At 45.9% G+C, this 72,089-nt stretch overlaps 2 protein-coding genes and 1 long non-coding RNA gene across 3 annotated transcripts; 1 reads left to right on the top strand and 2 right to left on the bottom strand.

Moving 5' to 3' along the window:
• Window positions 1-25,798: 25,798 nt before the first annotated feature.
• Window positions 25,799-27,528, bottom strand: LOC127333913 (putative F-box/LRR-repeat protein At5g41630). The gene is made up of 3 exons (XM_051360350.1): window positions 26,587-27,528; window positions 26,092-26,271; window positions 25,799-25,999 (listed from the first exon to the last, which is right to left on the bottom strand). Exons 1-3 carry the CDS (start codon window positions 27,526-27,528, stop codon window positions 25,799-25,801), a joined length of 1,323 nt encoding a protein of 440 aa, XP_051216310.1.
• Window positions 27,529-38,578: 11,050 nt separating this feature from the next.
• LOC127296527 (uncharacterized) lies at window positions 38,579-43,887 on the bottom strand. Its single transcript, XM_051326664.2, has 5 exons — window positions 43,644-43,887; window positions 40,518-41,169; window positions 40,172-40,371; window positions 39,825-40,069; window positions 38,579-39,727 (listed from the first exon to the last, which is right to left on the bottom strand). The coding sequence occupies exons 1-5, from the start codon at window positions 43,877-43,879 to the stop codon at window positions 38,928-38,930; spliced, it is 2,133 nt and encodes a 710-aa protein (XP_051182624.1). The 5' UTR covers window positions 43,880-43,887; the 3' UTR covers window positions 38,579-38,927.
• A 5,585-nt stretch (window positions 43,888-49,472) lies between these two features.
• On the top strand, window positions 49,473-51,449 carry LOC127296473 (uncharacterized). Its single transcript, XR_007848513.2, has 2 exons — window positions 49,473-50,355; window positions 50,430-51,449. It is a non-coding gene; the product is annotated as an uncharacterized lncRNA (long non-coding RNA).
• The last annotated feature ends 20,640 nt before the right edge of the window (window positions 51,450-72,089 follow it).

Raw genomic sequence — 72,089 nt, 5'->3', positions numbered from 1 at the left:
CCGCACCTTGTCCTAATTAGCTTGGACTACCGGATCATCACAATGCACTGTTTTAACCAAGTGTCACAAAGGGGTACCTCTATGCCTTTGTACAAAGGTCTAAGGAGAAAGCTCGCATTGGATTTCTCGCTATTGATTATTCTTCAACTTAGACATCCATACCGGGACAACATAGACAACAGATAATGGACTCCTCTTTTATGCATAAGCATGTAACAACAATTAATAATTTTCTCATTTGAGATTGAGGATATATGTCCAAAACTGAAACTTCCACCATTGATAATGGCTTTAGTTAGCGGCCCAATGTTCTTCTCTAACAATATGCATGCTTAACCATAAGGTGGTAGATCTCTCTTACTTCAGACAAGACAGACATGCATAGCAACTCACATGAAATTCAACAATGAATAGTTGATGGCGTCCCCAGTGAACATGGTTATCGCACAACAAGCAACTTAATAAGAGATAAAGTGCATAATTACATATTCAATACCACAATAGTTTTTAAGCTATTTGTCCCATGAGCTATATATTGCAAAGGTGAATGATGGAATTTTAAAGGTAGCACTCAAGCAATTTACTTTGAAATGGCGGAGAAATACCATGTAGTAGGTAGGTATGGTGGACACAAATGGCATAGTGTTGTTTGGCTCAAGTATTTTGGATGCATGAGAAGTAATCCCTCTCGATACAAGGTTTAGGCTAGCAAGGCTTATTTGAAACAAACACAAGGATGAACCGGTGCAGCAAAACTCACATAAAAGACATATTGAAAACATTATAAGACTCTACACCGTCTTCCTTGTTGTTCAAACTCAATACTAGAAATTATCTAGACCTTAGAGAAACCAAATATGCAAACCAAATTTTAGCATGCTCTATGTATTTCTTCATTAATGGGTGCAAAGCATATGATGCAAGAGCTTAATCATGAGCACAACAATTGCCAAGTATCACATTACCCAAGACATTAATAGCAATTACTACATGTATCATTTTCCAATTCCAACCATATAACAATTTAACGAAGAAGAAACTTCGCCATGAATACTATGAGTAGAAACCAAGGACATACTTGTCCATATGCTACAGCGGAGCGTGTCTCTCTCCCATAAAGTGAATGCTAGGATCCATTTTATTCAAACAAAACAAAAAACAAAAACAAACCGACGCTCCAAGAAAAAGCACATAAGATGTGATGGAATAAAAATATAGTTTCAGGGGAGGAACCTGATAATGTTGTCGATGAAGAAGGGGATGCCTTGGGCATCCCCAAGCTTAGACGCTTGAGTCTTCTTAATATATGCAGGGGTGAACCACTGGGGCATCCCCAAGCTTAGAGCTTTCACTCTCCTTGATCATGTTGCATCATACTCCTCTCTTGATCCTTGAAAACTTCCTCCACACCAAACTCGAAACAACTCATTAGAGGGTTAGTGCACAATATAAATTAACATATTCAGAGGTGACACAATAATTCTTAACACTTCTAGACATTGCATAATGCTACTGGACATTAGTGGATCAAAGAAATTCATCCAACATAGCAAAAGAGGCAATGCGAAATAAAAGGCAGAATCTGTCAAAACAGAACAGTTCGTATTGACGAATTTTAAAATGGCACCAGACTTGCTCAAATGAAAATGCTCAAATTGAATGAAAGTTGCGTACATATCTGAGGATCATGCACGTAAATTGGCTTAATTTTCTGAGCTACCTACAGGGAGGTAGACTCAGATTCGTGACAGCAAAGAAATCTGGAACTGCGCAGTAATCCAAATCTAGTACTTACTTTACTATCAAAGACTTTACTTGGCACAACAAAACACAAAACTAAGATAAGGAGAGGTTGCTACAGTAGTAAACAACTTCCAAGACACAAATATAAAACAAAGTACTGTAGCAAAATAACATATGGGTTATCTCCCAAGAAGTTCTTTTCTTTATAGCCATTAAGATGGGCTCAGCAGTTTTAATGATGCACTCGCAAGAAATAGTATTTGAAGCAAAAGAGAGCATCAAGAGGCAAATTCAAAACACATTTAAGTCTAACATGCTTCCTATGAAAAGGAATCTTGTAAATAAACAAGTTCATGAAGAGCAAAGTAACAAGCATAGGAAGATAAAACAAGTGTAGCTTCAAAAATTTCAGCACATAGAGAGGTATTTTAGTAACATGAAAATTTCTACAACCATATTTTCCTCTCTCATAATAACTTTCAGTAGCAACATGAGCAAACTCAACAATATAACTATCACATAAAGCATTCTTATCATGAGTCTCATGCATAAAATTATTACTCTCCACATAAGCATAATCAATTTTATTAGATGTAGTGGGAGCAAATTCAACAAAGTAGCTATCATTATTATTCTCATCAAGTGTTGGAGGCATAGTATAATCACAACAAAATTTACTCTCCATAGTAGGTGGCACCAAAATACCACTATCATTATAATCATCATATATGGGAGGCAAAGTATCATCAAAGAAAATTTTCTCCTCAATGCTTGGTGGACTAAAAAGATCATGCTCATCAAAACCAGCTTCCCCAAGCTTAGAATTTTCCATATCATTAGCAACAATGGTATTCAAAGTGTTCATACTAACATGTTCCATGGGTTTTTTAATTTTCGGATCAAACCATCCATGTCTTAAATCAGGAAATAGAGTAAAAAGCTCATTGTTGTCCATTATGCCTTACTAGTGTAAACAAGAAACAAAAAGATGCAATTGCAGGATCTAAAGGAAATAGCTTTGAGTACTTACGGCGCCGGGAAATAGCTTAGTAGCCGAGGTCCGGAGTGTGAGTACCTTTTACCTTTCCTCCCCGGCAACGGCGCCAGAAAATAGCTTGATGTCTACGTTCCCCCTCCTTTCCTGTAGACAGTGTTGGGCCTCCAAGAGCAGAGGTTTGTAGAACAGCAGCAAGTTTTCCCTTAAGTGGATCACCCAAGGTTTATCGAACTCAGGGAGGAAGAGGTCAAAGATATCCCTCTCATGCAACCACTGCAACCACAAAGCAAGAAGTCTCTTGTGTCCCCAACACACCTAATAGGTGCACTAGTTCGAGCGAAGAGATAGTGAAATACAGGTGGTATGAATATATATGAGCAGTAGCAACGGTGCCGAGAAAATAGCTTGCCGGCGTGTAGTTGATGGTGGTAGTATTGCAGCAGTAGTAACACAGTAAAACAGTAAACAAGCAGCGATAGCAGTATTTAGGAACAAGGCCTAGGGATTACACTTTCACTAGTGGACACTCTCAACATTGATCACATAACAGAATAGATAAATGCATACTCTACACTTTTGTTGGATGATGAACACATTGCGTAGGATTACACGAACCCTCAATGCCGGAGTTAACAAGCTCCACAATAATGCTCATGTTTAAGTAACCTTATAGTGTAAGATAGATCAATAGACTAATCCAAGTACTAACATAGCATGCACACTGTCACCTTCATGCATATGTAGGAGGAATAGATCACATCAATATTATCATAGCAATAGTTAACTTCGCAATCTACAAGAGATCATGATCATAGCATAAACCAAGTACTAACACGGTGCACACCTTTGTCACCTTTACCCACGTGCAGGAGGAATAGAGCTACTTTAATAACTTTGCTAGAGTAGCACATAGATAGTAGTGATACAAAACTCATATGAATCTCAATCATGTAAAGCAGCTCATGAGATCATTGTATTGAAGTACATAGAGAGATTAACCACATAGCTACCGGTACAGCCCCGAGCCTCGATGGAGAACTACTCCCTCCTCATGGGAGCAGCAGCGGTGATGAAGATGGCGGTGAAGATGGCAGCGGTGTCGATGGAGAAGCCTTCCGGGGGCACTTCCCCGCTCCGGCAGCGTCGGAACGAGGAGACTCCTGTCCCCCAGATCTTGGCGTCGCGATGGCGGCGGCTCTGGAAGGTTTCTGTGGTTTTCGCCGAACGTCCCAGGGTTTTCGATCCAGGGGCTTTATATAGGCGAAGAGGCGGCGCAGGAGGGTCGAAGGGGCGACGACACCATAGGGCGGCGCGGCCAGGGCCTGGGCCGCGCCGGCCTATGGTCTGGGGGCCCAGTGCCCCCTCCGGTCCTTCCGGGTGTTACGGATGCTTCCGGTGAAAATAGGAACCTGGGCGTTGATTTCGTCCGATTCCGAGAATATTTCGTTACTAGGATTTCTGAAACCAAAAACAGCAGAAAACAGGAACTGGCACTTCGGCATCTTGTTAATAGGTTAGTTCCAGAAAATGCACGAATATGACATAAAGTGTGCATAAAACATGTAGATAACATCAATAATGTGGCATGGAACATAAGAAATTATCGATACGTCGGAGACGTATCACGCATCGCTAAGGAAATTGGGATCAAGCACATCATATGCTGTGGAGATTCCGACCTGGTGGCACAACAAGTAGCCGGAACCTGGAACGCCAGAAACTCCGTCATGGCGGCCTACAGAGACGAAGTTGATGAGATCGCCAAGTGCTTCCTCGGATACGAAGTCAAGTACGTCAGGAGAGACGATAACACAGCGGCAGACATGCTATCCAAGCTCGGATCCGGCAGGAAGCAAATTTCGCCTGGCATTTTCCTGGACCATCTCCGGATACCCTCGGTGAAGGGCGCTAACCCGGAAAACCCAGAAGTGGCAGTGTCTCCGGCTAGGGAAGTGATGGCTATCATTCCGGCTTGGACACAGCCTTTCCTGGACTACCTCATTGATCAGAAGTTGCCAGAGGACGAGGTCCTCGCAAGACAGATCGTCAGACGAGCAAGATCCTACACAATTGTTGATGGACAGCTCTACAAACGAAGTGCAGCAGGGGTATTTCTTAAATGCGTCTCCAATCAAGATGGCATTGAAATCCTCAGAGAGATCCACGCAGGGGACTGCGGGCATCATGCCGCCCCCAGATCGCTTGTTGCAAAAGCTTTTCGGTTAGGTTTCCTGCGGCTCACAACTAAAGAAGACGCCGACAAAATAGTCAAGACCTGCGAGAGGTTGTCGGTACTACGCTACTCAACCAAACGCTCCAGCCCAAGAGCTGAAGACCATACCTATCACCTGGCCATTTGCGGTGCAGGGCTCGATATGGTTGGTAAGTTAAAAAGATCATCTCCTGGCGGTTTTGAATACCTCCTGGTCGCTGTTGACAAGTTCAGCAAATGGATCGAGGCTAAGCCAGTGAGAAAAGCCGATGGTGCTACGGCACTAAAATTCGTCTGCAGCCTCGTAATGAGATTCGGCATCCCACACAGCATAATCACAGATAATGGCACAAACTTCGCACAAGGAGAGTTGAGGGATTATTGTGAAACGATGGGGATACGGCTAGACCTTGCATCTGTGGCTCACCCACAATCCAATGGTCAGGTTGAAAGGGCTAACGGCCTAATATTATCAGGAATTAAACCACGCCTTGAAGGACCGCTGCGACGAGCAGCTGGAGCTTGGGCTGATGAGTTGGAAGCTGTCCTGTGGAGTTTACGAACTACCCCTAACAGATCAACAGGGTTTACCCCTTTTTTCTTGGTATACGGATCCGAAGCCGTGCTTCCCTCCGACATCATCCACGACTCACCGCGAGTTTCCGCCTACAATGAAGAAACAGCTGACGAGGCCAGACAGCTATCTGTGGACCTGATCGAGGAAGCTCGGAACTTAGCTGACCAGCGCTCCGCCATCTACCAGCAGAAGCTCCGACGTTATCACAGTCGTCGAGTTCGGAAATGCTCCTTCATGGCAGGAGACCTGGTCCTCCGCCTTCGACAGGTGAAAGACCATAAGCTGCAATCTCCATGGGAAGGACCCTTCGTCGTTAGCAAAGTGCTTCATAACGGGTCGTACTACCTTGTTGATTTCCGCGAGCTGAGGGATAGACCTGCTAACTGGCGCCAGAAACGCAAGCGTGAGGATCCGGATGACATCTACGATGAAACAGATCGCCCTTGGAATATCGCACAGCTACGTCCTTTCTACACTTAGCATATATTTTTTCCGAGTTACAAACTCTGTAATAGTTATACATGATCAATGAAATAAAGCTTATGGTTCACTCTCTGAGTCTTTTACCTCCTTTAATTGTTCATTTTTAGATCGTGTATGTTTTCCGACTAAAACCGCAGAGCTGGATTTTTTCCGCCTAGGCGTGTATAAAAGTTGTGATTTTCAAAAATCGTCCTTCAGGACGTGAGCTTAAGTTTTCTGATTAAGTTGTTGTCTGTTGCGAACTCGTGGATTCCTAGTAGCGATTTCCGGCACCTATGCTTGGGGGCTTGTTTCCGCGGTTATTGACGGACTGCCATTGGGCTTCGTCGCCGCTGGCGAGTGTTTCCGGCTAAGGTCTTCCGGCTCGCGGAAGGTCAAGCGAGCAAGCCGAAAGCCAACGAAATCAGCACTTGCTTTCCGATACAAAACGAAACATGCACATAACATTAAACGGATAGCAGGATAAGTGTTTCCGCCCCATGCATAATTGTTTCGTTCCTAGCTACTTAAGAATTTAAGTCTTATTACAAACCCACTCTGGGGCCAAAATGATGCAACTTCTCATTGTTTAAACAGGAACTCTACTCGGAGTCCTCTTCTTCAGATTGCTGGTAGGTGGAGCCGTCGTCGCTGTCACCAGATCCGGCTTCGGAGTCGTCACCAGAGTTTCCTCCAGAATGCTCGCCGCTTGACCCGGATCCTTCCCCATAATACTCCGGCTCACCTGCCTCCTCCTCTGCATCGGAAAATCCTTCGGGCAGATCGTGCTTGTTATACCAGAACGAGTGATCCACTCGCCTGACAAACAACTGCTCATAGCCTTCGGTTTCCGCGAGGAGGGCACCCATGTCGGAACTCTCGGGGGCTCCGCGTGCAACATCCGCCAGGTTGAGCGAGGGGAAGTGAGCCTTGCAGGTGGCCAGGACTAAGGAGGCGGCTCCGCGTGCTGAAGATTTTTGCCAGTCTTTGATGAAATCCGGCACCTGTCGCATAAGTTTGGTCATCGTATCGATGACTGTGGTTTTGGCCTTCTTCAGAGACAGAGCCGCGGCGATTCCGCGACAGGCTTCAAACAACGCGTCAATTGAGATCCGCGCTTCATCGTATGCCTCCGTCCTCTTCAGGTTTGACTCTTTTGACCACTCAAAGCCAAGGCTTGCTGTGAAAGAAGGAGGTTCAGTTCCGTTAGAGAGAAAGCATACAAGATACTCGGAGCAACGGCGCGGAAAAAACGCTTACGGAAGATAAGTTTGTCGATGGCTTCCGCCTCCGCTTCCAGAACTTTGTTCTTGGCAACTGTGGAAATCACGTGGCCCTGGCTTCTCTCCAGTTTTTCATTCAGCTCCGCCAGGTCGCGGGCATGCTTCTCGGAGAGCTCTTTCCTCGCCTCAGTCTCCTTACTTGAGGATTCTTGGATGAAGGTTTTGAGGGACTCGTTCTCCGCCTCAAGCACCTTAACCTTGGCGGAAAGCTCATCGAACGAGGAGTGCTTGGCAGTTTCTTCTGAAGACAGAAAGTTGCACATATTATGCATCTTGACCAACTATGTTAGCACAAAAAGTAAAGACCCGGAACTCGTACCTTGAAGGCGGGTCTCAAGCAGCTGGTTATCTCTTTTGCTATTTTCCGCGTGCTGGCGCAGCCCCTCGATTTCCGCGATCTGCTCCAGCACGTGCACGCGCAGATCTTCGTGCAGTTTCCGCGTAGTCTGCGAAGCAGCAAAGAGTTAGTCGGATATTAAAGTCTGGGGAGCTAGCGAAGAATCCGCCTAAAGGTACATTTTGGGAAAGCATCGGCTAATACATATTACATGGAAATATATCACCCAATGCTTGGGGGCTAGTATTACCTGCCGCACTTCCTTGTGCTTGGCGAAAAAATCCTTCAGGCTGTCCTCCAGGTCCGCGAGCTCTCGCACCTCCTCGTCCGGCTTTCCCCACACCTTGTTCAGCATGGCGGAAACTTCCGCGTGACGTTGCGCAAGGGTAAGCTTTTGGAGGGACGGAGTTGGTTGGAGGTTGACTCGAGTCGCATTGGTAACTTGGAGGAGCTTAGCTTTTTGCTCCTGTTCTTCTCCAGTGGGCCCCGCGAAAGCGGAGCTTGGCTGATCTGGCGGAGGAACGGGAGAGGAGGTCCCCTTGGCGGAGTCGCCATGGTGGGCGGGATCCTCAGGAAGGTCATCAAGGTCGATGATGTCTTTCGGATCCGGCTTGCTGGCAGATGAATCCTTGGGCGGAACTTCAACCTCAGGAGTAATTGGAAAGGAGGCCGGAGATGGCCTGGCTCTCTTCTTTGGGACCCTTGGGGCCTTGGGGGGCTGGCTTCCGGAGCTTCAGAAAAAACATAAAAGTAAGTTTGAGCGTGAAACCAGAACTTGGATCTCGGTAATAGGAGCTTACCCGGAAAGCTTGAAGAAATGCTGGATGGCAGGCTGCCCCTTGTTGCTGGTGTTAATCAGCGAGAGGCGCTTCTTTTCCGCCTCCGCTTTCCGGGTAGCCGCAGTGCTAAGCACTTCGCGGGGGCGCTTCGCATGGGGGCTGGAAGGAGCCGGCTTCTTCCTCTTAGCAGGGCGTGGGGCTTCAGGAGCTTCCGCCTCCGATGCGACATCCGGATCCGTGTTACCGGTGGAAGGAACCCGGAGGAGAATTCCGAGTTCGCTTTCTTCGAGCGCCTCGAGCTAATGCAAAGTTAAACACTTAGACAAAAAAGTAGATGCGAAGAGAAACAAAAGATTAAAGTCAAGACGACGTACCGCGGTTCCGGAATCATTCGTATGAATGTCTTTGTTGCACACGTGAACGTGGAGTTCATGTGGGATTTTGATGAGGAGCCGGATCCTCTTGTCGATGGCGTCGGCGAAAAGATTATCTTTTGTAGCGCGCATTGCGTCGTCGCGCCCTGTGTATTGGAACATCAGGCGGTCCCTCTGTTGGAGTGGCTGGATCCGCTTGGTGAACCAGGAAAGGGTTAAGTCCTTCCCCGTCAGCCCCTCTTCCGTCAGCTTACAGATCCGCCTGACGGTGCATGTGAGCTGGGGCGATTCGGAAAGGTGGGGGCAGTGCGACCATGCCGGAATCTCGGTGGCGGGGCAGTTCTTGAAAGGCGGCAGCTTCTTTTCGCTCGCGGGGTCGGAGACGTCCTTCAAGTAGAAGAAACCCCCGGACCAGTACCTCGCGGATTCGTGGCGGTCGGTGGGGGGGGGGGGGGGGGGTAGACGCGACCCGGGCGGAGGATGAAGGTGATGGATCCGCAAGTCGCCAACTCGGAAGTCTGGCGGATCTTCTCCTTCTTGACAGTAAAGAAATATTGGAACAGAGAGAGCTCGGGGGTTACCCGGAGATGGCCTTCGCAGAGGGTGACGTGGTTGCTGATGGCAAGCACGCTATTCGGAGATATGTTGTGGGGTTGGAGCCCATACGTCTTCAGAATCTCCAGGAAGAAGTCCGAAGGCGGAAAGGAAAAACCGCGCTCCACCAGTGCCTTCGTCAGCACCATCTCGTCGTTCCTCGGAGCTGGAGCTAGTTCATCTGGAACTGACCTCCAGCTTCCGGGTTGCAGGTTCTTCAGCTCCATTTCGGTGGTGGTGCAGGGCCACCATTTTCCCTTAGCTTCGGAGTCTCGCTTGCGAGCTTTCGACTTTTTGGCAACCTCTTCCGCCTGGTGCTCCGTTTGACCCGCCCCGGATTCTTTCTCCGGGTGAGCAGAGGTCCCCTCAGCCTCCTTGCCGGAATCCTTTGAAGGATCCAGCCTGACTGGAACAAAGGGTGGAGGGGCGGAGGAGATTGGGGTCGCCACGATTGGGTCCGAGGTCGGAGGCGGAGTCGTTGAAGACATCTGAAGAAAAAGGGTTTGGCGGAAACTTTCTTTAGTCGGATCCAACATCATCTTCCCCAAGTTCACCCCTACCAACTACGGCGCGAAAGTGAAGCTCGAAGACTTACCGTAATGGCGATGCGGTGGTCGGAGTTGCCGGCGACGAGTTTTCCGCGCGGTGGCTCGCCGGAGTTAAGAACACGAAGAACACTGCGGTGGTGGGCTCGCTCCGGCGATGCTCCGGCGACTATTCCGGCGGGTTCCGGCACGGCGGAGGAAGAGCTCACGGGCGGCGCTCGGCAGAGAGGTGAGAAGGGGGGTGAATGAGGGGTAAAGGGTCGACGGCGGATATTTATAGGCTGGGGGACGAGATTCGTGCTCCGCATCCTGTGGTCGGAACGCAAGCGTCACGCCGTTGGATGTGTGACACGTGTCCCAAACCCTAACAGTAAAAATGGCTAGAGATAAGTTACCGCACAAATCGCGCGAAAATGGCGCCAGAATTGGCGGAACCATTTGAGTCTGTTAAGATTCCGGGTAAAAGCGTGAAGATAAGCAATTCTCATTCGCAAGCAGGGGAGTAACCCGGAGACATGTTTGAAACTGTCGATGGATGAAGTCCCGCAGGATGGGGGATTTTCTGACTAAGGGTTAGGAAAGGAGAAAATGCAAAGTTGGAGCTCTTTCAAGTTTCTCCGCGTTACCACCGATGCCGGAAATCTAAGGTACAAGCATGGCGGAAACTGCAGGCGAAACTCGGAGAACTCTGGGGGCTACTATTGTGGGTATACTTCATGGGTGTACCATCGACAGTGCCTAGATCCGGCAAGCCCGGGTGGCCCACAGATGGTGATGAGGCATGTGGCCCATCGGGCGGCCCAGTTGCTGTTGATCATGAAGGAAGAAGTCCGGCCCAGGATCAGTAAGCCGGATCCGCACCGACATTAGGAGTAACCCGGATCCACGGAGGTCCATGAGGAACTCGGATCTAGTACGACGTATATGGAAGGCGGATCCGTGACGTGCACGGCAAGATATTGTACCGTAGCTAGGCTGTCTGTAATCCGGCTAGGACTCTCCATGTAAACCCTAGATCCGTGCGCCTTTATAAGCCGGATCCCGGGAGCCCTAGAGGCACAACCACAACTCATTGTAACAACGCGAAAGCGCCCAGATAATTCCAGACAAGCAGCAGTAGGCCCTGTCATCGTGCAGGTGTTCCGAAGCTGGGTAACTCGCGTACCACCGTCCCGTGTGCACTCCGCCCTATGGCCCCTACTTCTTCTCCCCCTCGTGAGGATCCCTCCTCTGAGGTACCGTCGAATAGGCAACGACAGGTGTAAACCGCCCAAGTCCTCCAGCAGCTAGTTTATTGACTCTGGACTCCAAGCCTCTCGCGGCAAGCCATCGACGAAGCTTTGACCAGATCTTGGCCCGCTTTTTTTTTTTGCGAATAGCAAAGCTTTGACCAGTTCCTCTTGGGATACAGCACGCCGGTGAGCTTGCACGGTTCCCATGAGCACTTTCCGGCGGAACTTCCTCTGCAGCGCCCTCAAGCCGCCGCTGCGAGACAGCACGTAGTGCCTCGAGGTGGACGGAACGGATGAACTCGGGATCTCAGGGCGGGGGGTCCGCCTCGTCCGGGAACGATCTCCAGCGGGTTAACGAGGACATGCATGGCGGCCAGGGGATTTGGTTTTTTTTGTTGTTTGAGCTTGGGATTTGGGGTTTTTTCAGATAGGGGAGGAGGAAGAGGAAGGAACAGCCCGCGTGCTTGGCGCGTGGCAGTGTGCTTGAATTCCGAATTTTTGTGAAATGTTTCGTTTCCCCGCTACAATTTGGGGGTTTTCTTGACGCGCCAATGCGTCCCGCCGTGCAGGTTCAAGTGAATTTGGGGTGCCACACTATGGGCCCCAGTTTCAGTGAGACATGTAATGACTAGTCACATCAGTAAGTTCACTGTGTAATAAAATATGTTACCCCTCCCCTTTATGTAGCCCCCTTTGTCTCTCCCGATCGAGTGCCGACAGCCGACGGATGCAAGCCGCTAGCTCGATCCCCTCCTTTCGCCTCCACCGTCCAGGCATCCAGCTTGGAGGGGCAAGCTGCATCTAGACCAAGCGGATTAGGTAGTACTAGTAATGCTCTTTCCTTTCTCGAGATCGGTTCTTTTTTCCTCACCTCGATATCTTGCGCATCTACTCTTTCCTATTCTGGGCGAAGGGGTGTCTTTCTGGTCACCCTCGCGCTGGGAGTGATTGATGGGGGTGGGGGGCGGGGGCTACCTTTGCTTGGATTGGGGTGTTCTTCCTTTATTTGTCGACATTTGCAACCTTTGTAGTTTCTGCAGATCCTCAATGTATCTTTTGTCAGCTTGTACAGGAAAGGAAATACCTCGGTGGTAGTGGGGGGGGCAATGGAGCGTAAGGCCACCACGCATGTGGGCGATTAGCTGAGCTGAGGCTGCGTCCCAGCCCCACAAAGCAGGTACTCCGTTTGCTTATCCACTACTGCATGCTGCATCCTCAATCTGTTCTGTTCGGAAGATGCTTAAAGTAGCACATGTCTTCAGCTGTTTGTGCATAAAGCCTGTGACACCATGCTCTATATTCTCTGTATCAGGTTGGTACCTCCAGGTTCCGTCTTTGAGGCTATGGGGAACGAGAATAGTGCCCCACCTGCTGCAGGAGCATGGCCCGATCTGCAGCACAAGAAGCGAAATGCCACCGCCGAGCTGGGCGGGGACCGCCGAGGGTAATTTTTTTTAACCAACTTACCATGATGTAGTCTAAATCTGATACTCCCTCAGATCCAAATTAATTGACTCAACTATCTGTAGATACGGATGTATCTAGATGTGTTTTTAGCTCTAGATACTACTACCTCCATCCCAAAGCTTAGGGATTATATTATTTTTAGAAAGTCAAACTATACCATGTTTGACTAAGCTTTTACCAAAAATCATTAACATGCAAAATACAAAATTAATATCATTAAATAGGTTGTGAAATATATTTTCCTACGGTATCTACATAATATTATATTTGTTGATAGAATGTTCTAAAATTTTGGTCAAACTTTACTTGTTTTGATTTCTCAAAAATAAATAAGCCTTAAGCTTTGGGATGGAGGTATCTAGACAAAGCTGATTCAACTGGAGTAGTTTTTTTTGTCTGTCCATAGCTAGTGTTCATGGTGCAAAAGGCTAAGAGCATCCACTATATGCATCAGTCTATCTCATACAGTAATTCAATATCACTGCTGAGGTCTGCCTTTTGTTTTGCTATTCATATGCAGACTGAAACTTTAGGGCCTTTACTCAAAAGGAAGATCAAAAGCTACGGTGATCAGCTGCCCGTATGTTGATGCCGCCCCCATCTTCTAAATGCCTGTACAAGCACAAGGCCACGCGCCCGCTGGGTGGTGATCTTTTAATGAATATGGTATATTTTCTTAATCCACAAAACATGCCTTGATATTTGTCTGTTTATTGTCGGTTTTTTCTAATGCTTGCCAAAAGTTTACAACAAGTTGGGGTAGGCTATAGTTGAAGCCCATAAGATCTCGAAGCCAAAAGTTTAGAAACACCAAATTCGTTTGCTTACAATCATCATACAGTAATGTTCATCTACTCTCCAGTTCCCCTAACCCAACAAAAAATGATGTTAATTACGATTTTTAGATTAAAAGAGCACCATTAGGCGCTGTTAATTACGATTTTGAGATTAAATGTCATTTGCAATTGCTAATTACAATTTTGAGGCAAATGATTAGTTTAACCTTGATCTGTTTCGCTCTCCATTTTTCCCAACCGAAAAAAATGTAACCATTCCATTCCTCTGAAATGGAACCATTCCATTCCATTCCATCTTTGTTTGAACCGAACACACCCTTGCATTGTTGTGAACTGTTGTCCATACACAGCCATACCCTTCCACTTACATCCAGCACTATATGCATCAGTCTGTCTCAGAGTCATTCAATATCACTGCTGAGATCTGTTCCCATTCTTATGCAGGCTGAAACTGCTGCGCCTTTACTCAAGTTGATGCAAAATGAGGCTGATGAGGCTGCTGTGAGGACGATGGTGCCGGCACCATCATCCGAAAACCTCTACAAGCACGAGGCCATGGGCCAGCTGGGTGGTGACCTTTTAATGAATCTGGTATATTTTCTTAATCCACATACATGATTTTATTATTATCTATTTAATTATTGTTGGCTTTGCCTAATGCTTACCAAAAGTTCAGAAACACTGCGTTTGCTTACAATCATCATACACTAATTTTTCACTTTTCAGTCTGTCTCATCCAGTATATAAACTGTTGAGTTCCGTTGGCTTCTTTTGTAATCATTTGCATTGTTGTCAACTGTTGTCTATGCACAACCCTATTTTTCCACTTACATCCCGCACTTTTTGCATCAGCCCATCTCATAGATTTATTAAATATCAATGATGAGTTCTGTTGCTATTCATATGCAGGATGAAGCTTCTGTGCCTCTACTCAAATGGATAAAAAATGATCCTGATGAGGCTGCTGTGAAGATGATGGTGCCGCCACCATCTTCTGAAAACCTCCTCAAGCACAAGGCCACGGGCCAGCTGGGTGGTATCCTTTTTAAGCAGGTATATTTTCTTAATCCTCATACATGATTTGATTTGTCTGTTTATTGCCGGCTTTGTCTAATTATGCTTACCAATAGTTCAGAAACACACACAACCCTATTCTTCCACTTACATCCAGCACCATATGCATCAGTGTCTCATAGATTCATTTTATATATCACTGCTGATGTCTGTTGCTCATCAATTTTCATATGCAGACTGAAACTACTAAGCCTTCATTGGTCAAAAGGATTGCAACTGCTGCTGATGAGGCATCTGCAGAGGCTGCCACCAAGTTACTGTCAGCCCCACCTTCTGGATGCTTATATAAGCTCAAGTCCAAGGACCAGCCGGGCCGTAACCATCCAAGGGTTCGGGTATATTTTCTTAAGCCACATATACATGCCATGATTTATTTCTGATATTATCACCGGCTCTGTCTACTGCTTCTTGGAATTCGGAAACGCCAAATTAGCATGCTTATATTCATCATACACTAAATTTTGACTGTTCAGTTTGTAACATAGTGTTATGCACTCGCTTGTCAACATTTGCATTGCTCTGAACTATGCACTTTACACAACCTAATTCTTCCACTTACATTCAGCGCTACGCACCAGTAGTACCTCCCATGTTTCCTTCACCATCCCGATGCCGAGCTTGCGGGAATATGGCGGGCCCATGTACATACCCCGCATATAACACCTCCTATGGCTCTATCTACCTTTCTAATAACTCCTTCACAGAGTTACAGGTATGTATTATCAGTGGTTTAGCATGAATTGGCATATAGTAAAGTCTTGTTTTTAGTCTTCCTGCTTCTTACATTAGTATCAATTTTCACCTGCAGATCAGTACCTTGTGAACTTCGTCCAATGATTAACCTTTTGTGTCCGAATGAAGGGTCTTTCTCTATGCATGGCATTGGGAAATTGATGAACACCTACACGGTCTATGAGGTGTATGTCTACAAGATGCAGGCCATCACATATTTGTATGGACATGATTGGAGAAAGTTTGCTTTTGACTACGGTCTCGAAGAAGGGCGACGAGCCGAGGATCGAAACTCAAACGGGCAGATATACGTAGCGCTTACAGAGTTGGAGACACTTCCAAATATATAATATGTAACTTTTTTGTACTCATATCCTTTGATTCTTGCATTCGAGCGGTTGTTCTAAACCATTCCCTCTGTTCTAGCTTGTCGGGTTTAACATGATCAAAGCTGCGGATCCCTGATGGAACGAGGAGCGGATGTCACAAAGGGCACCCACACCAAGACCGGCACCGGCTTCCCACTCTCCTGCATCAGCACCGGTTCTGTACTCAGCACCGTTTATTGCATCTACCCAGAGGCCCCTACATCGGCATTGGTTCTGTAGAGGCCCCATATACTACACCTGCCCAAACAGGCCTCTGCATCAGACCTTTGGTTCCTCTAGCTGCACCGTTTACCGCACACCTTGTGATCTCTGCATCGCACCGGTTCCTCTAGAGGCACCGTTTATTGCACTGCCCAGCAGTCTCTGCATCGCACCCGGCTCGTGTACCAGCCCAGGCTCCTGCACCTGCCCCACGGATCACCGAGGTCTCAGCTCATTCTTTGTGGCCACCCGTGTGGTGACCAGGACGCATCCCAGAAGGCTATGTTCGTGAGTATATGACAAAGCATAACTGCTCTTATCTTGATGTCTTCTCTGCTCAAAGTCTCACATGGTTCAGTCTTGAGTGCATTGGTGCCATTGACTAATTTTTGTTGGTATCTCTTGCTTTGAATCAGAAATTGCCTAAAAGTATCGCCAAGGATCTCAATGCCGGTGAAGGGGCAAGATTTCCCTCGTCATGGAGAGTGAAGGTCTCACCGTGGAGGGACGGTACTCCGTCGGTCCCACGTATGGCCGCTTGGCTGTTACTTCCAGGTGGAAAAAGTTCATTGACGGTGCCAAACTTCGCATTGGATCAAAGTTGAAGGTCAAGATCTTTCGATGCCGCTGTGACATGCTGGTCATCAAGTTTGCGGTTGTCTAGTTCTATTTTCCCATGAGCCCTTAGCAAATGCATTTGTAGTTATACTTATATAAGGTTATCTTATCTGAACTGCTAATTAATTGTATGGGTGGTAAAACTCTGGCAAGCTTTTGCTCTTAGCAAGTATGTATGTATGATCAGCTATTATGATAACTAATGTTTGTGTTCATCTTAATTTGCATTTCCGTTTTAGAAAAAAACTTAATTTCTATTTTGGCTGACCTGTTAGAGAACTATCGTATTGAATCCACAACATGATTCAAATAGATTCATTACACCAAGCCACATGTCTTGACCTTGCTATACACTAGTTCCATTAATCGATTGCAAGAAGGCTTACCTGAGCTGCCTGAACCACGGCAGATTCGAATCCACCTTAGCTATCTAGCTAGAAATACAACCTTTGCAGAAAGAGGATTTGCAGTATGGGGAGGCTGACATTGGGGACCAATGAGCCAGCAGCGTCGTCAACGTTTTAAAGGCGGCAGGAGATCGAAACAAAAAAAAGCCAAAAATCAGTTGGTAAACAAAATCCAAGAAATGAAACTTTTACCTTTCTGAGAGGATGACATGCGGGACCCATGAGGCAGCAGCATCCTCAACTATTCCAAGGTGGCAGGGGATCAAAATAAAAATAGGAAATAGCCAGAAATTAATTAGGGTAAAAAATAAATCTATCAAAGGAAACCTTTATTGTTCATAGAGGATGACATGTGGGACCGACCTGCCAGCTGCGTCGTCATGGTTTGAAAGGGGCGAGGATCAAAAGAAAAAGGCAAATAACCAGAAATTAGGGGTAAAAAATAAATCCAACAAAGGAAACTTTTATTGTTCATAGAGGATGACATGCGGGACCCATGAGCCAGCACCTTCCTCAACGTTTCAAAGTCGGCATGAGATTGAAATAAAAAGGCAAGTGACCAAATATCAGGAGCCAAAAATAATCCAAGAAAAGAAATTTTATTGTACATAGAGGATGACATGCGGGTCCCATTTTGCAGCAGCGGTCTCAACATTTCCAAGGCGGCACAGGACCAAAAGAAAAATGAAGTAGCCGAGAAATCGTGGGGTGAAAAAATCCAAGAAAAGAAAGATTTCAATTGGGCTGCATCTGGACATCTGGGCCTTCGAACTATCCTGCTGGGCCTTTTGACTCGTACTATTTCAGCCCACTCCAAAACAGGAAAGTTCGGATTTTTCTAAAAAAAACAGGAAAGTCCTATGCTTCGCAAAAACACAAAACAAGGAGATTCAACATATAAGTTTGTTTATGTAAAAATAAAGATTTAATTTATCCGTTTGCAATAGCTCAGAGCGAAATACAATGTTTATTGTCTGCAAAATAATCAAGATATCACATGTTTCTTGTACGGGGAGGCTGACATCGGGGACCCATGAGCCAGCAGCGTCGTCAACGTTTTAAAGGCGGCAGGGGATGGAAAGAAAAAATAAACCAAAAATCTGTTGGTAAAAAATACAAGAAAAGAAACATTTTCGTTACGAGAGGATGACATGCGGGACCCATGAGGCAAGCGGCATCCTCGGCGTTTATTGTTCATAGAGGTTGACATGTGGGACCCGTGAGCCGCCAGCGCCACGAACGTTTTAAAGGCTGCAGGAGATCGAAAGAAAAAATAAGCCAAAAATCGTTTGGTCAAAAAAATCAAAAAAAAGAAACATTTACCGTTACGAGAGGATGACATGCGGGACCCATGAGGCGTGACATCCTCAACTATTCCAAGGCGGCAGGGGATCAAAGGAAAAAAGGAAATATCCCGAAATTAATTAGGGGTTCAAAATAAATCCATCAAAGGAAACTTTTATTGTTCACGAGAGGATGACATGTGAGACCGACACGCCACTGCGTCGTCATCGTTTCAAAGGGGCAGGAGATCAAAAGAAAAAGGCAAATAGCCAGTAAATTAGGGGTCAAAAATAACTCCAAGAAAGGAAACTTTTATTGTTCGTAGAGGATGACATGCGGGACCCATGAGCCAGCAGCTTACTCAACGTTTCAAAGGCGGCATGAGATCGAAAGAAAAAGGCAAGTGACAAAATATCAGGAGCCAAAGATAATCCAAGAAAAAAACTTTATTGTACATAGAGGATGACATGCGGGTCCCAATTAGCAGCAGCGGTATCAACGTTTCAAATGCGGCTTGAGATCAAAAGAAAAAGAAAGTTGATTGTACATAGAGGATGACATGCGGGTCCCATGAGTCAGCAGCTTACTCAACGTTTCCAAGGCGGCAGGGGATCAAAAGAAAAAGGAAATAGCCAAAAATCAGAGTGTGAAAAAAAACCAATAAAATAAACTTTTATAGCACATAGAGGATGACATGCGGGTCCCATGAGCCAGAGGTTCCTCAACGTTTCAAACGTGGCATGAGATCGAAAGAAAAAGGCAAGTGACCAAATATCAGAGCCAAAAATAATTCAAGAAAAGAAACTTGAGTGTACATAGAGGATGACATGCGGGTCCCATTTAGCGACAGCGGTATCACCGTTTGAGAGGCTGCACGGGATCGAAAGAAAAAGGCAAGTGACCAAATATCAGAGCCAAAAAAACTCCAAGAAAAGAAATTTTATTGTACATAGAGGATGACATGCGGGTCCCATGAGCCTGCAGGGTCCTCAACGTGGCATGAGATCGAAAGAAAAATGCAAGTGACCAAATATCAGGAGCCAAAAATAATTCAAGAAAAGAAACTTGATTGTACATAGAGGGTGACATGCGGGTCCTATTTAGCAGCAGCGGTATCACCGTTTGAGAGGCTGCACAGGATCGAAAGAAAAAGGCAAGTGACCAAATATGAGGTTCCAAAAAAAATCGTAGAAAAGAAAGTTTTATAGTACATAGAGGATGACATGCGGGTCCCATTTAGCAGCAGCGGTCTCACCGTTTGAGAGGCGGCAGGGGATCGAAAGAAAAAGGTAAGTGACCAAATATGAGGTGCCAAAAAAAATCCAAGAAAAGAAAGTTTTATAGTACATAGAGGATGACATGCGGGTCCCATTTAGCAGCAGCGGTATCACCGTTTGAGAGGCGGCAGGGGATCGAAAGAAAAAGGAAAGTGACCAAATTTGAGATGCAAAAAAAAACTCCAAGAAAAGAAAGTTGATTGCTCATAGAGGATGACATGCGGGTCCCAATTAGCAGCAGCGGTGTCAACGTTTCCAAGGCGGCAAGGGATCAAAAGAAAAAGGAAGTAGCCAGAAATCAGGGGGTCAAAAAAAATCCAAGAATAGAAAGAATTTTGGTTCATAGAGGATGACTGTTGTGGGTATACTTCATGGGTGTACCATCGACAGTGCCTAGATCCGGCAAGCCCGGGTGGCCCACGGATGGTGATGAGGCATGTGGCCCATCGGGCGGCCCAGTTGCTGTTGATCATGAAGGAAGAAGTCCGGCCCAGGATCGATGGCCGGATCCGTACCGACATTAGGAGTAACCCGGATCCACGGAGGCCCATGAGGAACCCGGATCCAGTACGACGTATATGGAAGGCGGATCCGTGACGTGCACAGCAAGATATTGTACCGTAGCTAGGCTATCTGTAATCCGGCTAGGACTCTCCATGTAAAACCCTAGATCCGTGCGCCTTTATAAGCCGGATCCCGGGAGCCCTAGAGGCAAAACGACAACTCATTGTAACAACGCGAAAGCGCCCAGATAATTCCAGACAAGCAGCAGTAGGCCCTGTCATCGTGCTTGGCGAAAAACTCCTTCAGGCTGTCCTCCAGGTCGGCGAGTTCACGCACCTCCTCGTCCGGCTTTCCCCACACTTTGTTCAGCATGGCGGAAACTTCCGCGTGACGCTGTGCAAGGGTAAGCTTTTGAAGGGACGGAGTTGGTTGGAGGTTGACTCGAGTCGCGTTGGTAACTTGAAGGAGCTTTGCCTTTTGCTCCTGTTCTTCTCCTGTGGGCCCCGCGAAAGCGGAGCTTGGCTGATCTTGCGGAGGAACGGGTGAGGAGGTCCCCTTGGCGGAATCGCCATGGTGAGCGGGATCCTCAGGAAGGTCATCAAGGTCGATGACGTCTTTCGGATCCGGCTTGGTGGCGGATGAAGCCTTGGGCGGAACTTCAACCTCAGGAGTAATAGGAAAGGAAGCCGGAGATGGCCTGGCTCTCTTCTTTGGGACCCTTGGGGCCTTGGGGGGCTGGCTTCCGGAGCTTCAGAAAAAACATAAAAGTATAAGAGTTTGAGCGTGAAACCAGAACTTGGATCTCGGAAATAGGCGCTTACCCGGAAGGCTTGAAGAAATGCTGGATGGCAGGCTGCCCCTTGTTGCTGGTATTAATCAGCGAGAGGCGCTTCTTTTCCGCCTCCGCTTTCCGGGTAGCCGCAGTGCTAAGCACTTCGCGGGGGCGTTTCGCATGGGGGCTGGAAGGGGCTGGCTTCTTCCTCTTAGCAGGGCGTGGGGCTTCAGGAGCTTCCGCCTCCGATGCGGCATCCGGATCCGTGTTGCCGGTGGAAGGAACCCGGAGGAGAATTCCGAGTTCGCTTTCTTCAAGCGCCTCGAGCTAATGCAAAGTTAAACACTTAGACAAAAAAGTTTAAATGCAAAGAGAAACAAAAGATTAAAGTCGAGACGACGTACCGCGGTTCCGGAACCATTCGTATGAATGTCTTTGTTGCACACGTGAATGTGAAGTTCACGTGGGATTTTGATGAGGAGCCGGATCCTCTTGTCGATGGCGTCAGCGGAAAGATTATCTTTTGTAGCGCGCATTGCGTCGTCGCGCCCTGTGTATTGGAACATCAGGCGGTCCCTCTGTTGGAGCGGCTGGATCCGCTTGGTGAACCAGGAAAGGGTTAAGTCCTTCCCCGTCAGCCCCTCCTCCGTCAGCTTACAGATCCGCCTGACGGCGCGTGTGAGCTGGGGCGATTCGGAAAGGTGGGGGCAGTGCGACCATGACGGAAGCTCGGTGGCGGGGCAGTTCTTGAAAGGCGGCAGCTTCTTTTCGCTCGCGGGGTCGGAGACGTCCTTCAAGTAGAAGAAACCCCCGGACCAGTACCTCGCGGATTCGTGGCGGTCGGTGGGGGGGTAGACGCGGCCCGGGCGGATTATGAAGGTGATGGATCCGCACGTAGCGAGTTCGGCGGATTGCCGGATCCTCTCCTTCTTGACAGTAAAGAAATATTGGAACAGAGAGAGCTCGGGTGTTACCCGGAGATGGCCTTCGCAGAGGGTGACGTGGTTGCAGATGGCAAGCACGCTGTTCGGAGATATGTTGTGGGGTTGGAGCCCATACGTCTTCAGAATCTCCAGGAAGAAGTCCGAAGGCGGAAATGAAAAACCGCGCTCCACCAGTGCTTTCGTCAGCACCATCTCGTCGTCCCTCGGAGCTGGAGCTAGTTCATTGGGAACTGACCTCCAGCTTCCGGGTTGCAGGAAACCCTCCGCCTCGAGATTCTTCAGCTCCATCTCGGTGGTGGTGCAGGGCCACCATTTTCCCTTAGCTTCGGAGTCCCGTTTGCGAGCTTTCGACTTTTTGGCGACCTCTTCCGCCTGGTGCTCCGTTTGACCCGCCCCGGAGGCTTTCTCCGGGTGAGCAGAGGTCCCCTCAGCCTCCTTGCCGGAATCCTTTGGAGGGTCCAGCATGACTGGAACAAAGGGTGGAGGGGCGGAGGAGATTGGGGTCGCCATGATAGGATCCGAGGTCGGAGGCGGAGTCGTTGAAGACATCTGAAGAAAAGGTTTTGGCGGAAAGTGCTCTTTAGTCGGATCCAACGTCATCTTCCCCAAATTCATCCCTACCAACTACGGCGCGAAAGCGAAGCTCGAAGACTTACCGTAATGGCGTTTGCGGTGGTCGGAGTCGCCGGCGACGAGTTATCCGCGCGGTGGCTCGCTGACGTTAAGAACAGGATGAACACGACGCGGCGGCGAAGTACCTCCGGTGATGTTCCGGTGAGATTCCGGCACGGCGGAGATGAAGCTCGCGGCGGCGCTCGGCAGAGAGGTGAGAAGGGGGGTGAATGAGGGTTAAGGCGTCGACGGCGGATATTTATAGGCTGAGGGACGAGATTCGTGCTCCGCATCCTGTGGTCGGAACGCAAGCGTCACGCCGTTGGATGCGTGACACGTGTCCTAAACCCTAACAGTAAAAATGGCTAGAGATAAGTTACCGCACAAATCGCGCGAAAATGGCGCCAGAATTGGCGGAACCGTTTGAGTCTATTAAGATTCCGGGTAAAAGCGTGAAGATAAGATTCTCATTCGCAAGCAGGGGAGTAACCCGGAGACATGTTTGAAACTGTCGATGGATGAAGTCCCGCAGGATGGGGGATTTTCTGACTAAAGGTTAGGAAAGAAGAAAATGTGAAGTTGGAGTTCTTCAAATTTCTCCGCGTTACCAACGATGCCGGAAACCTAAGGTGCAAGCATGGCGGAAACTGCAGGCGAAACTCGGAGAACTCTGGGGGCTACTGTTGTGGGTATACTTCATGGGTGTACCATCGACAGTGCCTAGATCCGGCAAGCCCGGGTGGCCCACAGATGGTGATGAGGCACGTGGCCCATCGGGCGCCCGATTCTTGTTGATCATGAAGGAAGAAGTCCGGCCCCGGGATCGATGGCGGATCCGTACCGACATTAGGAGTAACCCGGATCCACGGAGGCCCATGAGGAACCCGGATCCAGTACGACTTATATGGAAGGCGGATCCGTGACGTGCACGGCAAGATATTGTACCGTAGCTAGGCTATCTGTAATCCGGCTAGGACTCTCCATGTAAACCCTAGATCCGTGCGCCTTTATAAGCCGGATCCCGGGAGCCCTAGAGGCAAAACGACAACTTATTGTAACAACGCGAAAGCGCCCAGATAATTCCAGATAAGCAGCAGTAGGCCCTGTCATCGTGCAGGTGTTCCGAAGCTGGGTAAATCGCGTACCACCGTCCCGTGTGCACTCCGCCCTATGGCCCCTACTTCTTCTCCCCCTCGTGAGGATCCCTCCTCCGAGGTACCGTCGATTAGGCAACGACAATGACATGCGGGACCCATGATCCTGCATCGTAAACGGCTCGATCGGAGAGCGTTGAACGAGATGGCGCGATCGAGAAAAAAAAACAATGCCAGAGAGGCTGCCATCTGGGCCCTACATCCCTCGGCGGTGCGGATTTGCGTTGACTCGGCCAGCGAACCCGAGAATTCGAGATGCACCACGTCCCGGGCCACCATAGGCAATGTTTTGGCCGTTTTCGTCGGGCTAGGTGGTCTCAAAAACGAGAAAAAAAAACGTTTTGACATGCACAACGGACAGACCCAAAATCCTCGGCCATGGTACACCAGCAACCACGACGCGACTTCAACTTCGTCGGCCATGGCAACTTTTCTTGTAGTGTTAGGAAGAATGTGTTAAGCTTCATGCACTAGCCACTTGAACCAAAAGTCTGAACTGATGGAAAGGGCTAGGCAATCTACTTGTACACGTCAACACCCCCTCTCACGTGTGACGGGGAGACGAGAAGACAAGTCAGCACGTGTAGAGAGGCAAAGAGGCAGCGGAAAGCCGGAACCACACGGCAGGAGGGGCAGCAGAAGGCCGGACCACACGGCAGGAGGCTACGGGGAGAGGAGATAATTTTTAGAATAAATTGAGAAAGCCAGGATTTGAACCCGAGACATGGGGCTCTGATACCATGTTAAGCTTCATGCACTAGCCATGCACTAGCCACTTGAACCAAAAATCTGAACTGATGAAAAGGGCTAGGCAATCTACTTGTACACGTCAACAGAATGTACATATTGAAGGTGAAGTGGCATCTAGAGGCTTGCCCTAAATATTGAGTAGGGGGGGGGGGGGGGGGGGGGGTGTCCAAGTTTGCGTCGGTCCATGAAAACAAAAGTACGACCTTCGTAAAAAATGCTTTGTAGATATATGCTTGAACACCATGAATTTGGGGAGCTCCTACATGTTAGCTCTTAGCGACGCTGCGGTGCCATGTTACCTAAAATCTCTTAAATTTTAAAATTTAGAAATGATAACACTGCATTGGAAAAATATATAAATGTTCATATATGTTTAAATGATGTTCACACATATCTAGAAAGAAATAGAAAAAATTATACTCTTGGATGTAGTTACACCGACGTCGCATATACTATCATACAGAAGTATATGTAATACTTTATCGGTTTAAAACTATATCTAAAAGCTTCGGATAAAGAATTTAGGAATGATACACTCATACTAACACAATACAAGGACAAGTATGTGCGAAATATGTCCTTTTTGAGTTAAAAGTTTTCTTGCAATCCAATTTTTCCCTTTAAAGTTGAAAATTTTCATTAGTTAGCATAACATCTAATAAATAGAAACTAGAATAGTAGATAATTTGGTATAAAAGAAGGAAAAGATTCTTTGAGGAATCAAGATTCATAATTAATCCTTGTCTTCTTTATTGGATTAGGGCTAACTTTCTTAAACAAACTTTGAGGATAGAACTTTATGAGATGAAATAGGGAAAGATAGAAGTTAGGGTTAGGGTATGCATCTAGGATTTGGTGTTAAACTTGGCATGCCTAGGTAAGATAATTTTATTGTAGTTTTCAAATCCATAGCTTAGTGAATATATTTATGGTTAATGCATTTGGTTGTTGTGGTTATTATTTTAGATGGCAGGAACTTTCATCATGTGGATAAGGAGTCCTTTCTGAAAGGCAATGTCGAGGTTGACCTGGAGGAGGTTGGGATGCCGAGGTTCTGGAAAAAGTGAGGGTTGAATTGAAGTGGAATGATTCAAGTGATGTAGTTGAATTGGAAGGAAAACATAATGTTGGGTTTAGAATACACATTAGTTGGAAGACAATGCCCCTCAACTCGGAGCAACGTTGGATTGCATACAATGAGATGGTGGCAGAGTCGCAAAACAAGGCTCTCGAGTTATTTACCACCCCATAGGGTAGCACCCTCCATGCATATGCTACCCAAAAAGGAAAGTTTTTGAAATAGTTTTAGGATATGGTTATTTTGTGCTGAAGTTTGGCCAAAGGGCCAGTTTTGTTGTTTTCACGCATAGCGATCCTAGGCCACTGAAGCAGGGTCTGAGAGGTGCAAGGGTCTATATATCCGTCTAGGTGCTACCAAAGAAGAGTGGTGGGACCAGGGCAGGGAGACACGGCCACCCTATCGTGGACGAGTGTCCACCCGACTAAACATAGCTTGATTGCGGAAATATTTCACCACAACTTATATATTTTGATTAATGGTGTTGGAGGCATTGAAATACTAGTCGGTTGTCTATTTAATTTCCATAACTCCAAAATTAAGGTACAAAACAAATATAACTTTTTCTTTTAAACAAAACGAATATCTAACTATAACACAAGATTAGTCACAATAATTAACATTCACAGCGTGTCTTGCACAGCACAGAAGGGTAACGAGGTCAGGCAGCCAGTCTGCCTTACTGAAGCCCTTGAGGTCGACTTGGCGCAGATAGTCCAGGCAGAGCTTCTGCTCCCTCCAGTCGGCAGGACATTTGCACCAGCACGCCGATGTGAGCGGACAAGTGTACTCATCCTCACATTTCTGCATTCATAAGTATATGTGGAGTTTAATTGTGTAACCATTCACATAAAGTTACCTCAAATGTACTCACAAGTGACTTGGCGAAAACTTACCTCTTGTTTGACAAGGATGGTAAGCGTCTCTATGTTGCTGCACCTTGAGAGCAGTCTTGCTATGCTGGCTCCGTACGCATGATGATCCAAGATGGTGGACACAGTCAGGTCAGTGACGGTGCTAAGATGGCGTATCACTGCCATCAGATCCGAGTACACCACACCAGACGCAGACATTGGCTGTGAGGACACGTATATATGGGCAATATGAGAACATGATTGCAAAACACCTATAATTGGACTTCCATGAAACAAGCAAAACAAAAGAACAAATGTAAAACGACTTTATGATTAAACCTGCACGAACAGGTAATTAAAAATATTTTTTTAACATCTTATGATCCAAAGACCCAATTAATAACTACTAGTACTGTACTAAGCAGCCACCGCTAGCTAGTTTGTATTACCATGTGGGTGCGTACTTACATTTGGTTGTAAATTGCAGAGGTGGACTTTAAGGCATTGGACACGAGTGCAGCGGCGAAGGAGCCATACAGCGAGTTTGTTGCGGTCGCGGTACCAGCGTGTGTGATGCACCAGAGCGTGGGTCGCGAGCTCGACCTCAAGTTGGCGAACTGTGGACAAACTGTGGGCGAAGTCGATCCTGCTCGGATCTATACTTATGCTGCTAGTCCAACAGAGGTGCTCGAGCCGGGGAGTGAAGAAGCTGGCCAACTTGCTGCCGTCGTGGGCCATAGCCTCCGGCGAGAAGACTCCGCGAACGCAGAGGCGGCGGAGGTTGCGAGACCACACCTCAAGCCGCCGGAGGCCGCCGAAGTAGAAGTGGATGTCAAGGTCTTCAAGGGCATCGTTGGAGAACCTGAGGGCATCCATGTCGCCGAAGGTGTGTACAACAAGCTTTCTCGGACTGGGGCAGCGCGAGGACACGAAGCTGGAGAGGCTGCTCGCGTCCACCCGCAGGAACTTGAGCTCCAGCCGGGTCAATAACGAGCTCGGCACCGCCGGCGGGATCACGAGGGTGGCGATGCCAATCGCGTGGAAGTCGAGCGTCAGAGCCGTGGCCCTTCCGCCGCACGGCAGGTGCAGCACGATCCGGTCGTAGCCATTGTCGGTGTCATGGAGGGTTCTTTCTGCGGGCGAATTCTCGTGGAAGATGATGCTGATATCTTCACGGACACGCTCGGCGGCGCGCTGAAGCCACTCGTTCGCACGGGCGATGTGCGGAGGATGCCTGACGGATATCTGGAGCCTGTCTACCGTGCCCTGGAGGAGCCTAGGCGCGAGCACCGCGTCCACTGAACTGGCGAATCCTGCTATGGAGGATCCTCGCTTGTCGTCGAACGCGAAGGTCGGGAGACCGATCCAGACGCGCTGCCACCGCCGCGAGAGCACGCTCGTGCGGACGGATTCCTGCGTTTGCAGGAAGCTCAGGATGTGGTGAAGCAGGTGGTCGGGGAGGCTGCTGACACTATCCATGGAGTCCGGCCTGCTTTTCTCGTCGTCGAGGGACGAGCTATATATACCGGCCGGCACATTAAATTCTGTAGTATTTATCAGTAGAGAATCTTGTACGGTGGTATGGAATTGGATTCGGATTATAGAGTTGTTACGTGCCCGGCCATTATAACGAAAAACTGAAAAAGAGTAGTTACGTGTGCCCGGCAATTGTTAACGGAAACTGAATACTAGTATGTTGATTCTCTTGACATAACCTTTTAGGATCTGCCTTAAACAGAGATTACATAAAACTCCAATTAGAGAACACCAACATTATGCGGAAGATTGGGGGTACTAACCAATACTTATCTATCCGAAACCGATTAAGGTAGGACTGCATGGAGTTCGTTGGAGAAGACATGACAGAAGAGATGTATGCAGGGTGCTGCCGGCAGTGCCTACAGCTGACTACTCATAGTGGGAATAAGAGCACCCCAAACCGCGCCAGATCGAGCGTTTAGGGGACGTGTTTCGTTCGTACCGTATTTGGGGGACGTCGCTTCCCAGCCGCGTCCCCAAACGCCGCCCCCAAACATTAAAATACTCATTTTTTATTTTTTTTTGCATTTTTATTTCAATAAAGAGAAGTAATATTCCACAAACTAATACATAATTGGGAACGTGGTTTAGACGAAGACCTAATTTGGAACATGGTTTTCCACAAACTAATACATAGTTTGAACCATGGTGGACACAAATATAAAATATTGCAAAAAAACTAAACCTAACTAGGCCGTGCATCGAAGGTTTCTTGTGTTCGCTGCTCAGAAAGAACACTCGAGGGCACACCCAGTCACCCAAACCGGAAAATCCAGCGGGAGATGGTGCCCTTATTGGTTCTACCGAGGAAGATCATCCAGAAACCTCCGTGCACGTATTCGCTGCAAAGAAACAACACTCTTCATCAGTCGTCCTCCTCGTTGGTGTTGTCGCCGTGGTAGTCCCGGCGGCAGCGCGTCTCGTCGAAGACCTTGATGCTCATGTCCCTGGCGCCAAAGTAGGAGAACAGGAGGATGAAGCCGGCTTCGAGGCTATGGTGGCGCGAACTTCTCCTAGCCGATGTGGAGGTACATCTTGCCGCGCGCATCGTAGATCACGTCGACGATCCACCGGTAGTAGCCGCACGACGCCACCCGCAGATGCATCGTGCCCGGGCGGTCATTGCCGGCGACGTACTCGGCGAAGGAGTCTGGCAGCCTCTGGATGCCGCGTGGGTCGCCCTTGAGGACGAGGACGAACTCGAACAACACGCCCGCCTCCACGTCCATCTCCGACGATGAAGACGACGGCGTGGCAGGCGACAGCGAGCGTGCAGCTCTGCCGCGGCGACGACCATGACCGCGAGCTCGGCCTCCGCCTCTCCCAGCCATGGCGTCGACTCTTGTTGAGATGGTGGCGACTAGGGTTGGGGAGAGAGGCGCTAGGGTTTGTGTGTGAGAGGGACGATGAGAGGCGACCCTTTTTATAGGCCAGAGGAAGGCGGGGGAGCGGTAGCGCTCATTAACGCCGGCACGCAGAGCTAGGCGCGACGAGACGCATCCCTCTGCGTGAACTGCACCATCGCTGCGCCTCTGCGGGAACTGCACCGTCGCTGCGCGCCAATAACTTCCGTCGCGAGGTAGGCGACGGTTAGGTTAAAATTTATTGTGTCGATGACGGATCGGGCCCGCGTCGCTTCGCCTCGCTTTTCGTTGTGTCCGGTGTCCCCGGTGCGTCCCCTGGGGGGCGGGGACGGGCTCGGGGCACCGGACACCGTATCGGGGCGTGCCGGACAAAATACGGTTTGGGGATGCGGCTGGAAGCGTTTTTTTGTCCGGCGCTCCCCAAATAGCTTTGGGGGACGCTTTGGGGGACGCGACTGGAGATGCTCTAACATAGCTAGTAACATCACACATATCAAGACGGGTTTTGGTGATGTGACATGTTAATAAATAAAGAGAGTTAGGTGATAATTGGATATGTTACCATAACATCACACGCCTCAATGCAAGATGAGTCTACAACATACTAATGACACAATGCATGACGTAATATATAAGCTGCTATCCACTATGAAAGTAGTAACTTAGACTAGTAACATAGCATATATTACTAGTCTAAGTTACTCCCCACTATGCTTACGGTAGTGGAGATACTCTTCTTGGTTTTTAGTGTTAAAATATATGAGTAAATTCCAAAAACCATCAGATGAAAGTTCAAAAAATCACCACTATTCATCAAAATTGCAAACAATCTTCAAAATTGAGTGAATTCGTTCCAATGTACACAAATTCGTTAGTTTAGCCATGTTAACAAGAAATCTGACATGTGGATCCAAGCTGACGTGGCGAAGGAGGCCACGGTCTAGGGAGATAAATATTAGATAGACATAAATTCCGTAAATACTAAGTCTTTTTTTTTAATTTTCTGATGGGCCATAGGCCCATAGATATCAACATTCCCCTTTTTTCTTTTCTTTTTATCCTATATAACTAAGAAGTTCATCCCCACTAACCTATTTCTCTAAACATGCAGCTATGCCACATCAGCGGCCCCACCATCTACCCAGCAAATATCCACGTCTTCCTGTACGTGCATATAGAGTTGTAGACCGAGCATGGTTCCATGTTCGTGGAGTTGGCTTTGCCGTTTTCTAGATCCGATCGTTTCCCCTTCCAGTTCCAATTATACCAGGCTTTGATCCGATCGTTTCCCCTTCCAATTCCAACTATATCAGCCACTGAACTCTTCGTGATATACAATCTAAATTCGGTTGTCGCCATTCCGTCGCCCCTTGCTATCATCTTTCCGTCGCAGCTCGGGGCAGCTCGCCGCAAGGAAGAGAACGCCCCTCACACTGGATTTGACTGCTCTCCATGGTAGCCCTGTGCAGCTCCTCAAAGTCCAGCCTGCCCAAGTTTGTGCCAATCCCGGTTGAGGGCTCCTTTGATTCAAAGGATTTGCATAAGAATTGTGTAGGATTTGGTTCCTATGGAAAAATTTCCTATACATGTTGTTTGATTCATAGGAACATAGCCTATAGGAAAAATTCCTATAGGAATCTTGTAGTGTAATTCCTATAGAAAAAAAAACATTAGATCATACCTTATGGAAAAATTCCTTTGCTACAATCAAACAAACTTCATCTTCCTATAGGATTCAAGTAGACATGCCATTCCAATCCTATACCTTTCCTATTCCTATGTTTTTCCTATCCTTCAAATCAAAGAAGCCCTGATTTCTTAGCTCTTTCCTCATTTGGTTCACTATCACCAGATTCGTCCGTGTGCAGTTCCTCACTGTTCAGCCCGTGCCCAGGTTTGTGCCAATTCTGGTTGGTTCTGCATCGTGCTTAGCTCTTCCCTCCTTTGATTCGGTCTATCAGCAAATTCACACCATTCCTCCGTATACTGTCCTAGAATATGAGAGCTTATTAACCTGACGATGTGTTTATTAGTCCCCAATCTGTCCACAGGTAAATGCTAGCTTCCTTTTTGATTTGTTCATATACCAGGTTCCCATTATTTGCAACTGATTATACTATTTTGTTCGCGCCTGAATACTTCACATGCTTTCCTTTTAACGTACTAACAATGCCTGAGCATAGTGAAGTTTCAAGTTTATTATTCTGTATAGCTAGCTTACATAAGTGTGTGTTTTTCTTTTGTAGGTAGCCATTTGTTACATATACCACTAAATGAAAAATCTTATGGGACTGAAGAATAGCATTTGGTTTTTTTTATTTAGCCAAAATATTTATATTAGTTAATCTCACTCTTTCTCATTGTGTGTTTCAGTTTTGCAGGCAGGCATTGGATTAGAAGTTTTCTACGAATTCATCAGCCCTTATATTGTTTTCTCAGTAACTTTTAGCTTACGTTTCCATTACTACGTTATACACAAAGCCAAGTTATTCATCCAGCACAAGGCTCAGCGGATTGATTGTTAGATTTCCTGCTATGGATTCAGTGTAATTCTGATGTGATAAGTATGTACCGCCCTTTTTCTTCCCTTGACATCTTTCCTTGCATTTTTTATATTTTACGTATCTTTGATATTTATATTCCAAATATAAAGTGGCTATGATTAAATAGTTGATGTGTCCATGTTCTAATCTAAGCTCTTCTTTGATTTACTCTTTCATGCTATATTCCAAATATTGATTTCTTGCATATCCAGAAAATAGTCTAATTCAATAAGATAAGAAATAGTCTAATTCAATAAGATAAGGAAATGCTTTAACTCTTATGATCTGCCTGAGAGCATTATGTTTCAATGTCCGTGTGTTAAATTGATCAACATGCTGATGAATATAGTACATCAAACACTGTTAGCGTCCTTGCTCAGCTCCTGTATTGGCTGTTCAAGTGCACTTTGTCAGGTTATTCAACATGTACAATTGTTATTTATAGGTACATGAATATCCAATGGATAGGCAGGGACTGCTCAGTTACATATATTTACCCCCCTTTCCTCATATAATTATTTGTGTGATTCATCTAGCTTATTTTTTATTCCAGATATTGCTCCATTGTTCATGAAGATGTTGAGCTGTTGGTGTCTTTATTTTTTTGCTCACCTTTTCTCACGGCCACTCTATATGGATTTGAGCACAGCCCGAGATTATAGTATGAATTAAATATATGAATGATTACTTCCATCTAAACTACAAAGACCCCAGTTTAAGGTATGGTTACTTTTTTATTTAGACCTACTACATGCCAATAGTTACTTTGTTCCTACAAGTTATGAAATGTGATGACAAGACTTTCACTTTTTTCAATATTAACAGGAGCATCCGTCTTGATTATTTCTCTACAAAATTTCTGGAGTATGTTTCTTCACAAAAAATGATTTAATCTAACAAACTAGGCGAGAGATGAACGTAAGATAGTCTTCAATTACTAAAATAATAAAATGGTTCTCTAACATTTATTTAGTAAGCCAGTACAATGGTACTGCATCTGTACATCAAACACTCAGATTCATATATGGGAATAACTAGGGAAATACGCAATATACTTTATAATATTATTTCTTCCGGTGTAATCTTATGTTACACATGTTACACAACTTCTATTTCGGCAATTCTCTAGAGATATAATTAAATATTCCCGCAGCAACGCGTGGGGTATCATCTAGTTTTCTCAATTCCCATGCTCCGCCGCTGCCATTCCATACTCCGTGCTGCCCCAAACCAAGTGGTCTCCGGCGCCTCTCGCTGTTCGACTTTCCACGGGTCCTCACCGTGCTCACCTGAGACCGCCTGCATGAGGCCCTGTCGGAGCTCACCGTGCCCGACGGAGCCTGCCCATCTCCGTCCATGGCCACCGGCGCCCGCCTTCTACCTTCGTCCGCGGCAATTTCCGTCTCCTCCCTACTCCTCCCTCGCTGACCTCCGTCCCCACGCCGCCGACGCCTCCCTACTCCTCCTTGCTCCATCGGTTCGGAATTTTTGAATAGTTTGCTAGTGCATCAATCAAATATGTTATCAGAGTCGGGAGGTCTTAAGTTCAAACCCCGAATAATGGGACTATTTTATCTACTCCAAATACATGCAGCTCCTGATTACCCACGTCTAGTGCCACTTTCTTTTATCTTTGTCAGTTATGACTTATGGCCCGAGATCAGAATCCCAACATTCTACCTCTCAATTCCGCGTGCAAGTGGAAGCGGGCATCAAGAAGCCCGCTTCAGCCGGGCACCTAGGTCTCTCTTACCCTTTCTTTCGATTTTGAGATTTTCTTCTTGGTCTGATTTGAGATGTTTTACCCCCGTTTCTAACAATCGATTGCATTGGCAGCAGAAGGCACTAGTAGAATGTAGCTCTTAATAAATAGATGGCTGAATCCTACTTTTGATTCTTTTTCCTGATGATTAGATTTTTTTTTCGAGAGCACGCGAAACACGTGCCTTATCTTTATAGAAGAAGAAGCAACACAATTACAAGAAATCACACGAGTGCCAAGACACACGCACACCACCTCCCTCCGCCTAGGCCTATTCTCTCGCTATACCTAGCCTCCCTCCTCTCTTGGCCCTTTCCCAGAGGTGGAACTCATCTCTAATTTGCAATAACATCTGGTCCACCGTTTTCTGCCCCCTTTCATTCCCGAAAGCCCTCGCGTTCCTTTGCTTCCATAGCCTCCACGTCGTGCTGATTACCATGGAGTCGAAACGCTTCCTGTCGATCCTCCGCACTCGCTTGCGGGCCTCCGTCCACCAGCGCTGAAGGTTCCCCGTGTACACAGGATCTGCAATCTGTAGGTTCACTCTCCTAATGACCCTGCACCACACCTGTCTCGCATATGGGCATAGGGTAAAGATATGATCGATGTTATCCTCCTCTTGTAGACATGTGTAACACGTATCCGGATGCTCCTGGATTCCATGCCTCGCTCGCCTATCCGAGGTCCACAACCTGTATCTGAGGGTCAGCCATGCAAACACCTTGCACTTCATGGGGGAGAAAGAGCCCCACACCGGCTCACTCATGCTCCAGCGAATGCCTCCCTTACACAACATCTCATATGTGCCCTTCGCCGTGTAGGTTCCCGATTCCACTCCTTTCCAAGAGATTCTATCGGGCCTCGTGCCGTCTTTCCCCACCTCTTCGACAGCCTCCCACAGGCGCAGACATTGCATCCAGAGCTCCGCGGTCATCTCCCCATGAATATCATCTATCCAACCATCCTCATGCAGTGCCTCCGCCACCCGTCGGTTGTTCCTCCTCCGGGTAGGGACCCTGGCAAAAACCTCCGGAGCTAGCTCCTCTGCAGTGTATCCACCGATCCATCCGTCCGTCCAAAAGTAAATCATACGCCCATCTCCCACAGTAAACTGCGCCATGCTCTGAAATACTTCTGCAGCTTCTGGGTCCTTCAGCCCCGGTAGGCCCTGCCATGGCCTCTCCGGATCCGTACGTCTGAGCCAGTGCCATCTCACTCTAAGGGCGAGGCCCTGTAGCCTGAGGTCCTTGATCCCCAGTCCTCCCAGCTCCTTTGGGTTACATATGCTCCTCCATGCCACTAGGCATTGTCCTCCCTTCACTGCATCCTTGCCGGCCCAGAAAAAAGCCCTCATCCACTTGTTTATCTCATCAAGCATCCAGACAGGGGCCTCTGCGACCACCATTTGGTGCACAACTCTTGCCGCCACGACTGAGTTTATCAGAACCAGTCTCCCCTCTCTACTAATAAGCCCCCTCTGCCATCCCGGGACACTTTTGATGACCTGGTCCAACAGTGGTTGCCATTCCGCCTTAGTGAGGGGGCGGAGTGCCAGCTGAAGTCCGAAATATCTGATCGGGAACGTCGCCAACTCACATCCCAGAATCATAGCCGTCCGCTCCTCCTCCCGTTTTCCACGAATCAGCGTGGCAGTAGTCTTTCGAAAGTTCACATGGAGCCCTGACGCCTCTCCAAAGATACTCAAAATGTGTTTCACGGCCCATAGCTCCCCGTAGCTCGGCTTGAGGAAAAGCACAACATCATCCGCATACACTGAAATCCTCTGCATGGGTGAAATGGAGGCCAAGTCTCCAAACAAGCCATCCTCCACGGCCTTGATTATCATCACGGTTAGGGCCTCCATTGCCACCACAAAAAGCATGGGAGAGGTGGGGTCCCCTTGTCTCAAGCCCCTACCATGATATATGCGGCCTCCCGGCACTCCATTCACCATCACCCTTGTGTTGGAAGTATAGAGCAGCAGCGCTACCCACTTGAGGTATCTCTCTCCAAAGCCCATTCTCCTCAGCACCTCAAAAAGGAAACTCCAAGAAATAGAGTCGAAAGCGCGCGCAATGTCAAGCTTTAGGAGCACCCCGGTGTGCCTCCTCGTGTTAATCTTTCTGGCCACTTGCCTCACTAGCACAAAGTTATCATGCAAACTCTGGCGCTTGATGAACGCAGATTGATTCATGCTCACAATCTCTCCCAATCTAGGGCGGAGTCTATTTGCAATGATCTTCGAGAAGAGCTTTGCAAAACTATGCACAAGGCTGATGGGCCTATAGTCTTTGATCTCCGAAGCCTCCGACTTTTTAGGTATCAAGGTGATCAACGCTCGATTTAGCCTGGCAAAGCCTCGCCCATCACCCACTCCAAGTTTCATTATACCGGCAAGAATGTCATGCTTGATGATTGGCCAAGCCCTCTGGTAGAAGGCGCCAGTGAAAGCATCCGGTCCTGGCGCCCTATCACTCGGCACCTCACGTATCGTATTCCAAACCCCCTCCTCAGTGAACATAGCGTCCAGCTCTCCCAGGTCCGCAACTGGGATGTTTAAGGCCTCCAAGTTAATGGTGTGCTCTCTATTCTGGATGCTCCCAATAAGACTCTCATAAGCCTCGGTGAAAACTTCATTCTTTCTCTCCTGCGCCGTCACCAACTCCTCTCCAACTCTAACTGCGGCGATGAAATTTTTCGCCCTCCGCCCATTTGCCACTATATGGAAAAGCTTGGTGTTTGCATCTCCCTCTTGGAGCCAACGCACCCTTGATCTCTGCCAGGCCATGGTGCGTTCAAGGGACGCCATCCCTAGCACGGCGTGCTTCAACATTCTCCTAAACCACCTCTCCGCCTGAGATAGAGCTCTCGACTCTTGCGCCACATCCAGCCTCAAAATCAGAGTGTTCGACATAGCCATCCTGAGCTTGATGTTCCCCACCCTCTTCTCACTCCAAGCTTGCAAGAACTCCGCCGCATTATGGAACAGGGCGTCCAGCCGTCTGAAAGGGTCCACAATGCTAGGGTCACACACCCAAGCCTCCTTCAACGCCTCCTCAAACCCCTCAAGGTTCAACCAGAAGGCCTCAAATTTAAACCTTCTCTTTGGCTTGAAAGCCGCGCACAAAGAAAGGTGAATCAGGGCGTGGTCCGACACCGATGAGGACAAGGCCTGTAAGAAGGCGTCCGGGTGCATGAGATCCCAATCCACCGAAGCAATGGCTCGGTCAATTTCTGATTAGATAGAGCTCTCGACTCTTGCATGAGATTTCTGATTAGATAGTTAACGTTACCATCCATGGAGTCCCAGGTTATCTGAAAAATAGTGCATCGGTGCCTGTCTGAACTTATTGTGGTGGTTACTACTTACTACTACTGCGAAAACTGTTAGCTGCATTGGTTTTCAACTCTTGTGGTGATTGCCGTGCCAAACTGCCAATGAGCAATCCTAAAAATGTATCGATGCTGATCCATATGTTATCTTAGGCATGGTGGTCTCTTCTTTTGCGAGAATGACACAATGGTCTGGTGTGTTTATTGTTTCATCCTCAATGTGCCATCTTGTGATCATATATAATTCTGTAGTTAGATGCTTTAGTGTGTTCTGACAATGTCATCTTATAAGCAATGTTCTGCTTGTGGAGTCCGCTGCTGATTATCAGCACGTGGATTTCATTTTGATATGTCTGGTGATCCCGATTGGAGTGCTTGTTCTTGTTCATGCTATTTTAGCTTGGTTCTAGCTCAAGAACCTGACTGTGGTCCACTTGGTTTGATCTATAACTGGGTTTCAAACATGATATTTTTTCGGGTACAACATGAATTAAAATAATTGTGTTCAGCAGGTGGTAATCCCGGACCTGTCTTCTCCTTGGAGGTGGTATGCCTCCTGCGCATAGGTAGGTGAGTGAGGGTGAGTCAGGCAAGTATGTGGATGTTTGGATGATGTTTACACTGATGGCAAGCAAGCAAGATATGGAGTTCGTAATGGAGATAAAATGAAGAATCCCAAAGTCTCTTGCTGAACAAATTAAGGTATATGTTGATATGATCAATCTGCATCTTCGCAAACTAGTTTCTAACAACAGGTGTGAGCTTAAGTTGGTAAAATGGACTCTACCACCGGAAGGAACGGTTTGCCTCAACGTTCACGTAGCTATGTTTAAATCCTCCAACCAGATCGGAGTTGAGTCGTGAACTCGTGATCAGGAACCACAAAGGTGATTGCTTGTCTATCTGCAGCAAGCTTATTTCCAAGGTAACGTTCGCCTGAACTTGCAGAAGCACTAGCCATCAGGCGGGCATTGTCTTTCACTCGGGAGCAGCTCGAGAGGAAGGTTTTGACTTTTGATAGGACCATGTTAGCCTCGGACTGCCTTTCTGTGGTGCAGCGCATCAACAGTCTGTCCCAAGATCGGTCCTTCCTAGGAGCGGTCATCCAGGACATCGAGAAGGAAGCTATTCATTTTAGTTCTTGTTATTTCTTGCATGTCCCTCGTAAGCTCAATGAATCTCTGAATTTTCTGGTTTTGTTAGATTTTCTGTTGCACCAGATTGCACCCGGGAGATACTTTGTAATGATGTCATTTTTATCAATGAAGTGTCGTTTTCTAAAAAAACGTTACGATTTCTGTTATGATATTTATCTTTGCTCTAATCCCTGGATTTTCTGCATTTCCTTCTTCACACATGATTTCCATTTTGTAAACATTTTTATCCATATCAAACCCATATTTTTCACTTTTCAGAGATGAAGTCCATCAAGAAAATCTCAACAACTACCAAGTTTCAGATGCAGAAGACTATTTTAATGAGCTGGAGATAGCAACATGAAGAGTGCTGCACGTATTACTAGTGAGGTGTCATTTGGAATTTTTTAGTACAACATGAATGTTCCATGCTGCTATTGTCACAGATAATTATTTTCTCAAATAACTTAGTTATGCAACATCCCCCTAAAGCAATCACAAGTCCTATGGTCAGCAAAAGTAAAAATTCTGTAAAAAGAGGGAAATGGCTACTACTGTTTCAAGATGGTTCAAGCAGCAAACTAACATCAGGCCATTTATACACTTCATGAATAAAATCAAAATAAATGGGTCATGAAACATGTCCTATTTGAATTGAAGGTACTGAATGTTGAAAACTAACTGAAAAGAGATGTAACATTCTTGAATGAGAATAACGAGACAAAAAATTATCTGTAAACTAGAATGCCTACCAGAATACCAGATAAGCTCTAAGGTTCTGAAATTCCACTTGCCCAGAAAAATGGTCTCACTCCACAATTGTAGCACAGTAATGGCTCCCATAATTATTCAACAGCCTTCAGCAGGTACTGACATAGTGACAGATCAGCTGCCATGGCAGGCAAGTAATACAATGCCCAGTAGCTTGTAGAAAACTTGCAAATAACTCATCGCTCGAACTGAACTATTAGTGCCTGAATTATTATATCCATGTAATCATCCAACGGGTGGTCGAAGAAGGTGAGATGATCTAAGGCCTAAATCACTCTGATTACAAGTTTACAACTAGCTAAATGAGTTTTCTCAGCCAGATGTAACCGCATGAAATAGCATTATAGAAAACGAAAAATCACAGTTACCTGTCGAATCACATTGAGAGAGAAAAAAATCCATGGTAATAACAGTCAATAATTAATAGTAATTAGCCTGAAAAGGTGGACAACCTTTTCCTCTTTTTGTTCTTCTTTGGAGTCAAATCTCTCTGTATACTGCCAATTGAATGAGGAAGAACACCTATGGCGCTGGTTCGTCTAGCAGCTGTTCTTCTCCCTCTCTTGTTAGTCCACTGAATTGGCAATTTGCCTGCAACTTGGGCAATACCATCAGATGTAGCAAGCTCGGCCACTTTTTGGATCCTCTCCTGCATTTGCATAACCCATGCTACCGACAGATCAAGTGAGAATGAATCATCCAGCGGTTTTTGCCACAGATCAAGTAGGATGCGCTGAAATGACTGAAATGATAGCGAGGGCTGGAAATCCTTCCGTGGTGCATACATCATGTTAAGCTTTATGATGTGCTTACATAGGTTACCCTGCATTGACCATGAACAACTGCACAAAGAGAATTCAGACCCGGCATTCCATACAGTGCGCTTTTGACTAGCATCCTTCTGTCTAGCCACCTTGGCTGAAAGAGGTTCTTTGTCATCAAAGAAAACATCCTTATCAGGTATCTGCATCGCCCTTTGCCATGAAGTGGATGCAATGTACTCTGCTTTCACCTGAGGAAATGAACCGCTCTCATCTGCATATAGGTTGAGCCAGTAGCCTGAATGTAGCTCTGTTGTGAGCTTGTGCACCAACCAGTCCACACGTTGGAGAGCATCAAGTTGCGAATCATCATATGCTTTAAGTTTTAGCTTTAGATGGTAACCCTCTATTGCACAACAGGATTCCTGACATGCTAGCGGCAAATTTCTGATGGTATCTACCCACATCTCTACATGGGGCAATGGCATAAAAAGAAACTCTGTTAGCATATGCACGAGCATTTGCAATTCAATGTACATTTTGAATCTACTACCTGAGGTTCTTACCCAATTTGGGAACCCAAAATGACTTGAAATACTGTATGAAGGTGGTTTGGTCAACAAAGTCTTGAAACAATTGCTCCAGGGCATCCATGGGATTTTTCTCGCTCCAGATGCTATGCATAAATTTTCCCAGTTGTGTAAAAATTTCTCGTTGCACCTCAATGTTGCTGCATTTCTTGATTATGTTTTTATGCCAGGTTCTCCTTATGCGCCATAAAGAAAACAATACTGGGCAGGAGAATACATCTCTGATAAATAATGGCACATTTCGTCAATGGCAATTAACTAGCATACGCTATTTACAGTGAATATTTTCACGGTTGGATCATGTGTCAAAATCTATGCCATACCTGATTGGCTCCAGCTGTGAGGTTGGATCGTCAATCACAAACCCGCCAATTCTCCAGGTGGAATCAACAGAATGTATTCTACTAGTAAGTGCTTTCATCCATCTCAAAGTGTCCTGCTCGGTAACTGATCGAGTTATAACCCACGCAACAGGCAAAGCTTGCTGTCTTGAATCGAATACAAGAACTGTGTGCAGCGGGTACTTCAGAAAGGAGTACGTAGGGTGTCAAACAAATGGTGAAACCTGCTCCTAGAGATATCAATAGAGACATGTAGAATAAAATGTTGCTTAATAAAAGTATAACCACACAAGCAAGTGTCAACTTTTGTTGTGTGATCAGAAGATACCTTGAGCTTGCTTACACCGAATGAGGAGTGAGAGGCCAAAATACTCCGGTGACCGAAGCGGATCATCTGCCGCAGTTGCCATTCAGTCTGTATCCCTAGTACGAATGCATCTGTCTCGGTGGCGTCCTGGTGGAAAAACACAGACTTCTTATTCCTATCTGCCCACATCCTGACGCTAGCTTGGTCATCGAGATCCAACTCATGTGTAGACCTTTTGATGATCATCCCAAGCTTGTGGACATACTGTGAAGCAATGCTATTGGCCCTTGCGTCGGAGCCAGAGTAGCGTCGTATCCCTTCTATATGAGTTTGCAAGATGTACTCCTCGGGGACACCAAGATAGATCAACGACATGGTCTGCTGCCGAATCTCGCTCCCGACGTACGGCACCTTGCTTGCACCAGGCCCGATGGCGTCCCGGTCCAGGGGTCCATGGCATACGAAACCAGACTTGTTGATGTGGCGCCTCTCATGGTAGATGATGAGCGCCACCGAGGGCCGGGCGTGTGACCGCTTGATCGTGAAATGGCACGTGCAGCCTCTCATCGACTGCGGGCGAGCCGCACGGTTTCTTGAGTTAAGCCTGAACTTCCTGCTAGGCAAGATCTCCCATCCCTCCCCGTAATTCTCTGGGCCAAACGAGCACCAATACCTGAATCGATTTAAGTACAGGACACACTGATGATGGCGAAGGACAAAAATAATTTGAGGTAGAGCGAACTGTAAAATATGATGCAAAGATTAAAATAACCCTGAGGCATTAATGTTATATATTATTCTAACACAATCACTTAGTATAATAATAATACAATAAAAATAGAAACAATTTGGTTATTTTTTTTAGATAAAAGGCACTCAAGTGCCCGACTTTGAATTAACAAAGCCACCAACGGCGAGAACGATACAAAGTGCTGAACCCAGCTTACAAAACGACACCACACACCCACACGCACTACCGAAGAAACTACAGCCAGAATTGGACCAACAAGCTCAGCCAAAGCGCCTACGAGGACTCGGGGTAGAACTGGAGTCTACAGTGTCGGGCCGGAGCTCACTCGAGAGTGAGCCATTTTTCACGCGCGCCTCAACAGCACTCCACCGTCGCAGAAACGCCACCGAAAGCCGACCACCACCGGGGACCGACCCACGTTGCTCACAAACCGAACAGCAGCGCCAAGGAAGCTCGACAAGGGAAGGGCACGGAGCAAGCCTTGCCGAAGATCGCCGAAGAATCACCTCCGTCACAACCAACGGTGAGCCTCGCGCTGTGGGCTCCAAGACGGTGTCTTCAAGAAGAGTACGACACCGGAGTGCCGCCACCGCCCGATCCGAGGATCTTGGGTTTTCACCCGGACGAAGTAGAGGGACGGATATTGGCCTCACGGCGCCTTCAACAAGGGAACGCCGTCCGCGGACGCCGCCGCCGTGGCCCGAGGGGCAAAGGTTTCCCTTTGGCAACATCACCACCAACTACACCCCACAGCACTCGACTCGCCGACCACCACGCCGCCCTCACGGCCGTGGTAACCAGCCAGCACCAGAGTCATTGGTCCGCCCGCCAACCAACATGACTCCCACCTTCCAGGGCCGCCGCCCCGGCGTCCCAGCTCAGAGCTCAACGGAGAAGAGGAAGAGAACGAGTAGACCTTCGCAGCGAGTACACCGGACCCCCTGCCTGGAAGCATCGAACCTGACTGGAGAGAGCCCTTCTGGAGGATCGGTAGACCAACAGCCCCCGTGGCTGCCGGCAACACCAGATCGCTGGACGAAAGATGATGGCTTCGCATGGTACCAGGCCCCTGCCGGTCCGTGGGAAAGCCAACACGCCTCCAAGCACCCTCACCAACACCGGCAGGCCACCGCCGCCGGCCAAGCTTGCTACCAAGGCAGCACACCGCACCTGACCACTGCACGCACCCACCGAAACGGAGATCCCGACCGAATCGGGGCCGGATCTGGGCTCAGAAGGGGGCCCGGGCCCCTGCCCGGCCCGTGAGGCGCCAGAACCGAGCCTGGGGCGGCACACAGGATCGCCGCCGGCCAAGGGGGCCACCAGCATGCCGTCGGGCCGACCACGTTCGTCCTCCTGAGCCCGCCGAGAGAGGAGCTCGCGCCGCCGAAGCCGGCCCGCCGGAGCCGCGGGGCGCTCCGCCAGCGACCGCCGCCACGAGCACGCCAGGGACGCGCCGTCTCCACGCCGACGCCGAGGATCCGCGCCGCCGCGCCCGACGCCTAGCGCGGCGCCCTCACCGGCCGTGGGTGGCCGCGCCGCCACCACCGCGCGAGGGAAGGGGCCCGCCGCCGCCGGCGCCGCACGGGCTTTGCCCGGCGACGCCCTCTGGCGGCGGCGAGACGGAGGGGAAGGGGAAGGGGGGCTCGGGGAGGGGCGCCGCCACGGGCTCCCGGCCGCTCGCGGGAGCGGCGCGAGAGCGCTAGGTTTTTATTCATCAACAATTTGGTTATAAGTAGAACCTAAAAACATATCAATAATGTCACCTCATTGGCAAGGCTTGATCTTATTTTTATGAAAATCTTCCATAACTCTATCGATCAATTTGAATATCACTCGCTTGATGTGCACCTAAGTGTTGACGATCTTTGTCACGGGGAAATTTCTTTCAATTCTTTCGTGGCCATAGTTAAAAGCAACGCCAACTCGAAGGTGATAATATTGCTCGAAGTGCCTTTCAAATATCAAGAAATCTCCAAATTCTCTACTTCTCCACGTATGAATCATGAATAGCTCAAGCTTATCTTCTACTTCGTGTATAGCAAGATTCATGATAAATCTGTGTAAGACAAGCAATTCTATTCACATTGAACCTAAAAAATAAGTCTATGTTTTTGGTACCTAGTCCTAATTTTTGGAGCCAGTTTTGTGCAGTGTTCACGTGAAAAGCATAGCTTTCTCATAGTCTGTTTTCGATTCAAAAAAAAAAAGCACACGCATCTGAATATATTCACCAAAAACCAAGGTGCCCTACTGAGAGCTTCGCCCCTATTGATTATTAAGAATTTGTAATAAGCCATGAATTAATTAAACGCGGTGAGCATAGGCCTTCCCCCAAAAACATGGCAAGCAAAGCAGGGGCAGCACAGCAGGGTAAGTGGCAACAACAGGGAAACACGTACATTACGTAATTGTCGCTCTTGCCGCCACGCTCGATGTGGAACCTCGTGGGGTACTCGGGGTTGTGGCACTCGCCGCTGATGAATGCCTCCATCCGGTCGCAGGGGATGAGCGCGACATCGTCGTAGTGGTGCTTGGCCCACCTGAGGTCGGCAGAGGAGAACTCCTCCCCGGGAGGGTCCTGTACGGGGAGGTCGCTCACCGATTGCAGCACCTCCGTCTCATCCCCCATTGTTTTCTTCTCGCCGTCGCCTGCCGCCAGCCGCCAGCCGCCGGAGTTGGGATTCTTTTGCGGGAAAAACGCTAGGGACCTGCGTTTCAAGGCCGTGAGGCGACAGTCCAGCCCACCATTTCTTTTCACGGCCTGTAACCAAGTTTCACGGCCCGTGCGGCGCACCACCACTTCCACGGCGTTCTTCTCGTTCCTCCCTCACCGATCGGCGCCCGTCCCCATTTCAAGCGACTCGATCCGGTTCGGTTTGGAGGAGGCCACCTCTTTTCCATCCCGCCGCCGCTCAACAGCCATCAGGTATTTGCCGTCGTCGCCACTGCCATTACCGGCTAGCCGGGTAGTTTCTGTTCCACGCCATTCCCGCAGCTTTTATCGGCCACACGATGCCGACTTCTCTCGCACTCTTATATTGAATTGAAATCCCTGCAGTTCGCTGTTGCTCTAGGTATAGTAGGATCAGGATGTGAGGAACGGTCCGTGATCAACATTCTCCTGTAGATGATAGATCCCCTTATTCATTTTCTGATTGTTGATCAATGATTGTGTAGCATAAGCCTTTTACGGCGATGTATGGTTAACTCTTGCGGTGGCCTGGTGAGCTAGTCATAGCAACTATCTTTTCGCGAAAACGCAAAAACCTTGCGTTTCGATGCATTGATAGAAAAGAAGGTTATATGTACAAGTCCAAGGAAGAACCACCCCAGTCCGTACAACTCAACCCAAAAGACCTAATCTAGGGAAGAAGTTGCCGAAGACCCCGGGCACCCGTGTTCGCCCACTGACGCGCCTCAGCCTTGATATCGTGAAGCAGGGAGGCAACAGAGGGACGCGCGTTGTCGAAAACCGCAGGGTTCTTGTGCTTCCAAATCCACCACGCCGTAAGCACGACCAGCGACCACCACTCCGCGAAGTCACAGCAACTACTGTCAACTGTACCTATATTTGTTGATCATTGACTGAATCTATACACTTAGCTTTAATCTACAAAAGTGCATCTAACTGGTGAATTGCAATGTATGACCTCGGACAGTTTGTTTATTTTATTCAACCTCTCTGGGAAGAGTTCTGGTAAATTTGATGTCCATTTCAACTGTTTTTATCTCTAGCACGACTACTTGATAAAATGTGGAGGAAAATTGGTGAAATGGCCGATACAATTCGAAGAATTCCTCTTTGTCTGATATATTTTCTTTGCTCCCTCATAACATTTAACAAGTATTGGCACAATCAAACTGGATACTGGACAAGTCAAAAGGTCCTGATTGCCTCCGAGGAACAGCAAGAGTAAGCGCCAAATAAATAACAGGTAACATACTACAACATCATTTGACCCAACGATTGTAGCATTGATGCTATATACCTTCAGTTGTCATGGAACCTTTGTTTGTACCCTATCTCCGGTTAATCCAACAAAGACCTACATGAAAGCTAGGATCCTGGCACAAACAAATACGTATAGCCCTATCCAATACATTTCAGTTAGCTTGCAAGAAGGATATACAGAAGTATTTGGAAAATAAAAAAATTAGATGTTTTTCTTCAACTCGCATCTGCATGTTCTTTTTTTTTTTGACCGGGGCTACGGCGGGCTTACGCCAGCCTGAACAAATTTATAAAACAAAGAGTCAGGGGATCATTACAACTGTTTTAGAGGGGAGAGAGAAGCAGGAGGCATAGGGGAGGTTCAAGGCGGGTCGAACCCATTACACCAAGTATTTAGATAGAGGGAGGGAGAGGGGGTGTTACAGCGGTGAGCCCAAAGTCTGATGTCTTCGATACACCTACTGGAGACAAGGGAGATATCTTCGATGATATTGTTGAAGGTCCGGGCATTCCTTCTCTTCCAGATGTTCCAGACGATAGCAGTGTTGGTTTCTTCGTAGCTTCGGCACTTTGTCAGCCAGAGGTCGGTGAGGTTGGAGGCCCCCCCAATGTCGAAGTCTGGAAAGAAGAAATTCCAAACTTCCCGAGCTTGGGGGCAAGTCAGCAGGAGGTGGTCGGTGTCTTCATCTTGGGCGCAGGAGAGGCAGGCAGCAGTGTTGCTGAGCTGGTGTCGAAAACGCCGCTCATTGGTGGGGAGACGCTTCTTCCAGGCGACCCAACAGAAAATCTTGCACTTGAGGGAGGCAGCGCTTCCCCAAACCTTTCCGGCGGCCTCCTCTATTCTCAGATGCCTGAAAGAGTTGGTATAGACACATTTGTCATCTGCATGTTCCAAGGTGCATCACCAGATTTCCCTGCACTCATCGATCATATCATTAGCAAAGCCAACTGTGGATAATCACTGGAGCTATCTGCACGCTAGAGGAGGCTATCATCAGTGGCGCTCAGAAGGCTATCTGCACGCTAGACCTCCTGACGGAGTTTAGGCTGCCCAGCCTGTACATTTTCTGTTTTTTCAGTTGGTCTGTTTTCTGTAGCCTAGGTACCTATTTCTTAGTTTTCTCTTCCTCACTTTCCTTTTGGTTTGTCCCAGTTGTACGGTTTACGTCATTTCCCCGGTTGCTTCTTAAGAAAAAATAGCACTCAGCCAGTCATTGCGTGGGTTCCCAAGCTACCACATTGTGAGGATGATCAGTAAACACACCCCATTCATCTTCTCTGATCCAGCCCGGGTTTCTGTGTTCTCACACTATGTGCTGAAGCCGTCATCAGGTTGATGTGTAATAGCCTGAAAACCAAAATCTCAGGTGTAATCACTATCAGGTCGTCTCAGCTATGGAATATTTACATTTACAATAAACACAAACAGTCTGCTATTGCGGTTTTCCTGGGGATTTTCGCTTCCTTGTTGTATCGCCACACGTCCTCCAACTCAGTTTCGTTTTGATTCTCTACATTAGTAATGTTTGAACATTGCCTAAAAAAAAGTAATGTTTAAAGTTGTACCCTAGGTAAGAATTCTGATGGCTTCTTCTCCAGTAGAATAAGTATCTGTGTTTGGGTTTTCCATGTTTCTTGCCAGCTGAATTCAGATGTCAATTGTAATATGTTCCAGGGTTTTGCAGCTACCATACAGTACTGTGTTTGGTTAGGTTCTAATGCTGAACTTAATAAATATTTGTTTGGGTAACTTGAGCTTCTATGCTGAACTTACTAAATGATTTTTCAACATTTGAAATATTAAAGCTAAGGAGTTTGGAACTTGTTAGGCGTGACAATTACTTGGCAGGACTGGATGCTAGAAACTGTGTTCCATAATGGCTTGAGTGGGAATATGTATTTTGGTGCAATGGAATACCGTCCTTAATTTTCTTTTTCTGATTTTTGTTTGTGCAATACAATTACTTGTTTTTTTTCTCTCTCCTTGTTTTGGTTTCTTATGTTTCCATTGAGTTTCTTATCTAGCCTACCCCAACTTACTTGGGAAAAAGGCTTTGATGCTGTTGTTGTTGATTTTTGTTTGTGCTTAAATTATTGAAAATAGTGCGTCTCTCCATATACTCTTGTGAGTATTAGCAACTCTTTCCAAGATAGTGATTAAAGACATCAACTGAGGGAATGATTATTACTACTTTTGAACAGGATTACATCCATCAGCATCATATCATGTGCAACATTATTCATGTCGTAATCAAATTGTTATAGGATGTGTAAGGTTCGTTTCATTATTCTGTAAAGGAACTTGGAAGGCATTGGTGTATTTTCAAAGCTAGTTATGTTGAGTGAAGTAATGATAATATATTTGAAGGACATGATTGAAAGGGTGCTATATTGACTTGACATATATCTAAGATAAGATAAGGAGGGTGACTGTGCAGAACTCAAGTTAATATTTTTCTTGCTTAGATTCCTATGCGGTAAGGCTGCAACTAGGCTAGCTATCATATGCTTATCTATACTCTCTTTTCATTGCAAACTCTATTATCGTGACCGCAAATTCAGTTATACCTGTGTATATATCAATTTACTTTGTATTTTCCTAAGTACAAGGAAACTATATAAGTACGATTGTTGAATCCTCTGATTTTGTGTTTAGACAGTTAATTCTCATAAATGCTAAACATGTCCTTGAGGTGTAATGTCACTTCTGTCTTCAAGCAATATCCTGGGTACCTATTGATTCCATTCACCGCCCTTTCTACATTAACTAGAGTATAATGTTGCTGAATTGTTCTCTTGAGCTTCTCAGTGAAAACATCAATTATACAAATTCTGCATGCTCTAGACTGATTGATGTTCATAGTTATCTGATGAGGATTTATGATTATGATATGATGATCTGTTTGGAATTTGGACCAAATCTCTTCTATTCCATCTGTTACCATCAAGTCTTTACTTGAATGACTTATTCCCAAATGTTCATTACAGATGACGAATCTTACATTGGCTTCTGCTATTTGGGTAGCTGCTTGGCTCTTATGAGCACTCGTGCATATCAACCCACAAGCCATGAGACCAAGCTTGGTGAGAATCTTCCTATTTTAGGCTATTTGGTGATGATCGAAAGGTTTCCTTTATTAGCTAATATGTGAGCCCTAAGACTTCTCATCTAACACTTGTTTATATTGTCTCCATCAAAATTCTGGCGATTGTAAGTATGGTCTGTGAAAAGGACCCCTCAAAGGCCAACCCACCTGTATGGCTGGAAAGTTGAAAGAATTTTTATGTTCATATGTTCCTGTCGGTCAACAGTAAGGTTGCTATATTTTTATGGCATCTGGATTCTTTATCTCAGTGTTTACTGTAGTGTGCAATGCCCTTGTGGACTCCAAAGCCAGTCCTGTAGTTATCTAATCAATCAACTGGGCCGCTAGCCCAAATATTACTTTTTTATATGTTACGACATGACATAATGGTACACCTCAGTTTGGCCTGACAAGGAGAGGTGGTGTGGATGGACATCAAAGTGAAATGATAAAACATGTCACTTTCAAACTTAGACTCCACCAATTTGGAATATTAATCTTCTCCATCAGCTGTGGACATACTGAGCTCCAGCACTGTATATATGCAGTGCGTGGTAAGCGATGTTCAGTAAAGACCTCCCCATCTCACAATTGTTAGGCACTTTTAGCACCTATGATTTTGCTTGGGGCTTTTTTTATCCTGTAGTTCGGTTCACGTTCATAAGAATGCTAGTTAGTGCATGCAATAATTCACAGAAGCTTGCTATCTGATGATTCCCTCACGAATTGCTTTACTAATAGTGGAGATATTGGTGTGCCATACAATGCTTACAATAAAGCACTGTTCAATGCAGAAGTCTAGGGTACAAAGGAGGTGGGAAAGCAAGGTGGTGATAGTTGTTCCTTGTAGGAAGGGCCCGTAGCAAATGTTAAGTTGTTAACTATGAGATATGGGAGGAAGGGTTGGTTATTGAGGCCATGTGCAACGGGAGGGCACAAGTGGGGAACAGGGATTGCACGGGATAACATGGGAGCCATGTCTCTCCATGTTGCCTAGTGTGTATTTGTGTATAGCTTTCATTCTTGGCTGGACTCCTCTGGCAAAAGGGAATAGCCACCACCAACTCATAATTCCCCCCACTTCGGCTTTACATCTCTTACCCTTTTCCTACCTGTAGTAGCAACCAGATGAAATAGAAGCTTTACTATTTTCTTTCTTTTCCGTTTTACTTTTGCAGATCCCATTCCAATTGGTGGTCATCCTTGCGGCAATGTGCAAGAGAATTTTTTATGAGGACAGTGTATAAGAGAATTCGTTCTGTTAGATGTGATGCTTTGCTGAGTTAGGGTTTTCGACAAAGTGAACAAAATTTGATTCCTCGAAAGCTACCAAGTAGTTAGATGGCTCAGCTTCGAGCTTTAAAGTATTTGCTCATCTCGTCAGTCTATTGTTGCCTACTGAAACTGTATGAGGTGCAGTGCGTGCTATGGTCATGGGGGCGGATAATTGTGCATGTTGTCAGAAAATTTTACACACGGCATATAGTTTCTGCATCATTCAAATGAAATGTTAGTCTGGGAGAGCTTCCTGTGCACTGGAGCCTCAGTGCGCTCGATGAATCATGGGGCAAGACCAAGCTGAATAGGCACACCAGCAATTTTCACCTCACTCGACCTGTAATAACTGAGCAATTATGGTGGAAAGGACTTCTGATTGGCATTTGTGTGGTCTGTCACTCTGCCCTGTAATAACAATGAGACTCAAGTTTGTACTCTAGGTGATAGTACCTTCAGTGGAACGAACTACGGGGAGAAATACTTGCTGCAACCATGATGTGCAACAGTACAAGCTAAATGCCAGCACTTTAACCAGATAAGAAGGAAGCTAGCATCTGTGAATCACATGGCAAGTCATGATCTGAGTGTGGCCAATTTTTGCCACCTCGAGAGGTCTGGGATGTCGAAGAGAAGAGAGATCAAAAGCTGATTTGTCATTTGAGAACACATTGGTTTGGTCCAGCTCAGATGTACTTTCATCTGTTTTTGGTTATATCCCAGCCAATGCCAGCTCTTCAGTTTCCTCGTTGTCTAGTGGCATCAAACTGCCGTCAATTTAGAGATCTCGAGGTATGATTTGCCAAATATTTTTATACAGAATTCCTATTTTTTATGTTGCATCCAATATGTTTTCCCATCTGCAGGCCACGTTTATCTGCGTATGAAAGTCTATTCCGATGATGGCTCAAGAAACCCACATTATGGCGTTCATGTGTACACAGAGGCAACCAAACTGGCCGGCTCTCTTTCATTGTGGCCGTTGAAGTATTGTTGTCAACAGTTGGTCCTAACTTCACTGGTTGGGTAGGTGCTGCTCAAAAGGTTAATGGAGTACACCCATATAACTTTGTACAGATGCACACCGCACAATTGGTTACGGAGTGTCAACAGTTGGCAAAGAAGATTAACATGCCAAAGCCAATGACAGCTCCCATCCTGGACGCTAACAATCTTGGATTTTTGTGGAAACAGAAGATGGTCCTGCTCCCAGCCATAATCAGGATAAAGCCAGTTCATGCTTTTCTCTGAAGAAAGAAGCTTCCTCTTTTTTCCCCTCAAACATGGCCAGGCTAATCCGTGGTTAATAACTAGTACTACATGCAGTCATTAGGAGTGGTTGGTTGATCGGTGGTTTGGTTTGGCATTTGTCGAAGACAGGGAGGGAATCCAAATCCAGGCTATGATCTGCTGGGATCGATGCTGTTTCTTCAGGGGCAAGTGAAGTCCGTAATGATTTTACCAGCTTCAGAGTCACGCCTATGCATGTGATCCGATTGGATGTACGCAAGATTTGGGGCTAACTGGGCTGATGATCTTGTGGTCCAGATGCACAAGCCAACTAGATTTATGGGTTTCCTTGCAAGGAAGGATGGATCTGTTTAATTAGTTGCTTCCAATCTTGAATAAGACAGGTAAAACAAATGAAAAAGAGATGTTTAGATCGTCTCCAGAACCGCGGGACCATAAGATATGATTTCCGCTGGACCATCATCTCGTCATGACACTTAAATAGTTAACTATGAATTGTGATAGTCTAGAATCACACGACTTCTCAATATTTCAGTAATGTTATATGCCAGAGACAGTAGTTCCGTTGAAATAGCACAACAAGTTTCCCGTACTTTAATTCCTTTTGAAAAATATATATCTGGTGTTCATGGTTCTGCAATTCCGGTAATAAAATTCCCAGGTACCCCCTGCGACAGGGCCTTTAAAAGGTAAATCGAAATGTTCGTTAGGAATGCTTTCTTTGGTACTTGCTTGGTGCACGCATGCACAACTAAACTAAGCCAGTCTTGCAGCCTTGTGTGACGCTGACACCACTGAATACGACGCACACAGCTCCTCGACGTTGAAAGCAACAATGTTATGATCACCCCCATTTATTTATCCGCTTCAGCCGTGCTTCACCGGAAAAGGTACCGCCGCAACTTTCCAGTGGTTTTCCCCTTCAACTATGCGGTTAGTATATATATACGTAGTTGTAAATGGAGAGAGGATAAAAATTAGGCGCAAGCAAACATGGGAAAAGAAACTAGCACATCATGATGTCTCTTTCGGGCGGCATATTAAGCCGTTGATTGATAATTTAGGTTTGTGTGCTTGTACGGCTTTGGATCCAAGAGCTAGCTTCTCTTTGATCTTATCATTTGAGCTGCGACCCAATCATTTTACCATCACCTTTTCTAACACCGAGGGAAGTACCTTTTTTCTCTTTACCGGTTTGTCACCCTAGGCCTACGATGATTGCTATGATGCCTTCTCCGTTTTACACTTCTTTTTACAGGGACCCCGTTTATAGTTACCCATGGATGTTTTTGCACCGACATATATAGAACTTGCGCAGGTGCTCTAGCAAGCTATAGCTGTTTTCTCTGTTCTGAATTCGGTTCATCTGCTGTTAAGTAAACCTTGTTAATTTGCATATTCTTCCTGGAAATTTAACCATTTTTTGTGCACTTAAGTAAAGGGTTGCTAGCTCCAGAGTCCAGAGAGATGAGTAATTAGGATCCTTTTTCTTTTGTTTTGACAAAACCCCTCTAGTAATGCAATCAAAGGAATGTCATTTTCAGTTAATAGTGTGCCATTTATCAAAGTCATGAAGGGTAACTACACCCATGACTCTAATTAAACGGTCCCTAGATTAATTAAATGGCATTACCTACCATAGAGACTACTAACGAATGCTAAATACGGAGTATATCCTGTATCCACGTCATAAATAAATGCATTTACACATTTTCTGAAGTTCTCTCGGATACTGAATTTTGCACAAACCTGTGACAGTTAGCCGGGAAATCCACTTTATGTAAATCTCTATGTCATTGGTATACAAACATAATAGAAGTACATATAGAATGTGAATCGCCGCAACTCCAACGCTGGACGCGGCGACCGCGGGAACCGCAACCTGGTGTGGCAACGCGAAGATGGTGGGAGCGGAGGAGGCTCTGCATCTGGTACCAGCTCTGGTCGCTGGGATGCTGCCGCCGCGGCGGCGCAAGGCGCCGGGGTGAATCACGGTGGCGGCAACCTCAGGGCCACGCAGCAACCCCTGCAGCAATCTGGTCGGTGGGAGGCGGGCGTGGTTTCTGCCCAAACCACCGGGAAGGACAAGGCTATGGCGCAAGGAAGTGGTAGTTCCAGGGCTGCGCAGCAAAATCTCCCCCAACCTGATCCTTCATGCCTCAATTGTGGAAGTAAGGTGCACTTTACCGCTCGTTGTCCTACTATTAGATGTGAGAGATGTGGAAAACTTGGGCATATCAATCTGATTTGCCAAACAAAATTACCCTGGGAATGTACAGCATCTATGTGTGGTTTTCAGTCCCCTGGTCAAGGTTTCTTTTACTTCCCTGATTCATCTTCGAATAGGCAAGTTAAGGATCGTGCTTCGAGCATTGTGATCACTGTTCTAGAGGGTAATCCGACTTCCAGAGATATAGAAAAGGAATTTACTGTGTACCTGGGTTCGAGTTGGAGATGTACAGCTAGACCTATCAATTCTTCTCAATTCATCATGCGTTTTCCGAATCCTACTGAGGTTAATCGTGCTTTATTCTGGGGCAAAAAATATCAGATGAAAACCTTTGATGCTGTTCTGAATTTATCTCCCTGGTCTGCTGCTATTGGGGCTTCGGGAATGTTAAACAAAGCATGGGTGAGAGTAAGAAATATTCCTCCTGAGAAACGCTGTGATGATCATGCAGCTTATGCAGGTTCCCTGGTTGGAATCACTTTGGAGGTTGATCAAGCTACCCTCCACAAACCTGAGTACTGTAGGATTCTCTTGGGATGTAGAGATATCAACAACCTTCCTGAATCGGCAGAGGGTGTGTTGGGAGAGTATTTCTACATTTTTTCCTATGAAGTTGAAACAATTGTTGCTCAAGGTCCACCTGTGCTAAGAAATGCTGTGACGGTGACAAATACTTCTGTACCACCCTCTCCTAAGCGTGCTAGAACTGGAGCTTATTCTTCTACCTCTGTTGCCTCGGGTGATGGTCAAAATGGTGATAACAGTCAGTCTGTTGGGACAGGAATTGGCAGATCTCATGCTCAAGTGCTTGATACTGTTCCTGAACGGGATTCCGATGAAGAAAGTGAGGGTTACAATGAGCTTCTAATCGACACTATTGCTAGAGAAAGGGGACTAAAAAATGCTGAGACTCATGATGCTACATGTGAAGAGGACAGTACTTTGGTCGAACATGTGTCTCCTTCAGTTGGTAAAAATCTCCCTGATATTGTTCCTCCTTTAGCCCCCATTACTCCTGTGGTTGAGAAAGAGGTGGCTTCCCCTGTCAATGGTAAAAACAATATGCAAATGGTTGTTTCCTATGCTGCAGCTGTGATTGGTCCTGGCTGGACATCTGAACCAGTGGTTACCGAGGTGATAAATGATGTCAACATGGGAGACACTCACCCTGACTATTTTGTTCAGTCGCCTCCTTCTGCTGATAGACCTGTTTTAACCACTGAGGAAAATGTGGTGCCCCCTGGAAATGAGATGAGGAATTGTCTCCGCAACCCGGAAGGGAGGATGGGATCCATTTTGGAGCAAGCTGAAGCCATGTCGAAGAAGAGGAATCTGGAAGGTATTCCATCTACCTCATCCTCTGCTAATTCCTTTGATGTGCTTTCTAATTTGGAGATTATGTCTAGAGCTTCTTTGATGGGTATTGATGTGCCATCGGATAATTTTGAAAGCATTGATATGATAAAAGAACTTGAAAAAGCTAGAAATAATTTGTTACAGAAAAATGGTACTAGTCCGGCTTCCTCCTTTGTTGTGCATCATGATCATAGTAGAGAAACTCCTTTAAGCCTTACGTGGTTAAGTTCAGACGAATTAGATGATTCCTTTACGGTTGTTAGTTCTCGGAAATCTAGGAAAAAAGTGTCGAAAAGAAATGTGACTATGTCGAAACCTGTGACAAGGAGTCAAAAGAAAGGGGGCATATCTGCCCAGCTTCCTGGCAGATCTGCCCGAATCAGAAAAACCCCTGATAGATTTAAATGTTAGCCGGCATTTGGAACATTAGGGGGGCAGGGAAAAAAGGGATTAGCTCCTGCCTCACTGACATTATTGCGGATTATAAGCTTGATTTTATTGGTCTTCAGGAAACAATGAAAACAAATTATAAACAAAGTTTCTTTAGAAGAATTGACCCTGGCAACAATTTTTTCTGGAAGTGGATTCCATCTGTAGGTAAATCAGGTGGTATCCTTTGTGGGGCCAGATATGAGGTCCTTGAGGTACAATCTGTTAAGTTGGGCAATTTCATGCTTTTGATGTATATGTGGGATAAAATCAAAAAATGCAGATGGGCTGCCATCGTGGTTTATGGGCCTGCTCATGAAAATAGGAAAGAAGAATTCCTGGCTGAGCTATCTTTATTTTGCCAAACTGTTGATTGTCCGTATTTTGTTGGCGGAGACTTTAATATTCTGCGGGACATTACTGAAAAAAATAAACCTTGTGTTTTACCTCACTCTTCCGAGGTTTTTAATTCCATTATTCACTCTCTCTGTCTTCGAGAGATCCATATGTCGGGTGGTTTATATACCTGGTCGAACAAACAAAAAAATCCCACCCTAGAAAAGCTTGATAGGATCCTGATGTCTCCTGATTGGGAGTGGTTGTTTCCTTTGGTAAGCGTGAAAAAGCTTGTAAAAGATCAATCTGATCATAGTCCTTTGCTTTTAGATACAGGCGATAATGTTGTGCTTCCTAGAAATAAGGAGTTTAAGTTTGATACAACCTGGTTACAAAATGAGGAATTCCTGGAAAGAGTTTCTGAAATCTGGTTGAGGCCGGTTAAGAGTAGTGATCCTATTGATGTGCTTAACATCAAGCTTAAAAGAGTTAAAAAATACTTTAAGGGTTGGGGTTCTAATTTGTTTGGTCATACGAAGAAAAAGAAAAGTGAGTTAAGAAAAGAACTTGATTCCCTGGAACAAATGGAGGAAATTGCTGAGTTGTCCCCTACGGATGTGGTGAAAAAGACTCAGATTATGGTAGAGCTCTTCAATATTCATGCTGAGGAGGAATCCTATTGGCATCAACGATCACATGCGAGATGGTTGCTGCATGGTGATCAGAATACCGCGTATTTTCATAGAATAGCTAATGGGAGGAAAAGAAGAAATACCGTTCATTCCCTTGACAACAATGGTGTCCTTGTAGAGGGAACAAAAGATCTTTTAGTACATGCTACTGACTATTATAAAAATCTTTTTGGACCGGCACCTGGTAATTTGTTTAAGCTTTCGCCTAGTTTGTGGAGTGAGGAGGAGAAGCTAAATGAGCAAGATAATATTGATTTGACCAGACCCTTCACGGTAGAGGAAATAAAAAATGCATTGTTCGCTATGGAGATTAACCGTGCACCTGGTCCGGATAATATTCCTACGGAGTTTTATCAACACTGTTGGGAGGTAGTGAAGGATGATATTATGAACCTTTTTTATAGTTTTCACCAGGGTTCTCTTGATGTGCAACGCCTCAATTATGGGGTGATTACCTTGTTGCCAAAAATGGCTGATGCCAATAAGAAACAGCAATTTAGGCCCATTTGCTTGCTCAGATGCATTTACAAATTGATTACAAAAACTTTGACGATCAGACTAGACCCTTATGCTTCCAAATTGTTCAGTGTGCAGCAGAATGCTTTCATTAAGAATAGGTTCTTGATGGATGGGGTTTTTTCCTTGCATGAAATCATGCATCATGTGCATGTTAAAAAACAAGTTGGCATTGTGTTGAAAATTGACTTCGAAAAAGCGTACGACAAAGTCAATTGGGACTTCCTGATGAGTTGTCATGAGGCAAGAGGTTTTAATCCCCTTTGGTGTTCTTGGGTTAGGCAATCCTTACATAATGGAACAGTCAGTGTGAAAATTAACAACGAGGTTGGACCCTATTTTCAAAGTGCGAAAGGTGTGAGACAAGGGGACCCTCTGGCTCCCTTTTTGTTTAACATGGTTGGAGAGTCGTTGACAAAAATGGTCTTACAAGCGCAACATAATGATTTGTTTGAGGGGTTGGCTCCCGATCTTATCGATAAAGGTGTAGCTATTCTACAATACGCTGATGATACGGTCCTTTGTTTGTCGCATAATCCTGAAAAAGCTGTTAACCTCAAGTTGCTGCTGTTTATGTTCGAGCTTATGTCGGGTTTGAAGATAAACTTCATGAAAAGTGAAATTTTCACTATCAACGCTGATAATGAGGTGACGCAGTTCTATTCGGATTTGTTTGGTTGTCAGGTTGGGCAGCTCCCTATGAAATATCTTGGTATGCCAGTAACCTTTGCCAATTTAAAAAATACGGATTGGGATTTTCTTGATGCCAAGATGTTGAAAAAATTGGATTCCTGGATAGGTGACTCAGCCACTCTGGGTGGGCGCCTAATCCTGTTGGATTCCAGTTTATCTGGTATCCCTTACTTTTATATGTCCATGTTCCTGTTGAAAAAAACCTTCTTAGAAAAGCTTGATAAACATAGAAGGAGTTTCTTTTGGGCTGGAAAACAAAAGAAAAGAAAGTATTGCATGGTTAAGTGGACAAGAATCTGTCGATCTAAAAAGAAAGGGGGCCTTGGGGTTAAAGATTTGAGGAAGCAAAATATTAGCCTCTTGTGTAAGTGGTGGTGGAAATTAGAGACTCAAAATGGGTTGTGGCAACAGATTATTAAAGCAAAGTACCTTCATAATAAGTCGGTGGCGTCGGTCAAACCTAGGGTGCATGATTCTCCTGGGTGGAAAACCTTGTTGAAAGTAAAGGAATATTATTTTGCGGGGAGAAGGGTTATCCTGAACAAAGGGGACTTGGTGAGGTTCTGGATTGATCCTTGGCTTAATGACACTCCCTTGGTTGAATCCTTCCCTGCCTTATTTGATATTTGTCAAGGGCAAGATTGGACGTTTGAGAAAGTCATTGACAGTGGAATGGATGTGCCTTTTAGGAGAAGGATGCCTCCTGCTATGGCTGCACAATGGGAGCATATTAAAACTTGTGCTTTAGCTTATCCTTCTTCTTCTGTTGCTGATGGGATTTCCTGGAGTTTAAATACTAATGGTAGATTTTCTACCAAATCAATGTATCAGTACCTTGAGAGACCCTTGGCCGGTTCACACAATAAGTGGATTTGGAAAGCAAAACTCCCCTTGAAAATAAAAGTTTTTATGTGGCAACTTTTTCAAAATGCCATCCTGACAAGAGATAACTTGAAAAAAAGGAAATGGCCTGGATCACCTCTATGTTCCTTTTGTGCTCAACATGAATCGGCAAGACATTTGTTTTTCGAATGCTCCAATGCCAAGGTGGTTTGGGGTACTTTGGGAGGAATTTTAGGATCTAATCTCTGTCCTTTATCTCTTTGGCAAAGCATTGCTTGGTTATACCGATTCTATTCAAAAGGAAAGAGATTTCATATGTTTTTGCTTGCTGCTATTTGTTGGGGCATTTGGAATGTGAGGAACAAGATTACCTTTGATCATGTTATGGTTCGCTCTCCCCTGGTGTCAATTGCTACGATTTGTTCTTTCATGCATTCTTGGGCAGGTTTGTATGGTGCGGAGGATGGCGACAAGATCAAAGCGGGAGCTGATCAGATTCTACAACGAGCATCTGCTCTGCACGCTGAAACTCCGCTGGCACCACCAACTCCTTCGGCCGGGCAGAATGTTCTGATGATTACAAATGGCGGTTCTTGAGTTTGGTGCTGGGATGTTTTCTTTTGGATGTGGTGTAGATGGCGGCTGTGTCTTGTCATCCTGGATATCTCTTGTGGTTGTTCCCTTTTGTTTTCTGTAGTTTAGGGGTAGGTTTTTTGCCCCGTAGCTTGGTCGTCGATGTCGAGATCAATGCAGCGGGTTTTCCTACCATAGAACTGTATCCTCTGTTAGCTGGGGTAACTTGTTCTTTCCCTTTTATCATTCTGTTCCTTTTGTGGTGCTGGCTGTAAAAACTGAATCTTGTATTTCCGTTATGCTTATAATGGAAAGGGGAGAGAATCCCAGTTGGAAAAAAATATAGAATGTGAATCCAGATCAGAAGAAGGAAACACCACATATGGCCTGGTCAAACATGAAACCTTCACTGTATGATGTGAGAATTATGCTATGGGACATGCCATCTGCTTCTTGGATAAAAGATAATCTATCTCGTTGGGCGTTTATCTGTAACCACCACTACAACATAAAAGCTCATACAAAACAAGTGATCGCTGACGGCTCATCAAATCCGTCTTTGATAAAGGCAGGTGCAGTCATGCAGATGGCTTCAGTATAGAACTCTTAAGGTATCAATTTGCAAATAAGCCGACTTTTGTCTGGACTTGCCACATAAAAGATTCTCGATTATTTTTGGAAAGGAAAGATTCTCAATTATAGTTGCTAATGTCGTAGGCAGTTCTCGCCTGCCTACGTGAACTGAAAGCATGGGAGGATGTGTGAAGCCTAACCTTAGACGTGTCCTCCAATACGACAGTGCTTCTCCCTTTTTTCAAGTAAACCGGCAGGAGCATTGTCTTTCAGTTTGAAGAAGAGAATTGTAAAAACTATTTACATAGGCCTCTGGGTAAGGGAAAAAAAATTAAGCCTTTCTGACCTTAGATCAATTTCCACTATATAGTGGCCGGCAATGGCTCAAATCTGAACCATGAATTCAGACCATATAAAATCTCCTTGGAAATGTTTGAACTCAAAGAAACCCCTAATTTGCCACCACGTAATAGTTTAACACTCCAACATTATTTGCCAACACTCCTACGTTTGAACCATGTCCGACCCGAATTAGTGTGGTTAAGTAGAATCTATTTGTGTGCACGTCACAATAATCCATGTGAGTAGACCTAGAAGTTAGCTATCCTTGATAGCACCGAGAAAATATCAGGTGGGGACCATGTTACGGTAAAAAAAAAACAAGTGAAAACTTTGCAAAGTTTCTAATAAAAATTAACAAAATACAATATGTTGGGGAAGTTTTGTTCTACAAACACGTAACGTTCTTAGTTTAAAATCAACTTCGCTTGGGAGGTACGGGAAAAATAATTCAACAATGCATGTTTTTTCATACTCATGCATGTTTTTTTCCTTTTTCGTATCTCCTAAACTGATAGTCTAGAATACAAAATAATTGAGAAATTGGAAAGTAATTTCTGAAGAGTTTTTGTTGCAACTTGATTTTCACACCAAATATTTCTCCATACCTCGTGATAAGCGTGGGCAGAACCACAACAATCTATGTACGCATTGGCACTTCGGGTTTTTTTTTTTTCCTTTCTCCTACTTGCTGCCGTAGTATACTAGTATCCCAGTGCTATCGATCATCTACCTAACCAGCACAGTAATAAACTATGTACGCAGCCTACAGAAATGGGCAACCAACATATATACTGACACTGGGGATTGTCGATGTAGTGTTCCGTGCCCCGTGAATATATGTTAGATGCATGTGATGCGAAGTTTAAAATAGTGGACTATGCTTCGGAAATACACTCGATCCTAGCTAGGTGCATATGCTCCTGCCACTCGGAAAATCATTTTAAAAAGTTTTAAAAAAATTGAATAAAAATTTGGTGCATACATGCCGACATTTTAGGTGTGCAGACCAATTTTAGTGAAAAACAGATATTTTTTCGTGTCCTATGTAAAAAAGATAAAGAAATGTCTCAATAAAAGTTATTTTTAGTACCGAATTTTGTCATTTTACACACGACGCCAACAATTTCGTTTTTTTTTGTGAAACGACTTTGCGAGCATAGAGAACGTTAAGATGTACGTGCGACATTTTTTGCCGACTCTTTTTACATTTTGAAATGCAATTAACACTCATTTTTTTAAAAAAACAGGAGCATCTACTCCCGGGTGCAAAAACACCTTGTCCGCTATGCTTCTAATTTCTAGGCGCTAAGGAAACTATAGCGGAGCTAAGTTATTTAGCGTTTTTCTACAAAACCAGAAAACTTCTAGAAATATTAGGCATCAAACATTCATATAATATATAAATATGACATGAAATTCAACAATAAACTTGTACTATAAAAAAAATCATGATGATTGTAGCAATAAAAGTAGTGCATAAATGCATATTACATAAGTAGGTCCAACTTTTAAATTTAAATGTTAAAATATTTGGGCTTAGTCGATAAATAGCTCTACTTTTTTATCCCTATTGAGCATTTTAACGTAATTTAGCGAGCTATCGGCGAGAGATTCCATTTAACGCTAAAAATGATTTATCTTCAGCGTGAATCCACGGTGCTATAGCGAAAACATAGCGTTCTATTTAAAACTTTGATGTTCATCGGGTACTCAACTCAACTACTGGTAACCTAGGAACCGTGGCTGCGATTTTAGACTCCTGGTGGATAACCTGATTGGCAAATATTCAAAGAAAGTACTACTACATGGGAGTACTTTCTTTGAATGGAAAATTTTGTAACCAAAGTTTTTTTTGTCCGTCTTCAACTCTTTGCATGATATAACATGTTGTGATTTTTTTTGAGGGATGCTGTGGTGTTTACTTTTCACTCTGAGCAGAAAGAACGCCCGAAAAATTCAGAGAAATAGAAGTGGATACCCTGTGTAGCTCCAGGTGTTGACCTAGCGCAGTTTCTTGTGTTTTTTCAGTACTGTCCTGCTCTCAAGTAACAGCTCCTCGTGAACCGCGGAGTGACCGCACATGCTGCCGGGTCAGTGAATTCATTCAGTGTGCCAAACCCCCGCTCCTATTTATTTTTACCTTTTACCTTGTACTACATATCACATCTTTTACCTGAACAAACGTCCTACTCACACACCAAAAGAATCTTCGGCAGCCAGCATGCACGATAGTACTATTCCCAACTTCTCATTGTGCTTATTATGGGCCTGTTGCAGATATTTATTACGGTACCAAGCAAGGTAAGAATTTCTTTTTATTATTATTCTCCGTCCAATCAAAATTGTCTTAGATTTGTTTAAATTTAGATAGATCCACTTTTGACAAATCTAAGACAATGTTGATGGAAAAAATTGTCTTAGATTTGTTTAAATTTAGGTAAATCCACTTTTGACAAATCTAGGACAATGTTGATGGACGAAGGGAGTACTGGACTTGAACATCTTTGGATGTATTTTTTTTTTTTGCGAAAATCTCACTGATCTATTGATAATCATCTGTAATAGTACAAAGAACACAAAAAGTAATAAAAAATTACAAATTAATCTTTAGACCCGCCTAGTGACAAGCCGACGACTATAAATATTAGCGCGAGCCGAAGGTGTGCCGCTGTCCTCGCTCCTCCATTACCGAAACCGAGCAAAGCTAGCCGTAGTAGAGTTTTCACGTTGCATTGGTTAGCTTCTCTTACCACGAAACTTTGTGCACGGATGCGTGTGGGTGTTACAATCTTACATGTACATCCTCCGTTCCAAATAAAAAATGTATCTATAACTTAAACATGTTTATACTCTATACACTTCCCTATCTAGACAAAATTGTGCAGTTTTTTTAGGGGCAAAGTGAGTACATAAACACACAAAAGCAACGTCCATCCCACGGTCATGTAAAGTTAACAGATTAATTAGCATGTAATTCAATTGGTCATCCCTGCTAAGAGCACCTCCAGCCACCGGGAAGGCCTCCAAAAGCCCTTTTTTTCATTCGGACGACGAAAAATGGTTCAGTCGTATCTCCGGTTCCTCGTTTTCACCCGGATTTGGACTTTCATCCATCCGGCGAACCCATGTCAACCCCGGTCCCCCGGAGCGCGCTCGGGGAGTCCGGAGGAAACAAAAGCGTGGGAATCGTCGAGAGAAAGCTCCCGCGCTTTTCATCGTGCCTGGTGTACCCGATCTATCGGCAAGAGAGAGATCGTCGTCCTCATCACATCGTCTTCCGCGCGCGGTAAAATCCTTCCGCCGATCAGTCCTCGCCCGACGCGTACGTTCCACATGGCGAAATTAATGTCGTGTGCTCCCTCTATTTATCGCGGAGGTACCACGCCTGCTCGCATTCGCCACCGTCGTTTAACCTCTCTCCCCTCCTCACGTCAAAAAACATCGGCATCAATGGCGGGTATGTTCCCCGGCTACGGTGCGGCTAACAACGGTTTCGGGCGGCGGTCCCTCCATCAGTGGGAGGGCAGGCTGTTGTACATGGCTGGGTACCCGGCGCCGCCGAACTTCCGCGCTCCAGACGATTGGCGGCCAAGCGCGGGAGGCGTGCGCAATCCCGCCGCCGCCGCAACGCGACGCCATGGTACCGGACATCGAGGCGGAGCTCGCTTCCATGAGCGACGAGCAGCGCGCCGACCCGCAGTACTTCCCCGACAACTACGATGTGTGGACGGCGTACTTTCGGTAACGCTACGAGCGGGAGCTGGCCTCGTACGATGGCCCTCCTCCCCCTCCCGCACGCAACAACGCCGCAGGCCGCCGTCGTTGGTGGAGCGCGTCGGGCCGCACGCTGGAGGCCATCCTCACGCACAACGAGGGTGGCAACTACCCCGTGCTGCAGATGCCGCCACCGAGGCTGGTGCCGTCCGTGTCGCGATGGCACGGGAGCTACTGGGTGCCACGGCGCATGGCACCCTCGTCCTCGTCATCGGGCTCGGCGTCTCGATCGGTGACGAGGTCGTCTGGATCGGCTCCTCCTACGATGTCGAGAATCCTGCGCCCCGTGAAGACCGAGCCCGTGTCTCCGCCGAGCAAACGAGGACGCATCGCCGGCGCCATCGTCATCCGCGAGGGGCATGCCCTGTCTCCACCACACGGGCGGAAGCGCAAGCCGAAGAGGGAGGCCGCAGCGGCAATCGACCACGCCGCCGAGGAGGCCGCGATCCTCGAGGCTATTGCGAGGTCGCTGAACGACCTCGTCCCCGCCGACAACACCATGCCCATGGACGAGGCTCTCGCCTGGTGCAGGCAGGAGCGGGAGAGGGAGGAGGCGGAGCGCAGCGACGGCTGTTGGAGGAGGCTGTCGCGCGGCGCCGCGCACCAGTCATCAAGTTGGAGGACAGCAGCGATGACGAATGGTACCGGCCGTCGTCGTCTCCGCCACGCCTCGACGACCCTGGCCAGGGTTCTAGCTGTAGGATAACGTTGCATAGAAAACAAAAAATTTCCTACCGCGAACACGCAATCCAAGCCAAGATGCAATCTAGAAGACGGTAGCAACGAGGGGGTATCGAGTCTCACCCTTGAAGAGATTCCAAAGCCTACAAGATGAGGCTCTTGTTGCTGCGGTAGACGATCACTTGCCGCTTGCAAAAGCGCGTAGAAGATCTTGATCACGATCGGTTCCGGCGCCACGAACGGGCAGCACCTCCGTACTCGGTCACACGTTCGGTTGTTGATGAAGACGACGTCCACCTCCCCGTTCCAGCGGGCAGCGGAAGTAGTAGCTCCTCTTGAATCCGACAGCACGACGGCGTGGTGTCGGTGGCGGTGTAGAAGTCCGGCGGAGCTTCGCTAAGCAAACCGGACAATATGAAGTGGAGGAGCAAAGCTAGGGTTTGGGAGGGGGTGGCCGGCCACTCAAGGGGGGCGGCCAAGCTATGGTCTTGGGTGTGGCCGGCCCCCTCCCTTGGCCCCTCATTATATAGGTGGATCCCAAGTGTTGGTGTCCAAGTCTTCGAATAAGACCCGAAACCAAAACCTTCCATAGGAGGGGGCAAACCTAGCCCAACTAGGACTCCCACCCAAAGGTGGGATTCCCACCTCCCATGTGGGGGGTGGCCGGCCCCCTATGGTGGAGTCCACTTGGGACTCCACCCCCACTAGGGCTGGCCGGCCATGGAGGTGGAGTCCCTTGTGGACTCCACCTTCCTTGGTGGTTTCTTCCGGACTTTTCTAGAACCTTCTAGAACCTTCCATAGAACCTTCCGCGACATTTTATTTCACATAAAATGACATCCTATATATGAATCTTATTCTCCGGACCATTCCGGAACTCCTCGTGATGTCCGGGATCTCATCCGGGACTCCGAACAAATATTCGAACTTCATTCCATAATTCAAGAACTACCATTTCAACATCCAACTTTAAGTGTGTCACCCTACGGTTCGAGAACTATGCGGACATGGTTGAGTACTCACTCCGACCAATAACCAATAGCGGGATATTGAGATCCATAATGGCTCCCACATATTCAACGATGACTTTAGTGATCGAATGAACCATACACATATATTACCAATTCCCTTTGTCTCGCGATATTTTACTTGTCCGAGGTTTGATCTTCGGTATCACTCTATACCTTGTTCAACCTCGTCTCCTGACAAGTACTCTTTACTCGTACCGTGGTATGTGGTCTCTTATGAACTCATTTATATGCTTGCAAGACATTAGACGACATTCCACCGAGAGGGCCCAGAGTATATCTATCCGTCATCGGGATGGACAAATCCCACTGTTGATCCATATGCCTCAACTCATACTTTCCGGATACTTAATCCCACCTTTATAGCCACCCATTTACGCAAGGTGTTTGGTGTAATCAAAGTACCTTTCCGGTATAAGTGATTTACATGATCTCATGGTCATAAGGACTAGGTAACTATGTATCGAAAGCTTATAGCAAATAACTTAATGACGAGATCTTATGCTACGCTTAATTGGGTGTGTCCATTACATCATTCACACAATGACATAACCTTGTTATTAATAACATCCAATGTTCATGATTATGAAACTAATCATCCATTAATCAACAAGCTAGTTTAAGAGGCATACTAGGGACTTCTTGTTTGTCTATATATCACACATGTACTAATGTTTCGGTTAATACAATTCTAGCATGATATATAAACATTTATCATAAACATAAAGATATAAATAATAACCACTTTATTATTGCCTCTAGGGCATATCTCCTTCAGTCTCCCACTTGCACTAGAGTCAATAATCTAGATTACATTGTAATATACCTAACACCCATGGCATTCTGGTGTTGGTCATGCTTTGCCCTAGGGAGAGCTTTAGTCAACGGATCTGCTACATTCAGATCAGTGTGTACTTTGCAAATCTTTACTTCTCCATCTTCGATGTACTCGCGAATCGAGTGGTAACGCAGCTTGATATGCTTCAGCCTCTTGTGTGACCTTGGCTCTTGTGCATTGGCGATGGCACCCATGTTATCACAGTAAATGATTAATGGGTCCAATGCACTCGGAACCACACCGAGCTCTACAATGAACCTCTTCATCCATACCGCTTCTGATGAAGACTCTGAAGCCGCTATGTAGTCTGATTACGTTGAAGACTTCGCCACCGTGCACGCTTCGAGCTTGCCCAGCTTACCTTTGCAGCACCATTCAATATAAACACGTACCCAGATTGTGACTTAGAGTCATCAGGATCAGTGTTCCAACTTGCATCGGTGTAACCGTTTACAACGAGCTCTTGGTCACCTCCATAACAAAGAAACATATCCTTAGTTCTTTTCAAGTACTTCAGATATTCTTGACCGCTGTCCGATGTTCCATTCCTGGATCACTTTGATATCTGCTAGTCAAACTAACAGCATGTGCTATATCCGGTCTAGTACATAGCATGGCATACATGATAGATCCTACTGCCGAGGCATAGGGGATGTTACACATCCTTTCTCTTTCTTCTGCCGTAGCCGGTCCTTGAGTTTTACTCAATATCTTGCACAGTAACATAGGTAAGAACCCTTTCTTACTTTCGTCCATTCTAAACTTCTTTAGAATCTTGTCCAGATATGTACTCTGTGATAGCCCTATTAGACGTCTTGATCTATCTCTATAAATCTTGATGCCTAATATATACGATGCTTCACCAAGGTCTTTCATTGAAAAACTATTATTCAAATAACCCTTAACACTGCTTAATAGTTCTATATCATTCCCGATCAATAATATGTCATCTACATATAATATCGGGAATGCTACAGAGCTCCCACTCACTTTCTTGTAAATACAGGCCTCTCCATGACACTGTATAAACCCGAAGTCTTTGATCACCTTGTCAAAGCGTCGGTTCCAACTTCTCGATGCTTGCTTCAGTCCATAGATTGAACGCTGAATTTTGCATACTTTGTCAGCATTTTTAGGATCGACAAAACCTTTGGGTTGTACCATATACAACTCTTCCTCAATGTCTCCATTAAGGAACGCCGTTTTGACATCCATCGCCAAATCTCATAATCGAAAAATGCAGCTATTGCTAACAAAATCCTCACAGATTTCAGCTTCGCTACAGTGAGAAAGTCTCATCGTAGTCAACTCCTTGAATTTGTCGGAAACCCTTTGCGACAAGTCGAGCTTTATAGAGAGTAATATTACCATCAGCATCTGTTTTTCTCTTGAAGATCCATTTATTTTCGACAGCCTTTCGGCTATCAGGTAAGTCTACCAAAGTCCATACTTTGTTATCATACATGGATCCCATTTCGGATTTCATGGCTTCTTGCCATTTGTTGGAATCTGGGCTCATCATCGCTTCTTCATACGTCGCAGGGTCCTCATCATTGTTATCCACAATCATGACATTTAGACAAGGATCATACCAATCAGGAGTGGCACGTTCCCTTGTCGATCTGCGAGGTTCGATGGTTTCCTCGTTCGAAGTTTCATGATCATTATCATTAGCTTCCTCTCATTGCCGGTGTAGGCGGTACAGTACAACTTCCGGATCTTGCGCTACTCTGATCAACGAGTATAGATTCATCAATCTCATCGAGTTCTACTTTTCTTCCAGTCACTTCTTTAGTGAGAAATTCTTTCTCAAGAAAGGTTCCGTTCTTAGCAACAAAGATTTTGCCTTCGGATCTGTGATAGAAAGTGTATCCTATAGTTTCCTTAGGATAACCTATGAAGACGCATTTCTCCGCTTTGGGTTCTAGCTTGTCCGGTTGTAACTTCTTTACATAGGCTTCGCAACCCCAAACTTTCAGGAACGACAGCTTAGGTTTCTTATTAAACCATAATTCATACGGTGTCGTTTCTACGGATTTTGATGGTGCTCTATTTAAAGTGAATGCGGCTGTCTCTAATGCATAACTCCAAAATGATAACGGCAAATCAGTAAGAGACATCATACTACGAACCATATCTAAGAGAGTTCGATTACGACGTTCGGACACACCGTTTCGTTGAGGTGTTTCCGGCGGTGTCAATTGTGAAAGTATTCCGCATTTCTTTAAATGCATGCCAAACTCATAACTCAGATATTCACCTCCACGATCCGATCGTAGAAATTTGATCTTCTTGTTACGTTGATTTTCTACTTCACTTTGAAATTCCTTAAACTTCTCGAAAGTTTCGGATTTATGTTTCATGAAATAGATATACCCATATCTACTCAGATCATCTGTGAAGGTTAGAACATAACGATAACCACCGCGCGATGCTACGCTCATTGGTCCACATACATCGGTATGTATGATTTCCAATAAGTCGCAGCTCGCTCCATCATACCAGAGAATGGAGTCTTTGTCATTTTTCCCATTAGACATGCTTCGCATCTATCAAGTGACTCAAAGTCAAGTGATTCAAGTAATCCATCGGTATGGAGTTTCTTCATGCGTTTCACTCCAATATGACCAAGGCAGCGAGTGCCACATATAAGTAGAATTATCATTTAGTTTAATTCGCTTAGCATCAATGTTATGTATATGTGTATCACTACTATCGAGATCTAACAGAAATAAGCCATTCTTTTGTGGTGCTCGACCATAAAAGATATTATTCATAAAAATAGAACAACCATTATTCTCAGACTTGAATGAATAACCGTCTTGCATTAAACAAGATCCAGATATAATGTTCATGCTCAACGCAGGTACATAATAACAATTATTTAGGCTTAAAACTAATCCCGAAGGTAGATGTAGAGGAAGTGTCCCGATTGCGATCACATTGACCTTGGATCCGTTTCCAACGCGCATCGTCACTTCATCTTTCAGCGGTTGTCGTTTATTCTTTAGTTCCTGTTTGAGTTACAAATATGAGCAACCGAACCGGTATCAAATACCCAGGTACTAGAACGAGAACTAGTGAGATAAACATCTATAACATGTATATCAGATATACCTTCTTTCTTCTTCTTGACAAGGCCGCTCTTTAGATCAGCCGAGATACTTGGAGCAATTACGCTTCCAAGTGTCCCTTCTCCTTGCGATAATAGCACTCAGCATCGGGCTTAGGGCCGTTCTTAGGTTTCATAGGAGGCGTGGCAGCTTTCTTGCCACCCTTCTTGAATTTTCCCTTAGACTTGCCCTGTTTCTTGAAAGCTGGTGGTCTTGTTGACCATCAACACTTGGTGCTCTTTCTTGATCTCAATCTCAGTGACTTTTAGCATGCCAAAGAGTTCGAGTAACTCCTTGTTCATGTTCTGCATATTGTAGTTCATCACAAAGTTCTTGTAACTTGGTGGCGAGTGATTGAAGGACACGATTAATCCCGGTCTGTTAGGAATCACTATTCCCAAGTCATCGAGTTTCTTCGCATGCCGGTCATGGCGAGCATGTGCTCACTAACGGAGCTGCCTTCTTCCATCATACAGGTTGAAGAAATGTTTCGATGCTTCATAGCATTCCACTGCCGCATGAGTCTCGAATATAGCTTTCAGCTCATTCATCAACTCATGAGGATCATGGTGCTCAAAACGTTTTTGAAGATCGGATTCCAGATCGCACAGATGGCACACCGAACTTGAGAGTACCGAGTTTTCCGAGTTGCGTAAACAGCTTTTACTTCATCGGATTCATCTTCTGCAGGAGGGTCACCTAGCGGTGCATCAAGCACAAATTGCAGATTTCCGCCGAGAGGAAGATCCTCACATGACGGAACCGGTCGGTGAAGTTGCTACCGTTGCTCTTTAAGTTTCTCTTTCTCTAGGAACTGATTAAAATTGATTGAGGACGCCATCTCTACAACATATATTTGCAATAGTTTAGACTAAGTTTATGACAAATTGAGTTCAAATTTTAATTCAACATAATTAAAACCCTAGGTGAACTCCCACTCAAAACAATATCCCTCGCATTGTCTTAGTGATCACACGAACCAAATCCACCGCACCTAAACCCGATCATCACGAGAAAAGGTGTGATTTCAATGGCGAACACTCATAGTGTTCATCATATCAACCATATGATTCATGCTCTACCTTTCGGTATCACGTGTTCCGAGACCATGTACGTACATGCTAGGCTCGTCAAGGCCACCTTAGTATCCGCATGTGCAAAGCTGTCTTGCACCCGTTGTATGTACTTATCGAATCTATCACACCCGATCATCACGAGATGCTTCGAAACGATAAGACTTAATAACGGTGCTACTAAGGATGAACACTTTATTATCTTGAGATTTTAGTGAGGGATCATCTTATAATGCTACCGTCGCGATCTAAGCAAAATAAGATGCATAAAAAGGATTAACATCACATGCAGTTCATATGTGATATGATATGGCCCTTTTGTTCTTGTGCCTTTGATCTTCATCTCCAAAGCACGGATATGATCTCCATCATCTTCGGGCATGATCTCCATCATCGTCGGCGTAGCACCAAGGTCAATGGCACCGTCTTCATGTTTGTCCTCCATGTAGCAACTATTACAACTACTTTGAAATACTACTCAACATGAAATTTAAAGACAACCATAAGGCTCCTGCCGGTTGCCACAATACAATAATGATCATCTCATACATATTCATCATCATATCATGGCCATATCACATCACCAAACCCTGCAAAAACAAGTTAGACGTCTCTAATTTGGTTTGCATATTTTACGTGGTTTAGGGTTTTCGAGAGAGATCTAATCTACCTACGAACATGAACCACAACGTTGATACTAATGTTTTCAATAGAAGAGTAAATTGAATCTTTACTATAGTAGGAGAGACAGACACCCGCAAAGCCTCTTATGCAATACAAGTTGCATGTCGAACGAGGAACAAGTCTCATGAACGCGGTCATGTAAAGTTAGTCCGAGCCGCTTCATCCCACTATGCCATAAAGATGCAAAGTACTCAAACTAAAGATAACAAGAGCATCAACGCCCACAAACCATTGTGTTCTACTCGTGCAACCATCTATGCATAGACACGGCTCGATACCACTGTAGGATAACGTTGCATAGAAAACAAAAATTTTCCTACCGCGAACACGCAATCCAAGCCAAGATGCAATCTAGAAGACGGTAGCAACGAGGGGGTATCGAGTCTCACCCTTGAAGAGATTCCAAAGCCTACAAGATGAGGCTCTTGTTGCTGCGGTAGACGATCACTTGCCGCTTGCAAAAGCGCGTAGAAGATCTTGATCACGATCGGTTCCGGCGCCACGAGCAGGCGACACCTCCGTACTCGGTCACACGTTCGGTTGTTGATGAAGACGACGTCCACCTCCCCGTTCCAGCGGGCAGCGGAAGTAGTAGCTCCTCTTGAATCCGACAAAGACGACGGCGTTGTGTCGGTGGCGGTGTAGAAGTCCGGCGGAGCTTCGCTAAGCAAACCGGACAATATGAAGTGGAGGAGCAAAGCTAGGGTTTGGGAGGGGGTGGCCGGCCACTCAAGGGGGGCGGCCAAGCTATGGTCTTGGGTGTGGCCGGCCCCCTCCCTTGGCCCCTCATTATATAGGTGGATCCCAAGTGTTGGTGTCCAAGTCTTCGAATAAGACCCGAAACCAAAACCTTCCATAGGAGGGGGCAAACCTAGCCCAACTAGGACTCCCACCCAAAGGTGGGATTCCCACCTCCCATGTGGGGGGTGGCCGGCCCCCTATGGTGGAGTCCACTTGGGACTCCACCCCCACTAGGGCTGGCCGGCCATGGAGGTGGAGTCCCTTGTGGACTCCACCTTCCTTGGTGGTTTCTTCCGGACTTTTCTAGAACCTTCTAGAACCTTCCATAGAACCTTCCGCGACATTTTATTTCACATAAAATGACATCCTATATATGAATCTTATTCTCCGGACCATTCCGGAACTCCTCGTGATGTCCGGGATCTCATCCGGGACTCCGAACAAATATTCGAACTTCATTCCATAATTCAAGAACTACCATTTCAACATCCAACTTTAAGTGTGTCACCCTACGGTTCGAGAACTATGCGAACATGGTTGAGTACTCACTCCGACCAATAACCAATAGCGGGATCTGGAGATCCATAATGGCTCCCACATATTCAACGATGACTTTAGTGATCGAATGAACCATACACATATATTACCAATTCCCTTTGTCTCGCGATATTTTACTTGTCCGAGGTTTGATCTTCGGTATCACTCTATACCTTGTTCAACCTCGTCTCCTGACAAGTACTCTTTACTCGTACCGTGGTAT

This window comes from Lolium perenne, chromosome 1, assembly GCF_019359855.2.
Source record: "Lolium perenne isolate Kyuss_39 chromosome 1, Kyuss_2.0, whole genome shotgun sequence".
NCBI lineage: Eukaryota > Viridiplantae > Streptophyta > Magnoliopsida > Poales > Poaceae > Lolium > Lolium perenne.
Note: the sequence above shows the minus strand (reverse complement) of the source record. Positions and strands in the feature narration are given on the sequence as shown.

What these genes read in the sequence shown, in the direction of transcription:
- LOC127296527 (XM_051326664.2), bottom strand. Translation starts at nt 43,879, where the DNA reads ATGGGGGATGAGACGGAGGTGCTGCAATCGGTGAGCGACCTCCCCGTA. An exon ending in TCACAGCTGGAGCCAATCAG is followed by an intron (nt 40,070 to 40,171) that starts GTATGGCATAGA and finishes ATTATTTATCAG; the next exon opens with AGATGTATTCTCCTGCCCAG. An exon ending in ATTTTGGGTTCCCAAATTGG is followed by an intron (nt 39,728 to 39,824) that starts GTAAGAACCTCA and finishes TGCCCCATGTAG; the next exon opens with AGATGTGGGTAGATACCATC.
- LOC127333913 (XM_051360350.1), bottom strand. Translation starts at nt 27,528, where the DNA reads ATGGATAGTGTCAGCAGCCTCCCCGACCACCTGCTTCACCACATCCTG. An exon ending in GCGACCGCAACAAACTCGCT is followed by an intron (nt 26,272 to 26,586) that starts GTATGGCTCCTT and finishes GTGTCCTCACAG; the next exon opens with CCAATGTCTGCGTCTGGTGT. An exon ending in CCATCCTTGTCAAACAAGAG is followed by an intron (nt 26,000 to 26,091) that starts GTAAGTTTTCGC and finishes TTATGAATGCAG; the next exon opens with AAATGTGAGGATGAGTACAC.